Raw genomic sequence first — 72,089 nt, forward strand, 5'->3', positions numbered from 1 at the left:
ACTCTATTCTGTGATATATACTCTCGTGTGTTCTAGTTTGTATTTGAAAAACCTAATTTAGGTCTAATTAATTTCTGAAAAATTAATTTTTCAAATTTTTTGACCTCGTACATAGAATCTAAATAAGATTGATATCTTATTTGTGTTTATCCCTGTCTGTTCCTATTTCTACTTTGAATCCTATCTGATTAATCTCAGTAAATTCAAATATCACCTGTAATTACCATTCTATTTTATTGCTCATATAAATGGCTCCATCTAAGTATGAATTAGATAAGTTTGATGGTAATGGTGATTTCTTTCTGTGGCAAAAGAAAATGATTGCAATATTGGTTCAAAACTAGTGCTTTGAAACACTAGAAGAACCTTCTATAACTGAGAAAGATAAAGTAGAACCCCCTCCTACCCCTGAAATGCGTAAAATGGATAGATTTGCCTATAGTCTAATTATTTTAAATCTTTTTGATAAAGTCCTTAAGCAAGTAAACAAAGAAAATACTACCTTAAAAGTGTGGAATAAGCTAGAATCTCTGTATCTGACTAAATCCTTAACTAGTAAGATTTATTTAAAAGGAAAATTATTTGGTTTTAAAATGAATACCTCTAAATCTCTAGAAGAAAACTTAGATGACTTTAATGTCATTGTAATAGGTCTAGAAAACATAGATAAGAGTATCTCTGAAGAAAACCAAGCTGTAATTCTTTTAAATGCTTTGCCTGAGTTATATAGAGATTTAAGGACTGCAATGCAGTATGGTAGAACCTCCTTATCCTTAGAGGATGTAGTGTCTGCCTTAAGATCTAAAGATCTTGAAGATGATAAGAAAGATAAGAAAATAAATAGTGCTGAAGGTTTAAATGTAAAGGGTAATTGGGAACATAAATCTAAGAATAAAGGCAAAGAGAATTCAAGGGGTAGAAGTAAAACGAGGTCAAACTCTAAATCTAGAGGAACAAGTAGGGGATCCTTTAAAACAAGAACATGTTGGTATTGTAAGAAAGAGGGCCATGTAAGAAAGAATTGTTACAAAAGAAAGAAAGACCTAGAAAATGAAAACTCTAGTAATTAAGATGCAACAAATTTATCTGATGGATATGATAGTGTAAAAGGCCTAATTATGTCAGAACATACCATAGGTGAATGAGTGAATTTTAGATTCAGGTTGCACTTTTTACATGACACCTAGGAGAGACTGGTTGCTTAACTTCCAGCATATAGAGGGTGGGAAAGTCCTAATGGGTAATAATCAATCCTGCAATGTAACTGGTTTAGGGTCAGTTAGGTTTAAAATGTAGGATGGAGCATATAGGACTTTAGATAATGTGAGATTTGTGCCCAACCTTAGAAGAAATCTTATTGCCCTAGATATGTTAGATTCAAATGAAGGGTCTTATAAGTCTGAAAATGGTGTCCTTAAGGTGTTTAAAGGATCCATGATAGTTCTTAAGGGAATTCGTAAGCAAGGATTGTATGTCCTTTAAGGAGAGACTATCTCTGGCAGTGCTGCAGTTTCATCTTCTGAAAATGATGACACTGTCTTGTGGCATAGGAGACTAGGTCACATAGGAATGAAAGGTTTACTAGAATTAAGTAAACAGAGAATCTTAGATCCTAGGAGGATTAATAATTTAGACTTTTGTGAGACATGTGCCTTGGGCAAGTCTCACAGGTTGCAGTTTGTTTCTGCAACTCATAAGTCTAAAGATGTCCTAGAGTATGTTCATTCCGATCTTTGGGGATCTCCCCAAGTCCCTAGCTCCCTTTCAGGCGCCTAATATTTCCTTTCCTTCATAGATGACTATTTTAGGAAAGTTTGAGTCTATTTCCTTAGACATAAGAGTGAAGCCTTTGCAAAATTTAAGGAGTGGAAGACCTATGTAGAACTGCAATCAGGAAAGAAAATAAAGACCCTTAGAACAAATAATGGCCTGTAATTCTGTAATAAAGAATTCTCAAATTTCTACAAACAAGTAGGCATTGCAAGGCATAGAACTTGCAGTGAAACACCTCAGCAAAATGGAGTTGCTGAACGCATGAATATAACCATTTTAAATAAGGTTAGATGTTTTTTGAAAGACTCTAACTTGCCCAAGAAATTTTGGGCTGAAACAGTTTCAACTACTTATTACCTTATAAACAGATCTCCTTCCTCTACCATAGAATTTAGGACTCCTGAACAGTTATGGAGTGGGAAAATCCTATCTCTAAACCATCTTAGACCTTTTGGATGTATTGCTTATGTCCATAAGAAAGAAGGGAAGTTAGACCCTAGAGCCAAGAATGCTGTATTCTTAGGATACTTTTAAGGGGTAAAATGATACAAATTATGGCTGATTGAGGAAAAGAAGACTGTTATCAGCCGGGATGTAGTATTCAAAGAATCAGAATACTATACCCTAGATAAGGTAGAAAATGCCAAGGTAAACCAAGCTGATAAATTTCAGTTTGAGATGGAAAGGGATAGCATTAATGATAAGGTAGTAGAGTCTAGCCAAGAGAGTCCTCAAGTGTCTAGCTCTCCAAATATTGCTGAAACTGAAATAGAGAATGAGGATAATGAAAATTCAGCTGAAATCATTCTAGAATTAGATGATTATGTCCTATCTAGGGATAGGGTGAGGAGAGAGATTAAACCTGCTACTAGGTATGCCCATGCTGATATAATTGCCTATACCCTTAATATTGGAGATTCAATAAAGCATGAAGAACCTGTTAGTTATAAAGAAGCTTGTTCCAGTAAGTGTAGAACTAATTGGTTAAAGGCAATGAAGGAAGAGATTGAATCTCTTCAAAAGAATAAAACTTGGATTCTTGTAAATAAACCTAAAGATCAAAAGGTTATAGGCTGTAAATGAATATTTAAAAGAAAGCCAGGTATCCCAGGTGTAGAACCAGCCAGATTTAAGGCTAGGGTAGTAGCCAAGGGTTTTTCCCAAAGAGAAAGCATAGACTGCCATGCAATGTTCTCCTCTGTAGTAAAGCATACCTCTATAAGGTTAGTTTTAGCCTTAGTAGCCTTGCATGATCTAAAGCTTGAGCAATTAGATGTCAAGACTGCTTTTTTCCATGGAAACCTAGAAGAAAAATTATATATGGACCAGCATGTAGGTTTCATAGAAAAAGGTAAGGAGAATAAGGTTTACTTGTTGCAAAGGTCCCTTTATGGTCTAAAGCAATCTCCTAGACAATGGTATAGGAGATTTGATGAGTTTATGCTCAAAGAAAATTACACTAGGTGTAACTTTGACAATTGTGTTTATTTCAAATAGCTTAAAGGAAAGTTGTTCATATATCTCCTTATATATGTAGATGATATGCTTATAGCATGTAAAGAAAAGGGAGAAATAGATAAATTGACTCAAGCCCTAAAATCAGAATTTGAAACGAAAACCCTAGGAGCAGCCAGGCGTATTTTAGGTATAGATATCAATAGAGATAGAAAAAGAGGTATTTTGACCTTGTCACAATCTGGTTATTTAAAGAAAGTGATAAATCTCTTTGATATGGAAGGTTGTAAACCTATTACAACCCCTATTCCCCCTCATTTTAAGCTTCAAGCTATAAAAGGAAATTTACCTAAGGAAAAAATTGAGTATATGAAGAAGGTTACCTACTCTAATGCAGTGGGAAGCCTCATGTATGCCATGATAGGTACTAAGCCTGACATAGCCTATGGAGTCAGTCTAGTAAGTAGATTCATGTGCAATCCTTCTAAGGAGCATTGGTCAGTTGTTAAGTGGGTTCTTAGGTATTTAAAGGGGTTAATAGATAAGGGTTTAGTGTTCAGTTCAAATGTTGAAAATTCCAGCATCATTAAGGGTTATTGTGATTCTGATTTTGCAGTTGATTTGGATAAAAGAAGATCCTTATCAGGATATATTTTCACTTTAGGTGGAAATGTGATAAGTTGGAAATCAAATCTCTAGCACATAGTGGCTTTATCAACCACTGAGGCTGAATATGTTGCCTTAATAGAAGCAATGAAAGAAGCTATCTAGTTACAGGGAATAGTTAGAAAATTAGGTTTAGGTGACCAGATCTCTAAGGTATATTGTGATTCCCAAAGTGCCATTCATCTCTCAAAGAATAGTGCATTCCATGAGAGAACCAAGCACATAGATGTGCGTTTCCATTTTGTTAGGGATATTATATCCAAATGTTAGGTTAAGGTAGAGAAGATTTCTACTCTAATAAATCCAACGAATATCCTAAGTAAATCAGTCCCAATAGCTAAGTTTGAGCAAGTTTTAGATTTGTTCAATGTTCTTCCAACATAGCTGTGGAAGACTTGCAGGAGTCTCTAGTAATTAATCCACTATTTAATCCATTCTTGAATCAAGTTGGAATTTGTTGATTTTGTGTGATTCAAAATTGTTTAAATGATTTTTCACCTGCATTCTAATTTATTAAAATGATTGGATGCTGTTATATGAAATTGAGAATCATATTATATTCATGTTAATTGAATATTAATTGTTATGCATTTCTGTTGATATATATATCATGTGGGTTATCTGATTTCATGTGGGCTGAGTTTTGTTGTGGGTCGAGCCCAAGTTCGTATTCTTTTGCGTATTGCTATTGCTGGCCCAACCTATCTCTCAGATCCATTTACAGCTGCTATATAAGGGCTGTGAGATGCCTTAATCTTGTTAGATTGCTTTCTCTCTCTCTCTCTCTCTCTCTCTCTCGCTCTCTTTCTTTCTGAAACCCTAAATCGGTGATTTCTTGGAGTGAGACACATCCTGTGAATCCTTCTTTCTGATTTCTGTCTTCGATAGGTTGGTTGGTTGTTTCCATGGTAAGATCGTATGGTAAGTGACTTTATTGCTTAATCTCTATGTTGTTTTAAACGCCTGAGGCATGAGAGATTGTGTAACGCCCCGCTTTTCTCGGGTGCGTTATAAATTGGGACAATTCTGGGACAATAATTTTTTTCCTTTCATACTAATCCTAAATCACATCATTTCTCGAATCCGTCCCCGAATTCCCAATCATTTTTCTCGAAAGAGAATCATTACACACATCAAACGCTGAAGCAAGGATCGAACCTGATATCTTAACATTGATCAAAAATCAATTCTTACATCATCGCTCCTCAACATAACTTAATATAAAGCATAAGTTCTCAACTAACATTAACCCTAAATAAGGTTATACATCGTCATTCCTCAAAACGTTAAGATTTCAAAGTAGCAGAACTTAAATACATGGGCTACATTACATACATTTCATTCATTCATCATGCACTTTGCTAAGTGCCTTATTCATCCTCGTATCTACTATAATCTCCATCTGAAACGTTTGAATATTCTAGGGGCAAAGCCTAAGTTAGATGATGAATCATCTAAGTAAGGGTACATAAAACATATTTCGTGCATGAATGCAATGTCTTACTTCATCGAAAGGGTCAACTGCACCCTTCATGCTACTCACCATTTTTGCAGCCACCCCTTTCGAAGCCGGGGTGTATGGGTGCACCCTTGGTAAAGCAGCGGTGTCAGTTCGTACTCCCTACGACCACAATGCTCGTGATCAATAATATCAACGTGTACATATGCATTTCATAGCATGTCATGTATACAGTCTACGTGATGGATACATATCAAAGCATGTCAATATGATGAAAGCATTCCCGAGGATCGAGGTTTGAAACATAAATCACTTACAACCAACCATTTTCCATAAAACTAAATCCAGTTGGGAAGTACTACTTACCTTCTCAAGCTTATCAGGCTTCTTCGATATTCGTGTCTTGCCTCGAAATATGTGCATCGCCTCGATTTGTGTGCCAACCTGAAAATTTGCACAAGTCACTCCAACTTAAGCCTCAAAGCATCCTAATCACTATATTTATTTAAATAAGTATTAAAACTTATTTTCCATAATTTCTTGCATTTTCTTTATTTTTCTCTCTATTTCTTCCTATTTTTCCTCAATAAATCCAAACTAAATATTTTTCAAATATTTTACTATGAAAATTCATAAAATAATATTCTTGAATTTCTAGAATTTTTTAGGAAATTTTACTTACCTTGACTTAGCCTCTCCGACTTCGTTGGTATGCGTGTCATATCCTTGAAACGTGTGCCCGAACCATTTTTCTTACCAAAACCTCCGGAATATTAATAAATCTCTGTTTCCTATTTTTTGAGATTTTTCTAACATTTCTCTCCATTTTCTTTTCATTTTTTCCCTTTCTTTTCCTTTCTTTTTTCTTTTTCTTTTTCTTTCTTTTTTTTCTTTCTTCTTTTTCTTTTTTTTTCTTCTTCTTCTTCTCTTTTCCTCTTTCTTCTTCCTCTACAACTCCCGTGCGCACAATGCGCACCAGCTACCGCCGCTGCCTGTGAGCCAACTGGCCTTGTCACCGCCGCCCACACCGGCTGCTGGCGCCTCCGCCGGCCGCTGCACCGGCCACCTCTGACTACCCAGCTCCGCCGCGACCTGCTGCTCGCAGCTCCCGTCTCGCTGCCTCTGTTCATCGGTCATGGCAGCCACGATTGTGCGGCCAACTTTGGCCGCCTTCGACCTCGCCTTGCCGGTCTCCTCCATGCCACTAGTCTCGTGGGCCATCGCATGACCCCTGCCAGCCACCGTAACCGGCCTCCCTATTGCTGCCCTACTTGTTGCACATCGGCCATAGCTGCTTGGAGCTTGGAGCTTGCAGCTATGGCCGTTTTCTGCTGTCGATTGCCTCCCGCCATCCTCACGACTAAGCTTTCTCTCTCTCTCTAGCGAACTCTCGGCCAGTTGCTCATTGTCATGACTGCATTCTTTCTCTGCTTCCATTTCATTGCCATTTCCTTCTTGCTTCCATTTGCTCACATCTCCTCCCCCTTTTATAGCTATTTCCATCGCCTCACGCTTGTCTTGCCCATATTTTCTTTGCGTGCAAATCCTTCCTTACTCTTGGCGTGCAAAATTTTCCAAAGCTTGCAGAGGGATGACTGATTGAAAAGCATGGGCGACATACACAGCACGCAAACGCAACCTATATATTTATATATATAATAAAATTACATATTTAACTCTAATTTTACTTTTATTTCATCTATGCAACTCCCTAATTGCAAGTATACCCTCAAACACCAAATTAAATTGCATTACAATACCGAAAACGTAAAATTAATAACTTTAAAGTTACTCAATAATGATGATTTCACCCCAGTGTCTTCACCAGGCTATTGTTATATCTTGAAACCATTGAATGATTTCTCATTACGAAAAATCGGAGCCCCCTTAGGCTTTCGTTGACTTCCCGGAGGTCTCCTACCATAATTCAGTTTTGCAGCCTAAATGGTAGCTGTATTTTAGCTGTATAAAAAATTGTTCCCGATCCGATTTCTTTCGATACCATAAATCCTATCTCGGGATGCTTATCAATGTCGTATCATTTTCCTTGGACAATTTCACTTCGAGGCATTCCCTACAGTCGATTCAGTAACTTAATTTATCATTAAACTGATCTTTCGGTATTCCAAACTTGTCGAAATTACGTGGCAACCTTATGCCAAAACGGGGTCTTACAGATTGGTTGGCTGAAAGAACAGATCCGAAGCCTGATCTTGAGATTGGTATAGAACATATATTCACTTGTTCTTGTTTTTGGTTTCTGCTGTTTTTGCAATATTGTTTTTACTTCCGTTTGATGATCTTGTAACCGATTGTAAAACTTGAGAAATCTAGTGAATTGACTAGAGGTGGAGCTTCTTCCATGAGTAGAATCTATTGATTTAAACACGTATCTCGTTGTGTCACTGTTTATGTGTGTGAGTTGTGGTTTGAAATCTTTTGTTTCTGTTTACTGCACTTGATCTGTGTTTGGCCGAGAAAATAGGTTGGTTAAAACCTACAGCTTGGTTGATGGATATTATTATGATGCATACAAGGATCATTAGTAGGATGTAATTGATGTTCTACCCTTGTGTTTAGTTTTGATGATGAAAAACAATATCGTGTTTTATCCCCAAAGTCATGAGTCAAGTTTATGGTTTTCAACAAAAATCAATTTCAAATACTTTGTTAAAATGAAAATCAAATGATTTATATTCTTATACATGGAGATGTGAATAAACATGTATTATGATAAAATCTCCTAAAATGTTTTTCGAATTAGCTTTGAAGTCATTAGTCAACATAGAGCTAAAATTGTTCTAAGGCAAAAGACCAACTAGAAATTCAAATAAAAGGTTTTCAATATAAGTTTTTCATATTTTGAAACATGCATGAAAGGTTTTGGCTTGAAACTTAATCGTATGAAAAATCCTTTAGTTCATGCATCATATCTTGAAACTCATTTTGATATCGTTTCAATATTTTTCTAAGTCTGGAAAACTAGCACCTTATAAGGAGACATATATGAAAATGTTTTCTTTTTAGAAAACTAACTCCCGGTAATTCAATAACTAACATTCATTAGTGATAAAATGATTTTTAATGAATTTTTCAAGAAATGAAAAGTGTATATCTTGGAGGTGGTAAAATAGCAAAATCCTAAGTTCCTACTAAAATCCAAATTCTACTTTTTTATTCTTATGGATTTTGATTTTTTTGATATTTTTATTGAATCCAAATGGGGGGTACTTTCTTATTTACATTTATGTATTAAAGTAATTGGAAGGTAAAATATAAATTAAACGAAATGAGGATGTTTTGTATTAATCAAGTGTGCTTCTCATGTTATCTGTTAAGTTTTCAGATTTTCCAAGAAGATAGTCGACTATGTTGTTTAGTGCTGTCGACTATGCATAAGGATAGTCGACTATGCTTGTTCAGTCTGTCGACTATATCTTGCATCTGTCGACTATTTTTGCGTCTGTCGACTATTGTGAAATGATAGTCGACTATGCTATTTCATCTGTCGACTATGTTTGTTCATGAATTTCAAAATTTTCTTTGTAATTTTTGATTTGTCGACTATGTAAAAAGATCTGTCGACTATGAGATTTTTTGTGTTATAAGATAGTCGACTATGCTTTTCTGTCTGTCGACTATGGCTAGTTTTATTTGATAAAATAGTCGACTAACCTATTTGATCTGTCGACTATGTGTTTCACAAAAAATTTCAACGGCTAGTTTTTGGCGCATTTAATGCTCGCCCAACCACCACAACGGTCGGATTTTTGGATCTATCTACCATCAACTATAAATATGGGTTGGGAGAATCGATTGAAGGTTGTTGGAAAACATTTAATATCTTCAACCACCGAGCTTTCATTTTTACATCGAGCGATTAATATCTTCTCTCTCTGTATTTACATTTCTGAGGCTTTGTATACACTGTTACATTCATTGTAAGCCTAAATTTATCAGTTGGAGAGAGCTTGTAACTAAGAGTTTGTACTCTTAGACTCTCATCTTCACGATTACTGTAATTGTCCTAGCGTAAGCTAGAGGGCCCATTATATTGGGAGGTTTGTAAGTTTTTCCTAGTCACGGACTAGAGGACCTACTCGGGTTGAGTAGGGGGTTGATAGTGAATTTGCTTCAAAATCCTTAGTGGGTAGCTAAGGTAGTGGATTAGGCTTGGAAAGCCGAACCACTATAAATCTTTTGTCTTCTGTGCTTCCTGTTTTTATTTGTTCATGTTAGCATTTTTATCCCTACTTAATTCATTCATTCATTCATAAGATTTTATATTTACTTTTCACAAAACAAGATTGTTTTTACACGGTTGATATCTCTGTTTCTCTACTTCAATTTTTAATATAACCAATTCACCCCCCTCTTGGTGTGTGCCATAGCACCTCCTGTTCTAACAGTAATGAGTTTGAACAAATTACTCCATTCCATTCAGAAAATGGAAAACCTTTTGAAATTATTAGCAAAAAAAACTTAAGCCAAACAAGGAAATTAAACAACCCAATTAACCCCAAAAAAAAAAAAAAAATTCACAAATCACTTCATAACGGTGGAGAAGGCTCACACGTTATTACATAATGGTCTGAAATCATGCATAGCATATAGCCCAAATAGCGAATGCATGATGGTAAAGCGCATGCATATATGACTAGAAATCAAAGATTGGAAGACGATAAAATATATATATATATATATATTGGTGGGTGGGTTGATATATTAATTGATTAATTTCTAGTGCATTTTGTAGCCCTTGGAATAAACATAATCGACCAGGTCATCCAACTCATCGTCGCTGATGAATCCATCGCTGTTGGTGTCGGCTTCCGGGAAGCAACGCTAGGCTCGCCAATCGGTGGCGAGCAAGCCGAGGCCTAGCTCCTTGAGAGCTTCCTTGAGCTCGACCTTGGACAAAAGGTTGTCTCTGTTCTTGTCGTGCTTCTTGAAGAGAGCCCTCAGCTACCCTCTAATTAAGGCCACGCCTTCTGCCTTGTCGACCATCCCTTGATCTTCCCCCATCATCGGTCTTCACCATCATAGCTGCCACCAACACCACTTCTGTCTTCTGCCATCATCCACCATCGATCACTTACCATTAGCCCATTGTTGCCTTCTCTAATCATCTCCCTTTCATCCTCCCATCGTCGTCGGTCGCCTAGCCACCCCAATCAAAGTTACATCTCTTTACTCGCGATAGTTGGCGTTCTATTTGTTCCGTTATAAACTGACCATCGGCCTCCCCTTCCACCATCACCTTGGCTCATTGTCAACCTCCTTCGCTAACGTCGTTGTCTTCATCTTTTGCCATGAATGAAGCCAATTCAACCCTTACCCAAATTCGATAGATCTAGTCTGGATCTACCTGACCCGTCCAAGATCCGATCTGCGTCAAATTTGTTTAGCTCAGATCTAATCCATCAAACCAAATCTAACCCGCCAGATCTGTCCAGTCTAGATTTGCTATGAAGATCTACTATCCTGATCTATTTTCTATTAGAGTTTTATTTATCAAACGTTTGACATTATTTAGGATTATTTGATTTTTGTAATGACTATTTTAAAATATGATATTCCATTGTTGGAATATTACATTCTCACTCTGATAGATTAAGATGCGTGCAATTTTGACATAAATTGATTTAGATTATGCATTTTTGGGCTTTGATAAAATGTTACAATCCTAATGTACTGAAAAAAAAATAACGCAAGGATCGTAAAGTCTTATCTCAAATATATTTGTATTTATTAAATCAAATTTTGTAGGATGTTTTGAAAGAAAAAAAAAAATTGTTGCTATTCTACGGTTGAAATTTGAACAACTGTGTATGACTAAAAATTTGACCAACAAGTTGCACTGAATGACAGAAGATACATCTATTGAAAACCATTTAACAATTTTTAAGAAAATTATTTCTGATTTAGAAAGTATGGAGATTAAATATGATGATGAAGATTTATGTTTAATTTTGTTATGTTCCCTATCAGTCTCGTATTTAACTTTTAGACTACTCTATAGTGTAACGCTCTTATCTTATATGAAGTTTATGATATTTTGTTCTTGAAAGAGAAAATTGATAAGCAATTATTGAAAAATTCTAAAAATCAATGAGAGGGTATGTTGATTAGACAAAGAATACATGATGAAAATTCTAGTGGCAAAGGAAAAGGTAGATCCAAGTTTAGAAATAAAGACAAAACCTATATTTATTGTAAGAAGAAATGACACATAAAAAAAAAGTGTTTTAAGCTACATAACAAACTTAAGAAAGAAGAATTTGACTAGAAAGAAAACAACTAGAGACTTTAGGGAACTTATGATAGTAAATAATGAAATTATCAAGTCTTGTGAAGATTGGAACCTTAACGTAACATGCACGTTTCATGTCTCCTAATAGAGATTGATTTTCAACATATAAAACATTGATTACTCGTGATATGTTTAAGAGAAATAATTCTTCTTGTAAAAGATTGCTGGCATTAGAATAGTTAAAATTAAGATGTTTGATGGCATTATTAAAACTTTAACGAATGTCAAAGTTTAAATGGGTACAAATTTATTGGTGACTGTGGAGTCATTAAGGTTAGAAAAAAAATATATATATATATTTTTGTGATGAAAGGTAAAAAGTAGTATGGTAGATTATACGTTCTTTAAGGTTTTACTATAAGGTGATGCTGTTATTACTACTTTTTCTTTGTCAAATACCGATCTCACTTAATTGTGGCATATGTATCTTGGACATATGAGAATATATAGGTATGGTTAAATTAAGTAAAAGAGGATTTTAGAAGGACATGGAAAAACTGAAGTTATGCGAGCATTGTGTCCTTAGTAAGTAAAAATGAGTCAGATTTAATAAATGTATTCACAATACAAAAGGAATACTAGACATTGTCCATTTTAATATCTGGGGTTCTACTAGAGTACTTTCTAAAGGTGGTTCTAGATATATGCTAATTTTTATCGATGACCTTTCTAAGAAAGTTTGAGTATTCTTCTTGAAATAGAAGACTAATATTTTTGCTACCTTCAAACAGTAGAATACTATGATTGAGAAACCAACTGAAAGACAGATTAGTTAAGCATCTTGGCATAGATAATGGTTTAAAATTTTGTTTAAATGAATTTAATAATTTCTACAAGAAAGAAAGAATTCTAAAACATTTAACAGTTCTAAGTACACCACAACAAAATGGTGTAGCCAAGAAGATGAACATAATCTTGATGGAAGAAGTACATTGTATGTTGTTTAATTTTGGTTAATCTAAATCATTTTAGGTTGAAACTGCTCATATGGTATGTTTTTTGGTTAATCGATTTCTTTAAGTTGCCATTGATAAGAAAACTCCAAAAGAGGTACAGTCTAGTACTGCTATAAATTATTCTAATTTAATTTTTTTTGAATATCTTGCATTTGCTCACATTGATGATGGAAAATTAAAACCAATGTCTAAACAATATGTCTCCTTGACCATAAATTTAGTGTTAGGGGCTATAAGTTATGGAATCCAAAAGCATCTAAAGTCATAATTGGCAAAAACATTATATTTGGTGAAATTGATATGCTTCATGGTTTGTTTGCAAAAGAATTTAACCCTACATGTCAGGAGAGTTCTGACATTCACGTGGAGTTTGAAATTGATATATAAGAGTTATACGTTTGAGTGCTCGTCTCAGATTAAATCAAGTCCCAAGCCAATCTCAAAAGAAAGTGTTGATCTATCAGAACATTGTATTGTTAAAGATAAACCTAGAAGAAATATAAAACCTCCTCAAAGGTATACTCAGATTGATCATGTTGCCTATACTTTGAGTATGATTGAAGATATCTACTGTAGTGAGCATTGTGTGAATTTGGTTGATATTCTCCGTTGTGTGAATTTGGTAAGTATTCGTCAGGGAGATTAGTTCTCCGTTATTTTGTTGGAAGAAAGAATTACAGATAATTCTATATTTGAATCTTGTATCAAGGTAGAAATTGTGATAATTGTGATTCAAAATTCAAATTTATCTGAGATTGTAATTTCTAACTTGACCATGATTAAAACTTCAATTTTAATTGTGATTGGGATTCATCTCAAATTGAAGACTTATTTTTATGGCTCATCTTCTAATTAGAACATAATTTCTTGTATACATTAACAAATGAGTATTAGACCTATAAATAGATGCTTAATACTTTGAAATTATTATAATAATATCTTTTTAGTGATATTTTATTCTTTACGGTCGTGTTTTTTTCTTCGATTTAGATTTTTCACGTTAAAATTGTGTTCGTTTTGTATTTGATGATTTAATTGTAGTTTGTTTTGATCCTAAATCCTAAAAATGTAAATATGGAAGAGAGCTTCAATTAAAGTTTGTCAAAAGTATTATCATATGGCAGGAAAATTGTAAGTTAAACAAAGTGAAATTAAATGTAGTCCAATTCAAGTAGTTATTTCACAGGAAATAACATTATAATAGTAGACAAGATTTACACATTATATTGAAAATAATAAATTAAAGAAACAAACACATACTATATTTATTGAAAATAATAAATTAAGGATCATCACAACTTATGAAAATTTACTAGTAAAGAGTTGATAATACTGAGTTTTCTGCACTTACTTTATATATCCAAGTCTTTTGCATGCTTTTTACATCTAACTTGTTTTTGTTTTTTTTTTTTTGGTGCTAGAATGAACATTTAAAGCAAAGGCTGACAAAAGGCACCAAAGGGAGTACACCCGCATGCCATTAAACCCAAAGATTGCCAGAAGAGTTAGAAACTACAATATGATGAGAGTTGGGTCAAACAAATGGAAGTAGCCAGCGAAGAGAGGTAAAGAGACCCAAAAGAGCCAATAACCTCCAGGGAAGATAACTTAAAATATGATGTAAATTTTGAACACACAATGATGATAGAGAAGACTTAAAATATTAAGTAGAAACAGATATAGATAGATAGATACATAGATGCTGGTAGCCTTTCCACTTGTTGATTCATAACTAGGGAGGCAACAACCACATGCTACATATATATATATTGGAAATTAACGATAAGTAATACATAGCCAAAGTACATGCTTAGTTGGAGCAAGCAGTTAAGGTTGCGCTATATCTGTGTTGAAGTGTTACTAATATACATATATATGTATATTAGTAACACTTCTATGCCAGTTAGTTTAATTATAGAGATATATATTTATTCACTCAGATATAAGATCTATTTGGAAATGACTTTGAATCCCAATTTATAAGCAAAATCGACGAGGCCATTCATCTCATCCAGGCTGACGACTCCATCTGCATTAGCATCAGCCTCATTGAGGGCTTGCCAAGCTCGGAAGTGGGGAAACATGGCACGGAGTTCTTCGAAGGCCTTCTTTAGCTCGGGCCTGGACAAGACCTTGTCCCTGCTCTCGTCGCATCTCATGAACAAACCCCTCAACTCTTCTTTAGCTTCGGATTCTTTAATATTAAGATTTTCCAGTACATCGATCTTCATTAATTCTCTTCTCTTGGGCCCGCTGCAAATTAAGGGGTAACAGATAAAAACTGCAAGTATGTACCTGTTGTTGATGATGTTGGTGGTGATGGGGAGAACCCAGTAAGGCCATCCAGTTTATATACAACTAATTAACTAACTCTTCCACTTTTGGTTTATAATATTCTTACTTATCTTTAGGAATCTATTCCATATGGATGGTATGGATTCATAAATGTTGAGTCATCGGTCATGCCTAAGCAGATGAGCTGGTCCTCTTTCTTGTATGCTTCTTCCATCTAGCATACAAGAATTAATTATAATCATTTATAACATTCAGGTGTCAAGAAGAATTTATTAGAAATATAAATTTAAATTTTAACTTGGTGTTCTAAACAGAAAATATAAACCCCCGTCTTTGTGTAAGCATTAGCTTAACTATTAGGGATATATGATAAAACAAACTTCTTTCAAAATATTTTTATTTCTCCACTAAAACGATACTACGTTATAATTTAAGCATGGTAAATGCTGATTACATATTTTGAATTACAAACAACTAAGCCTGATTCTCTTTATTGTTTTCAAATCATTTTTAGTTTTCGATTTTCTGAAATAATGAAAATGCGTTCTTTTTGTTGTTTTTAAGAATGCATTTTTGAAAACAAAAAAAAAAATTATAAAAAAAACTCAAAACAACAAAAAGTTATTTTGAGTGTTTTTATCCAAAACAAACTCAAAACTCAAAACACATTTATTTATTCATATTTTATTAATATAATGAGAAACAATATTACAAAATTCATTAACTTTAATATATATATTTAAATAATATATTAATATTAAATATTTCTAATTTACTGAATAATCAAATTTATTTAATAAAATATTATTAAAAAATTATTTTTAAAATTTCAAAGAGAACGCGTTTTCTAATTTTCTGTTTTGAGAAATAGTTTTTCAAAATGACAAAGAGAATGCGTTTTTAATTTTTTAAAAATAGACTGCTAAAATAGAAAACTGAAAATAAATTTAAAACTCAAAACTAAAAATTAAAAAGTAAAAAGAACACAACCTAAGATTTTGGATGACGCCTCTTTGATAATGTTGTTGCCCCTAGTAGATAGAGCTCCTCTTTGCTCTTATTCTTATCCAGAAACCAATCCATATATATTGGAACCATAACCACCACACAAAAAAAGTTATTCTAAATGATGGGGGATAAAGTAGCTTCCTTTTGCAAGTTGTTTTTTAGAATCCTAATAGATTCTGTGTAGAAGACCACTTTCGTTTGGTCATTGACAGCTATGAAATAAAATCTAGTAGGCATATTGATGATGCATCAAATTGATCATCAATATATTTATAAAGAAAATATAATAAATGATAAGAAAATAAATTTTGAACTAATCTTTTGCAAAATAGAATAATGAGATTCTCCAGAAATATAATCAAAAAACACATACTCCACTTTGATGTCTAAGTGAGCAATAACAAGATGCCACAAAAAAATTGACATTTAGCAGCAAAAAAAATCAGTCGATAAATGCCTAAAATTCCATCGCTAAATTAGTCACATTTCTGTTTTAGGGAGGGAAAGAAAATCTTTTGCTAAAAAGAGGTGCAATAGAAGAGGTTGGCTTGCAAGCAATGCCTCAGCTCACATGGCATCCCCATTTTTGCAAAAAATTCTGCTTCCCTACAACTCGAACCCAGAACCCCCTATGATCACTTGCTTAGCCACAAGACTATGAATCCAATTAGTTATATGTTTTCCCCAAATTATATTTAAACTATTTTTTTTCCTACTCTTCATAATAAAACCTCAACTTTTCATCTGACTTTTGATCCAACTAACGATCAATCAAATTATTATGGAATTATTATATGTAAAAAATATTAATTATTTTATTAGTTTATATACTGTAAAATAAAAATCCCATAATATAGAGCTTTATTATGAAATTATTATATGTAAAAAATATTAATTATTTTATTAGTTTATATACTATAAAATAAAAAACCCATAATATAGAGTTTACATCCGTCTCTTCCACATATGGTAGAATATAAATATTATTTATATTTATATTTTAAAATATAAACGTCAATTATTTTATATCATAAAATATCAATTATTATTGTGCGCATGCTTTATTTTTTAAAATACCAATTATTATTGTGTGCATTCTTTATATTATAAGATATCAATTATTTTATAATCTAAAATATCAACTGTTTATATTCTAAAATATCAATTATTTTATTATTAGCGCATGTTTTCACTTTTGATTATTTTTATTTTATGTTATTTAATTTAGTACAAAATATTATATAAGAATGTCATTTTTATAAATTTTATTTTATTTTATGTTCTGAAGGCTTTTGTCTCTGAGGGCATAGATGGAATTAATTCTATCTCTGGCGGCAGAGATAGAAACTATTCTTTCTCTGAAATCAAAGACAGAAAAATTTCATCTCTGGCAGAGGAAAACATAAAGGGATGAATTTTTTTTTTTGTTTCTAAAATCAGAAATAGAAAAAGAAAGAAAAAATTTCGTCTCTAGTTGGAGAAAAACATACAGAGACAGAAATTTTTCCATCTCTGATTTTAGAGATGTAAAATTTTTGTTTCTAAATCCATCTTTGAACTAAAAAAAAAAAGAAAAGAAAAGATAGAGACGGAAAAAAATTCCTCTCTAAAATCATATATATATATATATATTTGTTGTAGTGAGAGGGTTTAAGATTGTGATTGTGAATACTTATTTCGAATGAGAGACCTGCCTTTATTTTTAGTAATTTAAAAATAATCATTAACTTAGGATCTAATCTCTCTCTTAAATTATAATTAGTTATAGTTATCCTAGACAAAATTTAAAGAGATTAGTTTTATTTATTGAGATCATCAACTAACAAAAAAAAATCAAAATAAAAATAAAAAGAATAAATCTATTTCACACTAATCCCCGGCAACGGCGCAAAATATTTGGTGGGTGTCGAATCCAACAAATAATAAATTCTTACTCTTAAAAATGTAAATTGTGATAGTGATGACCAAGGTTATATCCACAGGGATTAGTTAGATCTACTCCTTTGAAAAATTAAAATAAATAGAAGAAACAATGGGGGGTTTTGAATTTTGAAATTTAAATAATTTAGAAATAAACAATCATAGGAATATAAATTAACGAAAAATCAATTTAAGCAAGTATCCAGTCTAAGGTATAATCTTAGAATTGATTCGAGAAATTAATCATCGATGCAAAAATAAGACCCTTTATGTAACACCCCGAAATTTTGGAGACAATAATAATTATCAAATTTCGGTATCTGAGGATTTAAGATATTAAATTTAGTTAATTAAAATGTTTAAATTTGTGTGGTTGTGCGCATGTGCTTGGAGGCCAAGCTATCTACAGTGGCCATTTCTTCAAAATGGAAAACAGAGAAGAAACAGAGGAGAAAGATCAGTGGGCCGAGAGATTGGGAGAGGGAGATGGCTCGGCCAAGTGAGGAAGGAAGAGAGAGATCGAGAGGGAGAGATAGAGATTGAGACAGAATGAGAGTAGTGTGAGAGAGAGAGCTCGAGAGAGAGAGAGGCTGGCCGAGTGAAGCTCGGCCATGGCAGCCGAGCTACGCAGCTGAGCAAAGGAGAAAGCGATGCAAGGAAGGCCAGCGGCGACCGGCGACGGCCATGGAAGCTCGAGAGGCAACCGGAAGTGGCAAACCTGCGGCCATGGCAGCCATAGCCGCGAGCTCACCGAGCTGGCGCGCGGGTGGCCACAGCTGTGTTGGTTCGGTCGCTAGGAGAAGAGCAGAGGAGAGGAAGAAAGGAAGAAGAAGGGAAGAAGAAGAAAGAAAGAAAAGAAGGAAGAAGAAAAGAGAAGGGGGAGTGCAGGCGCGGGCATTGCAGGGAGGAAGAAGAAGAGAAGAAGAAGAAAGAAAATGAAAGAAAGAAAAGAAAAGGAAATAAAAGAAAAAGAAGGAAAATAAGGGAAAAATAAAGGAATTTCGGGATTTTTCGGCATGGGAAGTGATCAAGTACGTGGGTAAAAATTAGTAGAAGCGTGATATATTTAAATTATAAATTTTACGCGATTAGAATTAATTAATTTAGGTCCCGATTATGTTATTTGCTAGGAAATGTTGTAATTCGCATTGGGAGCACAAGAAAGGCTAAAAGCAGCTGATTTCAGGCAAGCTCCTAACCCTCTCTTCCTGTTCTTTAATTCCTTTGAGAGACTCCGTGGTTTCTCGTATTTTATCCTTTCCCTTACTCTAATTCGGTGCCTAGCCTTATTTGTTGAATTATTCTTCATTTGTTTTAATTTAAATTAAATCCGAGACTTCTAGAGTTTTATTTGTTGAGTGCCTATGGGAGTTTGTACAGCCCCCATTCCTTTCGGAATGATGCCGAACCCAACTTGGGGACTAGGTTCCTAAACGTGCGAGTTCATTTATGATTTTTTTATATTTATTTATGTTTCGGTTAGAGCTATCGAACAGTGGGGCAAGAGTCAGCTGTTTGGTAACATTAGGGTAGACTATTGTACGGCCCTGAAGTGGACCATCGGGTGGACACTCCTAGTCACTGGCTGTTGACCGGTGCCAGGCACTGCTGACTAATTCTACCAGTATGTGATTTATTGCACGATTAGATTCATTATATTACTGTTCATGATTTGATATGCACATGGGTATGGGTTGCATGTTGGGATATTCATTTATTGAGTATGCTTGGACACGGACATTCTAGCTTGGTTATGTTGCATCCAACACAGGCATATGCATCGCGTGTGGTTTACTATGTGGACGGAGCATGGCCTGATGCCTGGATGTATGGGCGCCAGTGTATCACGTTGATGCTCACTACGCCATTACATTTTTATGTGCATTGCATGGTTACTGGTAGTTATTAGTTCTTGGACGGGAGGACCGTTCCGAGGGAGCCTATGGCTCGGGTGTCAGGAGTACCGACACGGACACACGGGTGACGGGAGCACCGACCCGGGACAGCACGCGCAGGTATGTTGGAGATTTATGTTTCCTTTTAGGTCAGCGGCAGGTTGGTATGGGACTTGGGTGCCGTGTGTCTTGTGTGGACCCCAAGGACCAGTATGTGCTTTCATTATGCTATACTTTTGTATGGTAGCATCTCATGGCTTGTGTGTGCTTGGGGGTTGGTGTTCTGGGGGAAAGCTTATTGGAACCATACAACCTTTAGCCTTTCTTTCTTTATACTTGCTGAGTCTCTTGACTCACTTTGTTTTCCATCATTCCAGGTAGTGTCAGCGTGGGCCATGGCAAGGGAGTCAGCTTTTAGCAGCAGAGTTGGTATGGTGTACAGGCAGTCCCGTTAGTCCCCGTCAACTCTAATGTCTGAGTAGGATTTACTCTATTATTGTTTACTGTATCAGGTCATTTCTCGTGTCTCGTGTATGCTGGCACAAGAGTCTGTATTTATTTATTTATTTATCCTATGACCGTTGTGCTAGCAGAGTACCTGTAGTGCATGCATGTGTATAGCGTAGCTTCCGTTGTTCTAATTCTTTTGTATGCGTGCCAGGATAGTTTTGGTCTTGTGTCTCATTCTTTTCCCTTCCGTAAGCGCTCTCGTTCGGATAGTCCGGGTGGTTGGGATATTTGGGCGGGGGTGCTTACACTCTATTCTTACACTAAATTGGTTATGTTTATTAACAAACTCTAATAGCTTATCTCTCCTTTGTTAATAATCAAGACAAGCTCATTGATTATTTCCTTCGTTAATAAACAACCCTAAACAAGATTTTAAGGTTTAATTTATCAACGTTAATTACTAGAAAGACGAACAATTCTAATCAATGAACACACAAGCTCGATTAATTTAAGCTAGATTATATATCTCCATAACATAAATTGAAAATCTATCCGTAATCAATTATGTTATTTGCCACTAGTATTAGAACATCTAAACAATTATGGATTTAGATTTCTAATTAGCGATATATTGTTCTAACAATCATACAACGAGCCATTTGTATTAATCAATCAAAACAATAATTTCAACACACATAGAAGATATATAAATAGAGAAAAAAATGAAACGTAGAAGATATATAAATAGAGAAAAAATAGAAGAACAATAAAAATCAATTTGATCTCACAATTCTTGCAAAATCAAAACTTTGATTATCCTTCTACTAAAATAAGAGTTTACACTATAAGAAAATAGCAGTTTAGAGATGAATATTTTGAGACGGATTTAGAGACAAAAAATAATCCGTCTCTATTTTGAGATAGAAAAAAATCAGTCTCAATTTGAGAGGGATATAGAGACAGGAAAAATTTTGTCTCTAATTTGAGACGAATTTAGAGATGAAAATTAATTTGTATCAAATTAGAGACAGATTAATTTCCGTCACTACGTCTGTCTTAATTTAAAACGAATTTTTGAGATAAAAATTTTTTTATCTCAAATTAGAAACATATTTTTTTGTCTCAAAATCGGTCTCAATTTGAGACGGATTTTGAGACGAAAATTTTTTTCCCACTCAAATTTATAAAATATAAAATGTAAAATTTTGAAATATTAATTTATAAAGTGTAAAATTTTTATCTATTGATATAGAAATTAAATTTTAAATATATAAATTAATATATTTCATGTGCATAAAATATAAAATAAATTATATATTAAGTGTATAATAATTAACTATTTGTAATAGTTATTAACATTCTTAATAATTGCAAAATTTATTCATTTAATAATAAAAAATAAATTTAGTGGTCGCAAAATTTTAGAAAATGTATAAAAAGATTTAAAATATATATATATTAACTCTTTTTTATTTTTTAGTCAATTAATTATTTAATTTATTTCAATTAATTTATGCTATTATTTTTTATTTTATCATTAAAATTTTAAGTTAATTTTTTTGACAATTACCTACACATATTAATAAATGTTACGCATGTAAGAGTTATAAACTTACCCACAATGGGTGTTACATAATAGATATAGATCATAGACTAAGTACCCAAAACATGACATTTAATCCTTATATTCAATAAATTTACAAGAAATCAAACCATGAGATAATACAATTACTCAAAAAAGTCAAACCATAGAAACTAATTCACCCACGTTGATAGCTTTTTTAATACCTGAGAAATTATTGAGGTTATAAATGGAATTTAACGAAGGGTATAAGTGAAATTTTTGAAAGAACAAGACTATAGGGTATATCGCAATTTTAAATGATTGAATCGTCCAAAGAGAGTACCCTGGACCCTCGATAGCTAAGGAAAATGGGATAGTAGCGACGGGTGATTCGAGACATGATTTTAGGTATCAAAAGAAGTTGGATCAGGAACAGTTTCCTGTACAACTGTCGACCGGGCTAAAAAAATCGAATCGACTTAGGGAATATTCAAAAAGTCAATGGAGTGTCTTGAGGACTTAGAGTTTATATATGAAACAACCCTTGAGCAATTTTGGGTTGAAACAAAAGGACTTAGGGTCAAAATGACCAATTGGGCCAAAGTGCAATTTTTTAATTTTGCCCAAGGGAGGTCAAAAAGGGAATTGTTTGAGAATCTCGAGGATTAAATGAAGAATACTAAACTCGTAGGCCTTAGTGATATTGTTGGAAAGATTATGGATGCTTTGGAAAAGGCTAAAATGAGATTGGAAGAAATAAGAGGGGGGCAAACTGCAATAAAACAAAACTTGCAGTGTGAACACAAGCCAAAAAAGGTCGCCGCACTGCCACCGCACGTGGCCGCCATTTCCAGTGATGGACAACCGAGGGAGGCTTAGGGGACGTGGTATACTGCGCAAGGAGGCTTGGGGGCCAAGCCTTGGCCTCTGATTGTATGCAAAACGGCCAGAAATTGCCTATAAATAACTAGGTTTTTGATAGAAAATGAGCACACAAATTGCTCACGATAGAGAATGAATTGAAGAGAGTGGATAGAGGGCTTTTGATCCTTGCATCAAGGTGAGAAAATTTGGAGAATTTGGTACGGAGTGGTGTACGTTTGGTGGCCGTTTGAAGCTCAGCCGAAAAAAATAAGGTGAACCGCCTCGGCCGACCTGCAACTTGCGATTTGGGGCTTTTTTCAGTGGTGTTTCGGCCAGCAACCAGTGCCATTAGGATTGACTTTGAGAGAGCTTCAAGGGGTGGTCTTAGTTCGACCATTGGAGCCGTCGCCGGCGGTCGGAAGCAAGGAAAAAGACAGGTGTGTGTCTGCACGCGCCGGCGATCGGAAGCGAGGAAGAAGACAAGCGTGTGTCTGCACGCGCCAGCTTTCACGCGTAGACACGCGTAGGGCACGTGAGGATGCGTGTAATAGGGGTATTCTTGGTATTTTGCTTATATATTTTTCTTAAATTATTTTAGGAATTATCATGTTGAATAATTTGGGAAAAAGTTTGAGTAGATAATTATTCTTGAATTATCAAGGTGAAAAATAGAGGAAATTAAAGAAAAATTAAGGAAAAATGGATTTTGATGGTCTTTAGTTAAATATGATGTTTAGGGAGTATCGTGACTTGAGGTTGAGTATAATTAGGGTGTTTGTGATTTGGCCCCCAAATCGAGGTCATTCACGAGGATCGAGGCAATCCGAATACAATCGAGGTGAGTGTTCCACTGAAAAGCTTGGTTTTAACTTGTGAGTGTTCGCCCCCAAAACTTGATTTATTGTGGGTATTTCTACCCTTAAAACTTGATGTTTGCGTTACTTAAATGTGTTGTGATTTCATGAAAAATTGTTTTGTTGCATGCAAACGGTAACCGGTGATGGTTGGTTTTATGAGGGAGGTTTGTCCATAAAAGTTTTGTACTAGTGCTTTACATTTTATAAAATATTGTTTATATGATACATGGAGTTGTGAAATGTGGCATAGTCTTGCGATTTGTGTTGTTCATATGGTATGTCAGCCTAAAATGTTGTCTGGATAGTGTAGCCATAATTCTCCAAGGGCATGATTGAATAATAGGGGTATCTTGTGCTAGTGTGCATGCCTAGATAGCCGCTTTGATTTTCATGCCAGGCCGTTTGGTCAGGAAAATTGCACTAAGATGACTAGGTGGACCATATGAGATTTCAGTTGAGACTGGGTAGTGGTTCATGGATGCTTAAAGTAGGAATGTAATCTCCGACGTAAATGTGGTGAGACGAGTTCCTGCGTTGATGTGACCCTCCTGGGCCAGGAGTTGGTAACGATTGTTCCCGAGATGTTGGAGAGATGCGTTGACCTTGCCCCTCTTAAGCTAGAATCGCACAGTGTCGGTGTGTCAGTATGGTGGCATGGCTTTTAGAGAGATTGATCTTTCCCCATGGTAGGGTTAAGTGCTGTGGGATTCTCTTGGGTTAGGGCTTACCAGGTTGTGTTGGTTTATTTTATGTCTTGCATTCATTCATAAAAACGTGTTTTTGAACTCTCACTTAGATGATTCATCATTTAATATGGACTTTTTCCCTGGAATATTCAAACGTTCCAAGTGAAGGCAGCGGTGCGAAAGGAAAGGGGATTTGCCGAGAGGTGATAGTGATTAGTGGATAGTTTATAGTATGTCATTTTCAATTATGCTTTTTATTTTGATGACGTCATGTAAAACATTGGTTCGACTTTATATTATGAATAAAATGGTTTTGATTATGTTCTATTGAGGTTTCGATCTAGCTTCTGCATTTGATGTGATTTACCTATCTTAGTTTGTTAATGTTTCTAAGTTAATATACTGAGAAGGTGTAACGGGATCTTCAAGGATCAGTTTATGTGTTGGGTTTCTATTTGAAAAAAAATATATACCCCTGAAATCTTACGTTACCTAACGCCTTGGGAAGGCGGGGTGTTACAACTTTGAATGTCGATCACAGATGCTCAATGCTAGTGATGTTTGTCGAACACGACAGATCCAACCTCATTGACATCATCTAGGGGTAAGATAGAGAATTAAACTCTGAGAAACTAGGGAACGAGACATTTTCTGGGATGATTGGATATTCAGACCTCCATATTGGATTTGGATCATCCACGGGTAATGGTTCATTTTCACAATACGAGATGGGTCAAAAAATATCACAAAGCTTAGATCAAGTTCTAGAGTAGGATTTGGATCAATTTGTGGGTGAAACCAATTGGTCCCTTAAGGTATGGCCACTCAAGAGAGGGGGTGAATTGAGTGATTATTTTTTTTTTCAATTTTAATAAATATTATTGATTAATAATTATTTAAGAATATATATTTGATAAATATAATAAATTATATTTGAGATTAATAATTGATGTAAGTCACAAAATATAACAAGAATAAATAATATGAGGCACAACGCAATTTATAGTGGTTCGGTGTTTCCACACATACGTAATCCACTCTCCCAAGGTCTAATCACTCTTGCGGTTCCACTAAATCAAAATCGTCAAGGTTTTCACATTACTTCACATTAAAAACTAGATACATATTTAGATTATAATGGGTTCTAGGCAATTTACAATAGAGCCAATTGTAATCCACATATACAATGTGATAAAAATATGAAAGATCAGTTTAGCTAGAATGTCAAAAAAAACAATAGAATTCGTGAGAGACATTTACCAAGCATAATCCACATATACAATATGGTAAAAATATGAAAGATCAATTTAGCTAGAATGGTAAAGAAATAATGATTGTAGCTCATTTGTCAAAGAATTACATTCTAACCATTCCAACCACTTATCCAAAATTTCACAACATCTAAGAAAGTAATCATAGAATATTCGAGGAGTATAATATCATTACAGAATCTACAAAACAATAATCTAATTCACCCACATTGATAGTTTTGGATTTCACCGATGCTCAGTGCTGATGATGGTTGCCAAACACGACGGATCCAAGTTCATCGATATCACCTAAGAATGCCCACTGGTTGCTGCTAGTTTCGACTGGGTAATGTTGCAAACTAACCTCTTGGAAATAAAGAAACGACACATTTTCTTCTTAGATGACTGAATTTTTAAAATTGCAAATAGGGTTTAAATTATCCACGAGGAAAGATCCATTGTCATAATATGGGTTTGAATTAGTTTTTGGGTGAAACTAATTTTGAACATTGTGAGGGTTTGCATAAGAGTTCGCAAATAGTAATTCCTCTAATAAAATTAGATGAAATTGTAGATCGATAACCTGCTTTTGGAGGTCAAAAATATAGGAGACACAATCATAAATGGGATCTTGAAGCCTAGCTTGACCTTCATACAATATTGTAGCGACAACCCCATAACGGTCACTTACCGGAAGCTGAACCAGGAGCTTGGAGGCATTACTGACACCAAAACCCATGTGGATAACTGCAAAATCAGTAAATTATTCTTCATGGAAGAAGTAAGGGGCAAAGACACACAATTGGGTACATTTTCTTCTCAAGATTTTGTAGGCACCGCATGGAGAATCGGGTCCTAACATGATCTTCTGGTCGGATCTGGATAGATCTGGGTAGATTTAACTAGATCTGGGTACTGGGTAGATCTGACTGGATCTAGATAAATCTGGATGGATGTTGGGATTGGGTAGATCTGTCTGGAACAATGAATAATTGGAGAACCGAGAAAATATAGAAACTTACCGTGACCTAGGTGGCTGTTCGGCGCATATTTGGAAGGCGGTGTCGGTGGATCTAGAAGGCGGTGCAGATCTGATGGTGCGCGACGACCGGGAGCAACCGATGGATCTGGAAGGTGGTGAAGATCTGGAAGGCAGTGTAGATTTGGAAGGCGGTGTCGATGGATCTAGAAGGTGGTGCAGATCTGACGGTGCGCGACGACGGGGAGAGACCATGGATCTGGATGGCAGTGCAGATCTAGAAAGCGGTGTAGATCTAGAAAGCGATGCAGATCTGGAAAGTGGTGCAGCAGATGAGGGAGGAAGAAGAAGACGCAAAGAAGAAAGAAAGAAAAAGGAGAAGAAAAAGAAAAATTCTAAAAAATAGAAATGAATTTAGTGACGAAAAAAATTCGTCTAAAAAATCCGTCTTAAATTTGAGACGAATTTAGGAAAAAGAATGAGAAGAAGAAAGAATAAAAAAAAAAAAGAATTGTAAATTATTAAATTATTATTTTAAATAAATATTAATTTGAAATGTAATAATTTAAATTATTTTATTATTTAAAATATTTAATAATTATCATATTTTAAGTTATTTTGTCAACTATCATACTTTTAAATTATATTATTATTTTTAATTATTAATATTATTTTTATCATACTTTTAGATTCCCGCCTCTTTGCCAGAGTCAAATTCATCATTATGACTTTTAATGATGATAATGCATTAAGTTGTGGGCTACCACACTTAATAGCTTTGAGTCATTCTTTATTTTTTAAAATTAAAAAAAAAATGTTATCTAAGCAACTGATTTCATTGCCCTTGCTTACTCTTATCTCTATTTCATCCCTATTCCGTGCAGTGAAATCGGTTGATTCAAAGCTTGAAGCTACCGTTGTTGCTTGAAGAATAACAACTTCGGATTCTAACTATCAATATTTTCAGGTACATACATTCATAATTCCATTCAGAGTTTTCTGATTAAGCATGGATTTATGTCAATTTTATGTGTTCGGATCGTTCTTGTTCTCCGGTAGAATCTACTTATCTAGAAATTGAGTTAGAAACTGTTCATGCATGCAAGTACAAGTGCCATTTATTCTAGGGTTCTTTCTGTTTAAAGCTTATCATGAGTACCCTCATACATGCAAATACAAGTGCCATTTATTCTAGGGTTCTTTCTGTTTAAAGCTTATCATGAGTACCTCACATGGCAACCTATAGCACGTTGTGGAAGCGTTCATGACCTGCCTGAGGTTGCTCTTTCATCCTTGTATTCCTCAAGGACTTACCATTTTTACATTGTACCAAACTGTCAAAAGATCTCTTACAACATTTGATAGTTTCCAGAAACTTGCCCATACCATGACTAAATGCTTGCTTTAAAACAGATTATATAATTTGCGTGTATTTTTCTTGCCCATACCATTTTGCTTTGAAACAGAAACTTTCCCATACCATTTTGTATTTTTCATATACATATGGTGATGATAGCAGTAGATATATATATATATAGCCACATATAACTACATCATGACGGTGCGGATCATAACCCCCATTAATTAATCTTAGTATTTTTAATTACATATATATATATTTATATATTATATATATAGAATAATTAGAAGAAAATTAAGGGCATGCAAGTCTATCAGAGCACATTTCTCCTTTTTTGCTTAATTGCTAGAGCTTTGTCTTTCTTTCATCTTTACAGCAATCGAGATTTGACTAATGGTAATGGATACCAGTGCCATTACACTGTTTTACCATTTTCTCTTAAACGTGGCTTATACAAATCACAAATAATTAATCATGGTTTCCCTTCCAATAAAAAAGAAAAATAAAATAACACGTGCCTGTGGGGGTGTTACTGTGTTAGATAAGGTTTGGCGCATAAAAAGGCTATAATTAATAAAGTTCTTAACTTTTTGGCTCTCTTTCTCTCTCTCTCTCTGGAGTCTGGATTTCTTTGTGTGGATTGAACTATGGGATCTGAGGTGGGAACCAGCTTTCTTGAATATTGTTTGGTACATATTTTCTTGATTAATTAAGCAAGCAAACATCATTATTAGCTCAGCACAGACACAGCATGCTTGATTAGTTTAAAGGGTTATCCCTCTGGAGAAAGGACTATTACTTGTCTAGTCAAAGGGTAATATGAATGTAATGAATATTATAAAATTATTATCGTCACATTATTCTCTAGACTTCTCTGTATACTGCAGTTAATAAAAAGGGTTAATTAGCATCCATGGCACTAGCAATGTATGTCGAGACAATACACATCGGATGATGACATAAATATATATATATGTATATAGCCACATATAACTACATCATGACAATGCAGATCATAACCTCAGCATTAATTAATCTTAGTATTCTTAATTACATATATATTTATATATTATATGTATAGAATAATTAATTGAGAATTAGTATTATATCTTTAACTTTAAACACGAATTCATAAATATAACATAAACTATTGTTCTACATGATAAATTATATTTTATTTCAAAAATATTTAAAAGTTATTATCACGTGCCTACGAACTATTCTTTGCCTTGTATGACAGAATATGACACATAGAGGCTAGTTTATGCGACGTCGTCAGTTTAGACAGAGTGATGGCGAGGACCACATTAGTATACCCTACACTCTATCTTTAGTTTATTTATTACTTTGCATATCGAACCTCTCACAATCATTTTTTTTTTATAAGAGAACATTCATTTCCGTCGATTAAGATGAGATTTGATTTCCCTAACCCACAGACACCCCACCCCAGTTATGACGGGTCTTCTTCCACACCCACAACTATCCCTCAAAATCGTCACATGATACGTCCGTTGGATTTCTCGTAAGTATTCCTTATTTTACTAATCAATCTTTACTTCAACAAATAAATTTTCATTTTAGCACATGAGTTCACAAACATATGTTTTAACAGGTTTGATAACAATTTGTGCAAACGAGATATTTTTCGAATCATCCAAAGTAAGTTTGAGGAGCCGTACTCAAGTTGGAAAAAGACAAACCCTACTGTTAGAGAAATGTGGTTTTGCGAGTTTAAGGTAATGTGTTGTTTTAGTGTATCTATGATTGATGGTTTACTTTAGTAATGACTAAATTTAATTTAGCTTACAATCAAATGATGAATAATATGGTTATGACTTGTAAAAAAATTATTCATATTCACAATAAAACAACACTTTTGTCATTAGTAGTCTTCATATTCACAAGAAATTTAATGGTGTATCTTCGTACTGTTGGTAGTATGCAATATTTGAATGTTTTTTTATTATCTGTATCTATGTTTTTTTTTTTTAATTTTTGTATCAATTTTTGTATGTCTGATTGTGTCGGTGCTTAGAAATAAATGTCCCACATATTTTATTCGAGAGCTTTTTTAGCACGTGTATTATATGAGTGATCTGCTTGTTATGGAATAACCATTGCTATAATTTTGTTTTATTTTTTTATTTTTTATAACTTTTACTTTGTCTTAACATTATAGAAAAACTAGTCTTGAGATAGTGAATTGGAACATTAAATTAGGATTAATTTTGAAAAGACTGCCTCCACCCGTATGACGAACATATTGTCTCGTGTCCGTAAAGATTTGACTAAAAACCAGGTTGGATGTGTCCGTCTGTATTTGAAGCCCTAAAAGAGTATTGGAATTATGCAGAATTCAAGGACAAGTCTAAAAAGGAAAAGACAAATCGAGCTTCAGATGTCAGGGGCAGTATGCATACCTGTGGTTCCATTCCTATGTCGGAGCATAAGAAAAAACTGATAATATTTGATATTTTCTATTATTTTTATTTTACTTAATTATTTTTTAAGAAACAACAATTTTGCATGAACACCTTTTTTTTCCTTTGCAGTCGAAGCAATTTGGTCGCCAGCCACACAGGCTGAGTTGTTTCTCGCGGCACACAAAAAGAGAGACAGTTCGGGATTTGTTGATAGGAGGTTCGAGGATACTTATGTAACTATACATTATTTGTGTATTTTTATATTATTCTATTAGAGTTAATTGACCTTTTGATAATACAACTTATTTCATGTATCTATGATGCTTGTAGGCTGACTTCCAAACGCGACAGCACGAGACATTATCACAGACATTAGCATTTGGTCAATCAAAAGATAATGACGTTGTCCAACCCTCATAGCCAGCTATTGACGAGAGATCAATATGGTTGAGGGCGGCAAGAAAAAGGGTCGCGTCTATGGGATGGGGTCAGAAGCGTATGTCATTCCTGGTTCCTACTACCTACCATCGCCACCGCCGTCGTTGTCGAGCTCATTAGTAGAGCAAATTCAAGAAGTTGTTAGAACAGTTATTGAACCCTTTCACTATTGCTATCAGCCCTTGAAGGTAGGTTGTCTCCCCTGTCGCCATTTTCATCATCATAGTCCTCGGATCCTTCGAATCATTAAAACGATCCGTTATTTGTATGATAGAATTTATTATGCATTTTTATTATTTATGGACGTATTATTAGTATGAATGATAGATTTTATGATGTATTTCTAATATTTATGAATAATGTGTATTAATCTATGGATTTATTATATGGTATCACTACAAAAAAATTGATTTTTTACGGCAATTTTTTTGCGGTGGTTCTAAAAATCGTTGCAAAACATGGTATTTTGCGGTGGTTTTGAAACTGTCGCAAAATATGATTTTTGCGGTAATTTTTTTAAAATTTTGCGGCGGTTTATAAAATCGCCGCAAAATTCAGTAAAACATGTTTTTTTGTGGCGGTTTTTAAAAAATCGTCGCTAAATTTAAAAAATAATTAAATAATAAAAAAATTAAATTCTGTTTCGCGGTGTTTTTTAGAAACGGCAGCTAAAATAAAAAATAATAATAATTTAAAATTAAAATTAAATTAACATTTGCTGCGATTCTTGTAAACCGCCGCAAAATTCAAAAAAAAATTAAATTTAGCGGCGGTTTTTCAAAAACAGCCGCTGAATCTTAAAAAAATTAAATAATTTAAAACTAAAATTAAATTAACATTTGCGACGATTTTTCAAAACTGTCGCAAAATTAAAAAAATATTAAATTTAATGGTAGTTTTTCAAAAACTGCCACTAAATTTAAAAAAAAAATAATTTAAAATTAAAAATAAAATAATATTTGTGGCAGTTTTCTAAAATCGCCGCAAAATTCATTAAAAAATTAAATTTAGCGGCGATTTCTAAAAATCGCAGCTAAATTCAAAAAAAAATTAAAATTAAAATTAAATAAAAATATGAAATTTTAAAATTCATTATTTTCATTAAAAATTAAATTTTGCTTAAGAAAATAATTAAAAATTAAATAAATATAAAATTTTAAAAATAAATTTAAAATTGCATTTAAATTAATAGCAAAATTCATTAAAAATATAATTTAAAAAAATAAAAATAAATTTAACAAAATTTTAATAATTTTTAAAAAATATATAAAATCTTCTTTTTTATTTTTAATCAATTAATTTATTTAATTTAACTCAATTAATTTATTTTTAATTTATTCTATTATTCTTTTAAAAAATAATCAATTAATAAATATTTTTAATATATATTAAAAATATAAAATATAATTCTAAAAATTAGTTGTTAGATTAGTATATAATATATATGTGTGCATATCTATTTAGGGGTTCTTCGCAGATCAGGCGATTTGCGTGCTCGCACATACACAAGGGGCCTTGGGTTCGAAACTTGGGGAGAGCGCGCTCAGATTTAATTTCCAGCATCGCTATGTGGCGCGTAGGGCGGGTCAGGAGCGGGGCGGGTTGGCTTGCGTGGGCAGTAAAAAAACTTAAATTTTTAATTTTAGCGGCGGTTTCAAAACCACTGCTAAAATTAATAATTTAATTTTTTTATTAATTTTAGCGGCGGTCGCCGCTAAATATTATAGAAACCGCCACTAAATTACTTATTTAGCGGCAATTTTTAAAACCACCACAAAATTTAAAATTAGCAACGGTTATTTCAGCGGTTGCTGAAAATCGCTGCTAAACGCTTCGTGATGGCTGATTTAGCGGCAAAATATAAAAAAAAGCGCTACTAAATGCTGATTTTTTTGTAGTGTATGGATGGAATTTTTCATTTCATATATGTGTTTATTAGGTTGAATTTTGAAAATTTTTAAAAGAAAATTAAATTAATTTTTTAATTATATTTAAATTTGAGATGGATTTGGAGACGAAAAAATCTATCCCAAAATCCTTCTAAAAAATCAACAGGTGGAAAACTCTGTCTCAAATTTGAGAAGAATTTTTTCGTCATTTGACAAATTTAGAGATAGAAAAATTCGTTTCAAAATTCCTCTCAAATTTGTGACAGAAAAAATTTGTCTCAGAATCCCTCTCAAATTTGAGACGGAAAAATCCGTCTCAAAATTCCTCTCAAATTTGAGACAGAAAAAATCCGTTTCAAAATTCCTCTCAAATTTGAGACAAAAAATTTCGTCTTTAAATCCCTCTCAAATTTAAGACAAAAAAATCGGTTTCAAAACCCCTCTCAAATTTGAGACGAAAAAATCCGTCTCAAAATCTCTCTCAAAATTAAGACAAATTTCGAGACAGAAAATTCCATCTCAAATTTGAAACAAAAAAATCGCCTCTAAATCCGTCTCAAATTTTGCGATGAGCATTTTTATAATGGACCAAAATCAGTCTCAAACCAAAATTCCATCTTTAAATCCGTCTCTAAACAACTATTTTCTTGTAGTGTTAGCAATTCATCAACAGCAAAAGAAAACACCTAAGGAAGAGAGAAAAAAAAGAGATGTCTGAAGGAGAAGAAAATGAGCGCCCCTGTTCCGTCCATTTTTCTCTGTGTGCGACGTCTCTTCTCTAATTCTCCAATGCAGTGTTGTGCGTGTTGCTCCTTTGTGTTTTCCGTGTAAAGCCCTCTTAATTTTGTTGCCTCTGTGTTATTTTTTTCATTGCCCATAATATATTATTAATATATATGTAGCGGCCCTCTCCCGGATAATCCCGCTAGCATAAGACATTCGAAATGAGGTCATCATAAAAATGATATAGAACAATATAACTCAACATTAAAACTTTTAATCTTAGATATCATCAACGAAAGCCTTAATATAAGTTTACATCATCCTGGCACTATTGTAATATCCCATGTTTAGATAAGGTTGCCACGTAATTTTAATAAGTTTAGAATACTGAAAAATTGGCTTGATATTAGTTATAAGTACCAAATCGACTGTCGGGAATGCCTCGGAGTGCAATTGTCTAAAGAAAATTATATGGTCTCGACGAGCGTTCCGATATAAGATTTATGGTATCGAAAGAAATCGAATCAGGAACAGTTTTCAGTACAGCTAAAATACAACTACTAATTAGGCTGTAAAACCGAATTGTCGTAGGGAACTCCCAAAAAATTAACGGAACCCTAGGGGGGCTCTGGTTTTCCATAAGGATCAACCCTTCAGTCGTTTCGGGATCAATCGATGGCCCGGTGCGGACACTGGGGCAAAATCGACCAAATTGAGTAACTTTAAAGTTATTAATTTTGTGTTTTTTGTATCGAAATACAAATTAATTCAGTGTTTGAGGGTATAATTATAATTATTTAAGTTGCCCAAGTGAAATAGGATAAAAATTAGAATTTAATCGTGCAATTTTCTTTAGATTATAGTGTAATATATATAGTTATATATATGTATACAATGTGTGCACGCAAGAGAAAAGCTATGCCCTGCAATCTTCGATCCCATGCCCCTGCCAACTGATGGCTGCCACTTGAGTGATCTTTACGCCAAGAGAAATGGCCATGGCAAGTTTGGGGCGCCGGCTTGCCTATAAATAGGATGGGAATTGTAACGCCTCGCTTTCCTGAGCATGTTATGACTTGAGACAATTCTGGGATAATAATTTTTTTCTTTTCAAACTTCATTCTAAATCACATCATACCTCGAATCCGTCCCAGAATTCCCATTTATTTATCTCGAAAGAGAATCACTATACACATCAAATGCGGAAGCAAAGATCAAAACCTGATATTTTAACGTTGATCATAAATCAAATCTTATATCTTTATTAACCATAAGATATACATTAACATTTCTCAAAACGTTCAGAATCTAAAATAGCAAAACTTAAATACAGGGGCTATGTAACATACATTCCATTCTTCATGCACTCTGATAAGTGCCATTTCATGCCTCATTTATCCTCGTATCTGCTACAATCTCCATCTGGAACGTTTGAATATTCCAGGGGCAAAACCCAAATTAGATGATGAATCATCTAAGTAAGGGTATATAATGCTATAACATGTGTGTATGCAATGTCTTTCCTTGTAGGTGTTAACTGCACCCCTCATGCTACCTACCATTTTAGCGGCCACCTCTTTCGAAGCCGGGGTGTATGGGTGCACCCTTGGTAAAGCAACGATACCAATTCGTACTCCCTACGGCCTCAAATGCGAGTGATCAATGATATCAATGTGTATTTATGCATTTCATAATCATGTCATGTATGCAATCTACGTGATGGGTACATATTAGAGTATGTGAATATGATGAAAGCATTTTCCATAAAACTAACTTTAATTGGAAAGTACCACTTACCCTCTCAAACTTATCGGACTACCTCGATATCTGTGCCTTGTCTCGTACATTACCTCGATTTGCGTGGCAACATCAAAATTTGCACAAGTCACTTCAACTTAAATATCAAAGTATCCTAATAACCATAATTATTTAAATAAACATTAAAACCTATTTTTTCATAATTTCTTGCATTTTCTTTAATTTTCTCTCTATTTCTTCCTTAATAAATCTAAACTAAATATTTCTAAAATATTTTCTCAAATATTTCACTACGAAAATTCATAAAATAATATTCTTGAATTTCTAGAATTTTTTAAAGAATTTTACTTTCCTTGACTTAGTCTCTCCGGCTTCCTCGATATGCGTGCTGCATTCTTGAAATGTGTGTCCGAACCATTTTCTCATCCAAAATTTCCAGAATATTACCAAAATATAATTTTCTACTTTTCAAAATTTTTATAGCATTTTTCTCTATTTTTTTCTATTTTTCTCCATTTCTTTTATTTTCTTTTCTTTTTTTTTTCTTTTTCTCTCCTCTCCTATTCCTCATTTTTCTTCCCTGCTCCTTCCTGCATGAACCCTCCATGCCGAGCTTTTCTTCTTTATTTCTTTTTCTTATTCTCCCTTTCTTCTTTTTCTTCTTCTTCTTTTCCTTCCTTCCTTCTTCTTTTTCCGCCTCCCCTACTTCTTTTCCAGTGCACGGACAGCCATGGCGACGCGCACAGCCCTCCTCCGCCGACCGCTTCCGCCCACGCCGGCCGCTGCTCGCGCCACCGCTGTCGCTCGCGCCATGCCCACCGCCACGAGCCGCTGCCGTAGCAGCCTCCTACACGTGCTGCAGCTCCCGCGCACTGCCCCTGTCGCTGCTGCTTACAGCGGGCTGCCATGGACGCCGCTGCTATGCAGCCGACTTTGGTTGCCTTCGGCCACCATTTGCTCACTTCCATGGCTACCCCGCTTGCTACCTTCGGCTTCTCCTTCTTCCTTACAATTTTCGGCCATTGCTTGCTGCCATTCGCACGCCACTACCATTTGCTCATTCTTCATTTTTTATATTGCTTCTTCTAATTCTTCTCCTATTTATAGCCGATTCACCACCGTCTCACGCTTGCTTGCCCATACCTTCTTTGCGTGAGAATTACTTCACTTGCAGCAGGGATTTGCAGAGCATGGCGATTTGCAGGGGGTGTGGCCATTGCGTGCCTTTACACGCATATACAAATATATTTATATATAATCATATATTGTATTATAAAAATTAGAAAATTATATATTTAAATCCCATTTTTAACCCTGCATTTATTGAAATAATTCTCTAATTGCGATAATATCCTCAAACACTGAATTAATTAGCATTACGATACCGAAAACACAAAATTAATAACTTCAAAGTTACTCGATATAGACAATTTCGTCCTAATGTCCTTACCGGGCCATTGTTTCTTCTCGAAACCACTGAAGGGTTGTTCATTACGCAAAATCGGAGCCCCCCAGGGTTCCGTTGATTTCTCGGAAGTCTCCTACAATGATTTGGTTTTGCAGCCTAAATGGCAGCTGCATTTTAGTTGTACTGAAAACTGTTCCCGATGCAATTTCTTTCGATACCATAAATTCTATCTCGGGACGCTCGTCGAGACTATATCATTTTCCTTAGACAATTTCACTCCGAGGCATTCCCTACAGTTGATTCGGTATTGATAATTGTTATCAAGCCAATTTTTCGGTATTCTAAACTTGCCTAAATTACGTGGCAACCTCATATAAACATGGGGTATTACAGGAATTGAAGAAGAAAGAAGCAAGAAAAAATGGAAGATGAAGGCAGCCAGCTCGGGCAGCTCGCGGAGGAGCTTCCAGCAAGATAGAACGGCCACCTTCGAGCTCGGAGGAGGCCGTGAGGCTGTTGGAAGAAGCTGGCGCGGCCATGGAAGCCATGGCCGCAACTAGCTGCAGTAGGGCCTCAACCAGCATCAGCTAACGGCGGCCGCGGGTAGCTCCAGCGGCTTGCTGATGGTGGCGCGGCAGTTGGCGAAGGCTGCAGAAGCTCGAGAAGAGGTCGGAAGCAGCTGAGCCGCGGCCATGGTAGCCATGGACCCGAGCTCCAGTAGGCGGGTGCGTCGTAGGGAGGCTGGCCGCGATGGAGGAAGGCGTGCAGGCGGCAACTATGGGGTTCAGCGAGGCCGAGGCTGCCGGCGGAGGGCTGAGCGACAGCCGGTGGAGAGCCAAACGGCGGTGATTGCGAGCTGGTTGCAGGTTGTTGATTAGTGATCAATTTTGTAAAAAATTTATTATAATTTCACCCTTATTTTGATCTTAAAATGGTTTAAATTGAATATTATTATGCATTTTGTAATTTTGTGCATGTTTAAAAATATTAATATAAAAATATATAAAATATAAAAAAATTAAATATAATATATATAATAATATAATATATATATAATAATATAAATATGGAAAGCCCAGGCCCAAGCCCAACACAAGGAAGGCCCAAGCCCAAGCCCAACACAAGGAAGGCCCAAGCCCAAGCCCAAAACAAGGAAGGCCCAAGCCCAACACAAGGAAGGCCCAAGCCCAAAAATATGAAAAGCCCAAGTCTCACAAATTGATGACATCATCGCTTACATCATGGGTTGGAGTGACATCATCGCTTACATCATGGGTTGGAGTGACATCATCGCTTACATCATTAATTAGATATTTTGTATTATTAAATTATATAATTGAATAGTTTCCATTACATTTTCTAGCCTATAAATAGAGCACTTAGGGTGCATTTGTAAGGATTGGATTTTCTTATAATGAAAGTATAATTGTGATCTTTAGATTTCTCTCTTAAATTTTCAACTTTAGTTTCTATATAGTTTTGTTCTTAGAATTTTTCTCTTAAATCTTTAACCTTTGTTTCCATATAGTTGTATTATGTTATTCATATTGTCTTTTTATTATATACCGCCTATATAGTCGGTTCAAAATAGTCTTTCAATTATTGTCTTTCAATTACATACCGCCTATATGGTTGGTTCAAAATAGTCTTTCAATTATTATCTTTCAATTACATACTGCCTATATGGTCGGTTAAAAAATAGTCTTTCAATTATTGTCTTTTCATTATATACCGCCTATATGGTCGGTTAAAAAATAGTCTTTTAAATACTGTCTTTTAATTCTCCTTATTTAAATTCCTGCCAATTTATTTTAAAATGAAGATGAGTAGCTAAATTCATTCTTGGGTTAAGGCAAGGACAGTGTCCAACGCCAATGATTCCCAAAGAAAGCTGCGCTTAAAATATGTAATATTAATCTGATTTAATTTGAGCAGTGTGCGTTGTATCTTTAAGTTTGGATTGGAGCATAAGCCTAACTTAGAATTTTCATGCCACGTATGGAGATTGCTAGATCTGGAAACGTTTTCATACCCAAGCCTAAATGATTAATCTATATCTATAAATTCTGTCTATGGAATATAGTTCAATTTATGGTAATTGCTTAACTTAGAATTTCCATGCCATGTATGGATATTACTTAAACAATAATTACCATTATCTTGAACTAAATTTACTAACAGAGCTATAAAACTTAATTCAGATGAATATTGCTGACCTTTTCTATCAAATTGGGAATTAATTGGTTTTGACACTGAAATTATCTTGACCCAAGCTACTTAAATTCAGTATTAGTTTAGCTTTAATTATTGTCTTTAGATCATCTTAATTACCTCCTAAACTCAAATATTTTATGATTTTTACTTTCAACCATAAATAATCTCCCTGTGAACCGACTCGGACTTACCGAAATATAAATTTAAAATTGTACTACACGCACACTCGCACACTGGCGAGTATAATCGCCCTACACCTGCTTTAATAAAAGGATTGACGTCTGATGAATTTAGTTGTAGTTTTGATAAATAAATGTGCAAGGTAGCGTAGCAGTCAGTTGCGCAGGAGGAAGCGGGAGGAGGAAGAAGAAGAGAGGGAGAAGAAAAGAAAAAGAAAGAAAAAGAAAAGAAAAAAAAAGGGAAAAAATATCGAAAAATCTCATAAAAATTCCAAAAAAATGGGACATAGAGATTTATTAATATTCTGGAGATTTTGGGCGAGAAAGTGGTGCAAGCTCGTGTTTTGGGAATATGGCACGCATATCGAGGAAGCCAGAGAGACTAAGTCAAGGATGCTTTGAGGCTAAAATTGAAGAGACTTATGTAAATTTTGAGGTTGGCACACAAATCAAGGCGATGCACGAATTTCAAGATATGCGTGAATATCGAGGTAGCTCGATAAGCTTGAGAAGGTAAGTGGTACTTCCCAATTAAAGTTAGTTTTATGGAAAATGCTTGATTTGTAAGTGGTTTATGTTTTTCAAAAATGTTTTCATCATATTGACATACTCTGATATGTACCCATCACGTAAGACTGCATACATGACATGACTATGAAATGCATAAATACACGTTGATATCATTGATCACGCGCATTGAGGTCGTAGGGAGTATGAACTGGCACCGCTACTTTACCAAAGGGTGCTCTCAAACACTCCAGCTTCGAAAGAGGTGACCATAGGAACAGTATGTAGGGTGCAGTTGACACCTACGATGAAAGACATTGCATTCATGCACGAAATATGTTTTCTGTACCCTTACTTAGATGGTTTATCATCTAACTTGGACTTTGCCCCTGGAATATTCAAACGTTCCAGATGGAGATTGTAGCAGATACGAGGATGAATGAGGCATGAAATGGCACTTAGCAGAGTGCATGATGAATTAAATGTACGTAATATAGCCCATGTATTTAAGTTCTGCTACCTTGAATTCTGAATTTTTGAGGAACGTTGAAGATGTAAGAATTTATTTATGATCAATGTTAAGATATTAGGTTTCGATCCTTGCTTCCGCATTTGATTTGTATAATGATTCTCTTTTGAGATAAATGAATGGGAATTCTGGGTCTGATTTGAGGAATGATGTGGTTTAGCATTAAGTTTGAAAAGAAAAAAAAATTATTATCCCAGAATTGTCCCAATTTATAACACGCTTGGGAAAGCGGGGCGTTACAACTATGGCTTATACAAAATGAATACAAAGGCATTAATGGAATTAATAAAATAAAAATCTCCTCACAATGCGCCCTCAACAAAACTACCAACACAAACCTTTTTGTTGGGAACGTCTCTGTACACTTCTAAACTTGGGCTCAAGCCCCACTAAACTCGCCCCAACGATCTTGTTGAGCTAATTTGCTCATATTAATTAAGTTTTGATGATTAACAAAAATATTTTTATGATAAAAATGTATTTTTTTCTCATATAAAAAATAAATTTATTTTGAATTAAAAGTGGGTACAAAGAGTAAATTTATTTTGAATTAAAGGTGAATTGTCTTTAAACATGTTCCCTTCTTTTGATCATTTATGTTTAAAAAGTTTATGTTTGAATTTTTATTTATTGATAAATATTTTTATTACTTATGCAAAAAGTATATTTATTTTGAATTAAAGGAGAATTACTTTTAGATATGTTTTCTCTTTCTCATACAAAAAGTAAATTTATTTTGGATTAAAAAGAATTGGTTTTAAACATGTTTTCTCTTACTCATGCAAAAAGTAAATTTATTTTGAATTAAAGGATATTGCTTTTAGACATGTTTTCTTGTTTTAATAATTTATATCTCATAAATTTATAATTGAATTTTTAAATCTTGATTTCTCATGCAAAAAGTAAATTTATTTTAAATTAAAGGTGAGACATGTTTTCTTATTGTTTGATAAAGTCTAAACATTTTTTGAATTTCAAACTTCATATTAACCCTTTCTTTAGTGGCTAAAATGCTTATAAATACCCCCAAACTCATTTTTTTAAGTATCCATTGCACATATTGCATATCCAAAGCTCCCAAAAGCTCTCAAGCTAATTTTCAAACATTCTAAGGCTCTTAAAGATTCATTGTTCATCCACCGAAGAGCCACAAGGCAAGAGCAGAAAAGTTCTTCAAGTCTTCTACGATAAATTCAAACTTCTCCATTTGAGATTACAAATTTATTTAAATATTATTGTCTTATATAATTTATTCTTAATTATTGTTTATTTGTGTCCAAGTGTGAACAAATTATTTGTAAACATTTAAATTATTATTGAAGATTGTATAAGATTCTTAGATCCGTTAAAATCTAGGTGAATCTAGTTTCCAATGTAAGTTAGGGAGAAAACCTTGGTATAGTGGTTTCCTAGAACACATTGTAATCTAGGTGTGTATCTAGTTTCCAATGTGAGCTAGTGTGAAAACCTTGGTGATTTTGATTTAGTGGAACTCCAAGGGTGGTTAGACCTTGAAAGAGTGGAGTAGGTGTATGTGAAGACACCGAACCATTATAAATTGTCTTGTGTCTCATTGTATTTATTTTTGTTATATCTTGTGGCTTATATTTATTATTAATCTCAAATACAATTTATTATATTTATCAAATATATATTTTTTAATAAAATCATTAATTAAGAATATTTATTAAAATTGAGAAAAATTTTAATCACTCAATTCACCCCCCTCTTGAGTGGCCATACCCTAAGGGACCAACAGATCTCCTTGCCCTTACCTAGAATGACAAAGATTAAATAACGCGAGTCACAAATCTCAACAAGTATACATATATAATAACGGAAATAAGAATGAAGGGATGAATAACAGAAATAGAGTACACTCGACTCCCCAATACAATTTAAATCCATCATTCAATTCTCATTATTAATACCATTCCATACCATCATCATTAGGGATTTATGCAACATTTAATTTCCTATAATCACATAAATCTCCATACATCGCATTAGCTCACACAGCCTTCCATATTCATGGATCACCTCGGCTCTCAAAGCCCCTCCATTCACATGCATGTATGTATACATATATATATATAAATTAATTTGCCACTCATTGGCTTGAGGATCGTCTACCAGGCTATATGGCCACTTCACTTCCGTTAGACGCTCCATAGGATATCATTTTCTTTTCTTATTCGCAAAACATAGTTATCGGGCTAAAATAATAGTAATAGGGGCACCAAAATAATAGTAATGGGGTCTCACATAAGTATAACATACATGCTCCATTATAGAAATGTACACATCATAAACATTATGCATATTTAAACATTTCAATAACACATTCATTCATAAGCCCATGGATATACATATGCATATCTTCAATCACATCCTAGTATTTTAGAGGGTTGAGTGATGGTAGAGGAAGCAATTAATAGCAACTTAGATCAACAATCACGCTTAATTTGGATTGATGAAAGCTTTAACCAACTCAAATCATAACTAAAGTATATGATATTATATATTAAATCGAAGCCCTCAAAATCTAGTTTATGATATTTCAACCGGATCTCAATTTTAACTTTTACATCAAAAGTTATGGTCAAAATAGTGCAACATGTGTAGTGTTGAAAGAAGGAGAATAGTCGACTAATGGAAGGTAATAGTCGACTTTTGGGAATGAATAGTCTACTAAGGCTTAGTCAACTAAGGAAATCCTCAGTCAACTGATGCTTAGTCGATTGAGCAAATTGATTAGTTGACTAGGCCGAGGGCTGACACTAAAATTTGAGAAAACATGCCTTTACTTAATCGACTAAACCTCAAGATTAGTTGACGCACACAGAAAGTCCAATTGGACCCAAAATACCCCAAAACAACCACCACTAGCTTCCTAACCCACCAAAGTCATTCCTTGAAGTAAAAATGAGGTCAACAAACTCCAACGAAACATCAACAAGACTCAACTTCATGCCTACGAAAAGACCCACTAAGATACAACAATTAAAACAACCAGACATTTTCATGAAAAATTTTTAATATTTATAATGGAAGCTTTTTGAAATGAAATGGAGAAGAAAGGAAGGAAATGCTTGTACAACCATTAAAAAAAAGTGCAAGGGAACTTGCCTTAAATGGTGCAACTCCAAAGAGATGAAAAACATTCCAAAATCTGCAAATCTCCAGTTGAAGCTCCAACCAAGAGCAATAAATGAAGAGAATAGAAAAAGGAAATGAAGAGGAAGAAGAAGAGATGAACGAGAGGGAGAGCAACAGAGAATGGAGAAAGAGGAGAAGAAGAATTGTAGAGGAAGTAAGACAGAATAGGGTGGGAGTGGGCTGCAGTCCAACTCCAACCACCCCTTATTTTTTTCTCTTCCCAATTTCACCTCTACTACACATACACACCACTCAAAATATCTATGCCTCTTATGGACATTTCTCACTACTCAACATTTCTCTTTTCCCTTTATTTAATCACCCCACATTAATACTCACATGGGCCAAGCCCAAATCAAGAGTCCACTCATATTGGGCCCAAGCCCATTTAGCCCATAACTTTGGATTCTTCCCCACATTTTAAACTCCATTTATGTGGGATTATAAATTTTAATTTCACTTACATTTATCATCTAATAAAATTATTATTTTCATTAATTGACTCTTATCAACACATAAATTATTTTTAATAATTAATGAAAACAAAAATTTAAATACCCAAAATAAATTACCAATAATGCCTAAACCTACTAATGGGTCGTTACAATATATGCATAGTGCCCTAGCGTTCTCCAAATAAAGACGGGCCCTCCACTTCAATTGGTTATGCAATTCGGCCCTTCCTGGGCCTGCAAATGCCACTTCCATCTGTTGAGTTCTAACCTAGTCAAGAGATGGGGGGTGAATTGACACCTTTTAAAAACTCTAATGTAAAACTTATGCACGTATATATATGAGAAAACAAATTTAATACAAACCAAAATTGTAGTTGAGAGTATGGGAACACTTAAATACTAGATGGATAATATGATATCCGCCGGCTGTGCTAGTATGTGCTTTGGTCCAATATACTCTTCAAATTACAACTTGGTGAAAACAAGTTATTTGAATGCACACAATAACAAGTCTTTAAATAAACCAAATGGAATATTGAATGAATACAAAGAATGATCAATTAAAGAAAATCAGAATATAATCAAAATAACCAACAAGAATGTAGGCCTTAGGATTTGTCCACTTTAGATAGCACAAGACCAAAAACAAACAAGTATAATCAAGCAAGAATAAGTAAGAGTGAAAAGAAGAAGAACACAGCGATGTATAGTGGTTTGGCCCTTATGGCTTACATCCACTACCTAAGGATTTCCTTCCTTAAGATTTTCAACCAAATCCACTATATGAAACTTTTGTTATAACCACCGAAGCCTTCACTTGGCTTCACCACCACCAAACTACTTCTGTAGTCTCACACTCACTAGTTTGGATTTTGTACGCTCTTTATAAGATACAAGAATAGTAGTGATTGAGAAATAGGGTTCTCTCAAAATAATACAATGAAGTGTAGAGAACTCTCTTAGTTTTCTCTCAAGAAGATAGAAGAAGAGAAAGATTTAGAGAGAATGAAAATCTTGGCCAATAATGTAGAAAATAATAGGGCTTCCAAAAATTGTTCCAAAGCTTTCAAGAGATCCTTTTATATAGTGTTAGAGTAAGCTTTCCTTGATCAATCTCAGCCTTACATGTGGTAAGTCTTCAAGCCAATCTCAGCCTTTCATATTGAATTCTTGATTTACCTTCCATAATCATCTAACTTGATTGATCTTCAAGACCTTTGACTTTTGTTGATCTCCAATCAGCCTTGAATGAGCAAATCAACTCTAGTAATGCACGACTGATTTTAAGGATTAAAATATCATCAAAATCCTTCATAATTCTTGTAACCATAAATCAGAAATGATCAATTCTGACTTCTAGTTGATCTTCAAACACATTTGATTGAGCAATTGACCCCTTAGCTTCCATAATAAGAATAGCTGATTTGAAATTTGAATTTAAATCTCCAAATGGTATAGAATGCAGCCAAATATTCTTAAATAATGAGGCAAATTTGTCCAACAATGAAGATATCAATTATAACTTCAAAAGCCCTTAATTGATCAAGTTTCCATACTAAAAATGTTGACAAGTAGATAATCAATTTGTGTAGCTGAATATATGCAAGATATAGTTAGAATATTCTCCCATAATGAAGATATCAATTAGCTATAATGAATAGGATACTTGATTCCATGATTTGAATCTCCATATCCTTTTAATGAGAGAGAATCAGCAATAAAGGAAAGTACTATCTATCAAGGTTTAATTTTCAAACCTTAATTTCCTCCATTAATGTTGAACAATAATGCTGAATCTTTAACTTCTCCATTTGAATGCAATTCAAAAAATTCTTCCATATTTAACTGAATAGAGGAGCTTTTAAGAACCTTTAAATTTACTCCTTGATTCTCTTACCATATCTAGACCAACAAGATGATGTAGTCTTGATGAGTGTGCTCCACGTGGCTGCCATGTCGTCAAAATGCCACATTAACAATGCCATGTCGCCAAGTTACACATATGGAAACTCCATATAGTGGGCTACTCCAATCTCCTCAAAAACTTCCATATAGATCTTTTGAACTTCCCATATATGAACAAGGATTCCGTATATATCTAGACTTTCCATTCCAAGAAGAACTTTCATACATAGCTCAAATACTCAAATTTCTAGAAAGCTCTCTAAAAACTTATTTCCATATATAATAAAATCTCTATATCAATATAAGAAGTTTCTATATATAACCTGTGTCATGAAATCACTAGAGAATATGTAATACCCTAAGTCATTATGAATAAATTTAATAGTATATTTAGTTTAATTAAGTTATGCTTATATGATATGTAATTAATTTATTTAGTTTAAATAAATTATGCTTATATGATATATTTATTTACTTTAATTAAATTATGCTTATAAGATATGTAATTAATTTATTTAAGTATGATTATGCCATAAATTATATAAGTATGTAAATATAAGTATGTATAAGTATGTAAATACAAGTATGTAATAGGTATAAATGTATATGTATAGGTATATATGTATATATATAAAAAAAATGCAAAATCTGGCAAAAAATCGGAGCAGGCGCACAATCGCGCCTGCAACATGCAAAATCAGGGTAAGGGGGGCATTAATGCCCCAAAGGACGATGGGAATGGCCTCTAGGAAGCGTGGCGCCCTTGATTTGACGCTCCGCGGTAGAGTTTTGGCTATAAATAGCAGCGTTCGAGCAGCCTCCTTCATCCGAGAGTTTCGCTTCAAAGATCGCTTGATTTGGGTAGTGTTTGAGAGATTTAAGAGTGGGGTTTTAGTCCTTGCTTCGTAGGCAACGTTTCTGGAGCATTTGGTGGCCAACGGAGCAGCGGGGAAGGAGATTCAAACACTCGTCGGAAAATCGTGCCTAGCCGGAGCCGCGCCTTCGATCGCAAATTTGAGGTATTTTCGGTTGATTTTTCAAAGTTTTAAAGCTATATTTGGGTTCGGGAGGTCGGGTTTAGGGGGCGTAGGGCTTCATTTCGAAGCTCGGGAGGTTCGCCGGCGGCGAGGAAGCCGCCGGAGAAGATGAACTAGGCGGGCGCGTGGCTACACGCGCCCGCGAGTAGGAAGAAGGCGCGTGCCTTCCATGCGCCCGCCAGAAAGAATAAAAAAGAAAAGAAAAGAAAAGAAAAGAAAATGAAATAAATAGGAAAAAGTTTTGAAAAATTTTCAGAAAGTTTGGAATATTGTTTATGTCTTATTTTGTGAAAAATTTTCTGGAAAATGTTAAATTAGCTATTTATTTAAATAGTTATTCTATTATGGAAATAAGCAAAAATAGGAATTTAATTCAAAAAAATTCCAAGAAAATTCCAGAATATTAGAAATATTATTTAAGGAATATTAGTAAAGAGAAATTAGATTTTATGAAAGTCTAGATAATTTTTATGCAATTTTTGAAGAGATAAGGCTTAGAAATAAAAGACAAATTGAAGAAATTATGAAAAATAGTAAAATGATATTCTAAAAATAAGTTTACTATTTTAGGAGTCCTTGAGGGCGAGAAGATTAAGAAATAGCCGCTCGGCACGATTTTCGAGACTGACACGCCTTTCGAGACAACTTAGCTGTAACTGTACTGTTTCAAGCTTAGTACGATTATAAATGTTTATCTTCGAGAATGCTTACATCATATTGACATACTATGAAATGTACCCATCACGTAGATTGCATCCATGACATGATTATGAAATGCATAAATAGACGTTGATGTCATTGATCACACGCATATGAGGCTGTGAGGAGTACGAACTGGCACCGCTGCCTTACCAAGGGTGCACCCATACACTCCGGCTTCGAAAGAGGTGGCCGCTAAAATGGTAGGTAGCATGAGGGGTGCAGTTGACACCTACGATGAAAGATATTGCATACACTCATGACATAGAATTATGTACCCTTACTTAGATGGTTCATCATCTAACTTGGGTTCGCCCCTAGAACATTCAACGTTCCAGTCGGGACTTGCAGTGATGATACCGAGATTGGAGATGTGTAGTGACGCGAGACGTCAATAAACGAGGAAATGCGCCATGTTGTAATATGAATAGTCTAAGAATTATGTACACTTGTTTTATTTTCAGAAGTTTATGTAATAACTTTGTAATAAATGCTATGTCCAGTTATTCATGTATGTATTGCGATGAGCAGGTTCGATTCAGCTTCCGCTTTGTATTTATTTTTCGGTGTAAATATCTCGCCTAGCACTAGATAAGGTCTTAGGGAATTTTTTAAAAAAAAAAAAAAAATAAGTCCAAATTTCTTAAGGCATAACACACCTTGAAGAAGTGGGCTGTTATATAATAGCTTTGTAAGTCTTATGAAGGCTTCATGCTTTGTTAGTACATAAAATATAAATGTACATTCACATTTACATATATCAATCATCAAAATCTACACTCAACACCATCTTCAATTAGCCTTTTATTATTTAATATTATACGACACGGTGTCCTATATAAAAATATATAAATGTATGCACATGCCACCCTCCAATTTCCTTGATTTTCACCTCCAATTCTAGACTTCACGGCTTCACTGCTTGTATTTTTAAAAAAAGAATATTTAATAATAAAATTTATATAAATACATATTTTAAATAAAATAATAATAATAAGAAAATTGACTAAAAATATGTGTAATAATATGGACGAAAATTATTTATTTATATATTTATTATTATTTTTATTTTTAAACATAATTTATTAAATTTTGCCACTAATATATTATATATAAAAAATTATTATGAATGAGCACCAGAAAACATAAAACATATTAAATATACTAAATATAAAGAGAATAAAAATATAGAATTCTGAGTTATCATCAACTTTGAAAATTTAGGAAAAGAATTGAGATTTGAATTGATCATTAAATTGTAAAAAGTAATCTCGAATCAAGATGAGCTTATCAATTAATCTTATGAGATAATCCTAATCGATTTGGTTAATTCTACTTTGAGCAAGATTGACTTGCTTTTTGATATGTGAAAAATCTTTTTTATAGGCAAGCTAAGCCCAAGTAGGATATCAAGGCCAAGGCGGATAGTGGCATATTTAGGTGAACCAAGATTGAAATGATCTAATTAAGATTATAAAAACATTTCCTTCTAGCTACGGATTAGCAATGTAATTTTAGGCATTTAGGATAGATTTTTTCCGTCGCTAAACGGGGCATTGCTAATTATTTAGTGACAAATTTTTAAATTTGTCGCTAATTAAAGATGAAAAAAATCTATCGCTAAAGACAAAAATTGTCACAAATCTATTGCTAATTAAACACAAAAAAAATTTGTCGTTAAAACAAAAAATTGTCGTTAAATTGGTCATAAAATCAATCACATTTTGATTTTAGATAAAAAAAAATAAGTCTTAAAGACGAAAAAATTCTATTACTATTATTAGAAATGGATTAAAATATTATGTCACAGCTAATAACAGGTGTAACAGGGGGTGTCTAGCGGCCAATGGCCAAGGCGTGTGCTGCACAAGCACACACATTGCCCTACCATGAAGCCAACGCTCAACACAATGTTAGGCTCACACCCGCATGCGTGGCTTCCATTTTTTTTTTTTTCAAAAAAGGTTCTTCCCCTACAACTCAACCCCAGAACTAGGCATGACTAAAGGCCCTAACATGGCTCAGCTGGACACAAGGCTATGAACTCGGCCAATCAGTTATTTATTCACCCTAACTTATGTTTAAGCTATTTTTTTCTACTCTTCATAATAAAATCCCAACTTCCCATCTGACTCTTAGTTCTACTAATGACCAATCAAATTATTATTAAATTATCATATGTAAAAAATACTAATTATTTTATTATAAAATAAAAATCCCTTAATATAGAATTTAGAAATGGAAATTTTTCATGTCTCCGAACTCAGATGTTTCTGGCCAATCTTCTTCTTGTTTTTTTTTTTTTGCAAGAAAAGCTCCTAGAAAGAAAGGCACCAATGCCCATTAATTAAATGGGATTAGATTCTACAATTGAATGCAAATGTATCGCATGCTGTTCTCCTATTTTCGCATTAAATTAATATCTACAATTGGTGAAATTGATTTTTAGATACCCAAACTCCAATCTATAAAGTTTATTCTAAAAAGATAATGATTTTGCAAGGTGAAATTATACTTACAAATAGTACAAAGATATATATGGTCAGATTTGAAAAAAAAAAAGTAAACTAATTAAATTCCACTTTTTTTGCAATCAAACATGTTTAATTACAACTGCAAACAAGTTTGTCTAAGTCCTTAAAACTCGGTGACATCGATTAATACAAATGGCTGGTATATATTATGTCCTAGCTAGCCATAAAATAAAAAATCAACATTACAAGTTCACCATTTTAAACTTAAAAGGGTTCTAGTACTCCCCCTTTGACATGATTCATCGAATTTGAACTGTTAAATATAAATTGGAACCAAAGCCACCACAAGAAAAGTTATTCTAATGGATGGGTGCTAAAGTAGCTTCCATTCGCAAGTTTTTTTTTTTTGGGCAGAATTCTCATAGATTCTGTGTTGATGGCCACTTTCATTTGGTCCTTAACAACTATGAAATAAAATATAGTATGCATATTGATGATATATCAAATTCATCATCAATATATTTATAAAGAAAATATGATAAATGATAAGAAAAGTTTAAAGTTTGAACTCTTGAGCTATTCTTTTGCAAAATAGAATTATGAGACTGTTCCAGAATCAGTCAAAAAGACATATTCCACTTTGATGTCTAAGATAGAGGTGGAGTAATAATAAGAGGGTTTAAGATTGTGATTGCGATGCTTATTTCAGAGAAGAGATCTTTCTATATTTTTAGTAATTTATAGTGGCATGTTTAGGTGAACTAAGGTCGAAAATGATCTAGTTAATTAGATTGGGGAGGTCCAAAATAACATGAAAATGTTTACGTATCACGTGTGTAATCTTCAAATATATATTTCATATATATATATATAGGCATTTCAGCATCTAATCTGTTGAATTTTGGGTCGTAAAATATCACAATGCTGGAAAAAAAAGTGTGGACAACTTTTTCTTGTGGAACAATTTTTTCATTATAAAAATGCTATTGAGATTATTTTCCTTTCGGTTGGAAGGAACCAAGTCATTAATTTTGAAATGATGGAATCCAAGATTGTGATCAAATCAATTTGAAAAATGTTAGAAAGCCCGACAGGTTTACCGACGGCTTTACCGAAGGGGAGCAAAAAGTCGATTTTGCCCCCACTCCTGCTTTCTCCCTCCCCCCTCCCATGGATTCCCCCCTGCTCTGGTGCGTCTCCTTTGCCATGGCCGCCGCCTCGCCTCGTCGCCGTTGCCTTGCCTCGCCTTCGTCGCCTCTTTGCCATGGCGGCCTCGCCTCGCCCTCGCCGACAGTCGCTCCCCTCCTATGGCCGCGTCTTCGCTGCCTTTGTCTCTCCGCGGTGCCTCGCTACCATGCCGCCTTCGCCTCGCCTCTGTCGCCGCCTCTCCTTGCGTCGCGTCGCCTTGCCTCGCCTCGCCTCGCGTCGCTGCAACAGAGAGTAGGGGCAAGGGCAAGGGCGATGCTTTGCAAATTTGCAAAGCTTGAGGGGGCAATTTTGTCTTTTTGCCCCCTTTCCGTAATGCCCTCTGTAAGGCTCTCGGGCCCTGTAGTAAGACTCAATCAATTTAGGTAGCGTTTGTTAAAATGAACATGATAATGGAGTATTAAGATAACTCCAGAATAATTTTTTGACTAAGATATGGAATGGTCAAGATAAAGTTGGGAAGCATTTCAAGATTTTTATCAAATTGTTTGTTAAATTATTTAGAATACGTTAGAGGACACATACGTCATATTTTTCTTATATATAGGGACCAAGATATGCTTATTTTGAGAGGGAGGAGAGATATGTATATCTTGAAAGATTAAGATAAAAGGTAATGATTTTTTCAAAAATTGTCAAATAAGCTTAACAAACATGTTGGAAAGGAAAGAAATTTGGGAAGCATCCCATATCTTGGTTTTTTCACCCCATATCTTGATTAACAAACGCCCTTAAAGTAAAATTTTGATTAAATTTAGAGGGAGGATAGAATAAATTATCCTTTTAATTATGTTTTTTTTTTCTATTTCTAATGTGTGAGTCGCGTGATTGTTGATAAATTCTGTATTATTTTGTATTAAAAGAAAAGACTATTCAAAAATTTTAACTTCTACATATATTTACTCTTCCTTATATCTATTCCCTCAATTCCTAATATTTACTTCTACATATTTTCTCCAGTAATTAATCTTTCCTTCTCCCTCGATATCACAATTAGAACACTCTTGTGGGTGTCAAAAACAGATCTGATTTTTAGGCTAATCTTGCAACAAAACTCCGACGACAGTTGGTTTTTTCTTTTTCTCATAACAAAAACCCTGACATTGTTGGGTTAGTTTCGACTATCAGTGATAATTGACAACGATGATCAATTGTTATTAATTTATTTTTTTTATCTTTCTCCGCCACCTGATGGTAATATATGTGGAGAGTTATTTAACTTTTACCTCACTAATGAATAACTTTAAAACTAACCTAATAAAGAAAAATATTATTTAGTATTACAAAGTAATCTAAATTTATAGTCATTGAATGTCTAATACGTCATTATGTTGATTTTAGCAATTAATGTAGGGACATATTGGATACTTCATGGAGTAGAACTATCTATTTGGACTATTTTATGAAACTAAATATTATTATTCAAATTAAATAGTATTAAGTCAAATGCTCCAGCTAATACAATTAAAAATTGAGTATATATAAATTTTAAAATATGGTAAAAATTTAGAATTATTATTTTTTACAATATGCTCTTTTATAAATAAAATAATGTTCATAAGATAGAATGCTCTTACTTCTCATGTATTTTTTTTTTTAAAATACATACCTACTTCTCACGTTAGTTGAGGTTTAGATATTGAGGTGGCTTATATTCTAGAACGGGGTTGTGTAAATAGCTTATGAGGCTGCCTCTTAATATATAACTTATTTAAAAAATAAGTTGTTGAAGAAAATAAATAAGCACATACAAATTTGAAAAAAAAAAAAAAACGAAACAGTTTGCAAGCTAAAGAAAGAGTCTGGAAAGAGGGTTAAATGAGCCCGACTTCCTCTCATATCATGACTGGAATGCTTGTATATTGAGAAGTTAGTCTACTTCTTTAGTGTCTCAAATAAAAAATTCTGATGCCCATAAATAAAGATTTGATGTAGGCTCGCTTACAACACATGCGCTCAAATACGGATTACACTGAGAAAACAAACATTTTTCTTATTTTACAAGCAACCAAAAACCTTATAATAAAAATAAATCTTTGTTGTGTCATAGGTAAAAGTCCATTGAATGATCAAGTAAGCCCAAAAGCCCAAAATGTCTTTTTGGGCTAAAGGGCATAAATTTCTCATATGCGAGGGATCCCACACAAAGCGCACAAACATGATAAGTCCAACATTTAAAAATCCTTTTGAATATTCCAAGAAAATGATAGATAATTATCCATAGCGAATTCTAAATTCTAAAATGGTTATGAAATATTTGGATAAGCATTATCCCTAAGAAATTATATCCCTAAAAAGGATAAGATAAGAATCATCTATCAAGATAAGCATTATCTGCAATTCTGTTATATTTTGAATCATTTCATATTTCTCTATAAATAACGAGTCATTCATTCATAAAAGGGGGAAGATCTTTTATACTATTTCAATATTGTTTCTTTCATCATATTCAAGATCTAACTGAAGTGTCGGAGTGTTTGCGCGGGGACCTCCCCGCGCCCTCTGACCATTTTCTTATTTTTGCAGGCTAAGGCGGCTTGAAAACTACGTTTCCATTCTACAAATTTATTATTGTATCCATGTCACAACAATCTTAAATAGGCAAAAACAAAAAATCTACTAGGCCGGCAATCCCTTAACAGGTTAGGCTTACAAAATAGAATAAAATAATGAACTAAAAAATATTAAACTATAGTTTTGACACTGTAAACGATCTCAAATGGCCAAAATCTATCATAGGTCACAGCATAGCTATGAGTTAGATGCGTCTCGTCGCGAGCTTTACAAAATGGGGTCGTGGGCCTAAAACAGATATCATATGCGAAAGTTACACTCATTTCTTCGAACACCAATCGTCGTAACGTTTCAATATGCAAGTGCTTATTTTTCCACATTAGACACACGAACCTCGTTAAGATGTAAATGGGTTTTATTTACGTTCTTCCTCATGAACACGCAGCCTGGACTGTTCTTTTATGTGTATATATAAACTTGGAACTGGTCTTAAGAATAACTTTGTGGGCATTCTCTAAAAGTTCCACCCACCGGGTAGGTCCTTAATTTGTAGTCGGGCTCTGCTCCCTATGAATTCCCCTTAACTTTGATCGCTTTGTTTTTCCCTGTTTGGGCTTTGTTAATTTGTTTCTACCTTGCTCTTCCAGTTGTTGTCTCTTCTACTCTGACCAAGAAATAAAAAAACATAAAATTTGATAATAAAATATTTGATAGCATCATTTGATTCAATTATCTTGGTTGATGGATATTATTACAATGCATACAAGGATCATTAGTAGGATGCAGTGAGTTTGAACAAATTGCTCCATTCAGTTCAGAAAATGGAAAACCTTTTGAAATTATTAGCAAAAAAAACTTTGGCGAAACAAAGAAATTAAACAACCCAATTAACCAAAAAAAAAGAAATCCACAATCACTTCATAGCGGTGGAGAAGGTCACACGTTATTACATAATGGTCTGAAATCATGCATAGCATATAGCACAAATAGCGAATGCATGATGGTAAAGCGCATGCATATATATATGACTGGAAATCAAAGACTGGAACATGATAAAATATATATATATATATATATTGGTGGGTGGGTTGATATATTAATTGATTAATTTCTAGTGCATTTTGTAGCCCTTGGAATGGACATAATCGACCAGATCATCCAACTCATCGTCGCTGATGAGTCCATCGCCGTTGGTGTCGGCTTCCCGGAAGCAGCGCCAGGCTCGCCAGTCGGTGGCGAGCAAGCCGAGGCCTAGCTCCTTGAGGGCTTCCTTGAGCTCGGCCTTGGACAGAAGCTTGTCTCCGTTCTTGTCGTGCTTCTTGAAGAGAGTCCTCAGCTGCTCTCTGGTTAAGGGCCGGCCTTCTGCCTTGCTGTGATTTTGCAGCTGGTTTATCATATTAATTATATAAATAATTGCCCCGCACTGAGAGAGAGAGAGAGAGAGAGGAATAGGTACTTAACGAGGAAGGTGGAATAGCTTGATGGGGCTTTATATAGGCACTTCTTTGTTTCCTGTTCGCAGCTTTGAATTATTCCAACCTATTATGCATGGGGACATAGCTCTTGCGCGGGCATGGTGTTGGGTTTGGGTTGGGTTTCAAAGAGAGGTTTTTAATTTGTACAAAAGAGAAAATAAAATTATGGAAGAGGCCGGTCCCGGGTGTCCATAAAAAAAAGAAAAACTATATCAAAATAAAGTCACAGATTTTTGCTCATAAACGGACTCAACTCAATGAATCCGATTCTGGTAGGATTAACCAGCATCCAACATCATGCATGCGAGAGGAAGATAAAAGACATCTGTGAATGGAGCACGTGTTGATGACCAAGATTAGTTTAGGATATACCCTATTTTTTAACTTCTTCCAAAAATGAAAAAAAAAAAACATTTTCAAAAAAACTTTAATCATTAACATATAAGAATATTCACCTTATATAAGAATATTTTTTAAATTATTTCACTCCAAAAATTAATTAGCTAAAATTATTGACTTTTTAAACATTAAACCTTTACAAAAATGTGACTGGCCCAAATAATATGATTCCAAATAATCAGACAAACCAAACCAAAATATCACAAGTACAAAATAAATTAAACAAGCTAAAGAACAAGATACTAAATTTCATACGAAAAATCCTTTTATCATGAGGGAAAAATCACATGTCCAACTCCGATCAAATCCACTATTAATGAGAATAATTACAATATTATTCAAATTTTAACATGAACCTGAATTGTAGTCGATTAAAAACAAATTATTTCTCTCTAGCCAAAATTAATATCACCAACAAAAAAAAAAATTATGTGTCCCAATCACCTTACTCTCAAAACCATTTTTTTTTTTCTTTTTTACCCCACTGCACTTAATTTCTTTCTTCTCTTGGTTATGTCCCATCCTTTTCATCACACAAAATCTAAGTGACGTTCTCTTTGTATTTCAGTTTTGAGTTTTGAATTTTAAATTTATTTTCAGTTTTATGTTTTGAGTGTCTGTTTTGCGATTATTGAAAATGCGTTCTTTTTGTCATTCTGAAAAAATGTTTCTCAAAACTAAAAATTAGAAAACGCATTCTCTTCGAGATTTTGAGAAAAAATATTTTATAATATTTTATTTAATAAATTTGATTCAAGGTAAATTATAAATATTTATTAATAAATTATAAATTAAATTTAAAGAATTTAAAATATAATACCAAAAATAACTAATGATTTAATCATATATAATAATGTATTAAAATTAAAAAATATTTTTTAAAGGCATTTTTAATTTGACTCGACTAATAATTTTATAATAAAATTATTTTTACTTACAAATTAAAATTTGACATTAATTTTAAAATTTAGATTACCCACAACATAAATATTAAAAAAAATTATAAATCATAAAATAGCAAAAGAAAAAGTTTATCTAAAATTTTAAAAATATTATTGAAAAGAAAAATTAATAACAAAAACCATAATACATAAATCATAATACATATTTTGGGTGTGGAGGCAGAAGAAATGGCAGGGAAGAAATGGCCGAAGCTGAAGGAAGAAATGGCAGGGAAGAAATGGTCAAAGCCGAAGGAAGAAATGGCAAAGGGCAGAAGAGACGACTGGCGGTGGCGATGGTGATGGCAAATCTGGGCGTGGAGGGCGGTGGCGGGCGATGGCAATGGCGATGATGGTGGTGGCGGTGGCGGATCTGGGAGTGGAGGGCAGTGGCGGGCGATAGCGATGGAAGTGGTGGCAGATCTGGGAGTAGCCGTGGTGTCGATGGCAAGCGATGGCGGTGGCGGTGGAGGATGCGGATCTTGGCGTGGAAGGCAGTGTCGGTGGCGGATCTTGGCGTGGAGGGCAATGGTAGTTGTGGCGATGATGTCGGTGGTAAGCGGTGGCGTGGAGGGCGATGGCAGTGGTGGTGGAAGATCTGTGTTACTTGTTGGAAGAGAGAGTGGAGCTTGGAAGGGAGAAGGAAGAGGGAGTGCGTGAGGCAGAAAACACTTACGTTTTCCGTGTTTTCAATTTTTACTGTATTTTAGCTGAAAACAGCCAAAATGTTTTTTTGCTGTTTTCCATTTCCTTCACAAATTTTGTCCTTGTTTTTGAAAACGCGTTTTTGAAAATAACAAAGAGAACACGTTTTTGATGTTTTGAAAAATTGAAAACAAAAAATGACTCAAAAATGCCAAATAGAACAGGCCCTAAAATATATGTATGTGTGTGTATATATACACCATCGCATGGGCTGGACACATTAATTGTTTAAACCCAACAAAATGTGCTCTATGTATGATAACTTTTTTATGTTTGAAATTTTGTCAAGACTCTCTCAGACTAAATTTAGAAGGATCAAAAAGTATAAGGAAAATCTCTCAATTATAATCCTACCTCTTGCAAATAGATAGGGGAAATGTTTGGAAGAATATTGAATGTTATAAAGGATATAATAAAAAGATAATCTTATCTCCTTCAGATATATATATATATATATATATATGAGTGGAAATTGCACAAACTAACCACCTTACAAACAGTAAATTCGTTTTTAATCCCTTTTTTGTGAAAAAACGTTTTAGTCCTGTATAAACAAATGATTTGCATCCTATAGCCACTTTCCCAATTCTGACCCCACCATCTAATATTTAAATTCAACACTTTATATAAATATTCAAAATGAAAAATTAAAACACAAAAGACCAAAATAACCCTGACCATTTGAATGGAACCCACTGCCTAGTGGAACCCACCACCCACCCAAAACCAAACCCGATTATGTCTCTCCAACAACAAGCCTGATAAAAGCTTACCCGATCGCCGATTCCATGCCACCGCCGACGCAAACAGTGGCCGCCACCACTGACTTGCACCACCGTCATTGCCAATCGCCCCTGCAACCCCAAAGAAAGAGGTAAGTTTGAATGTTTTCCTTTGTTTGTAGTTGGATTGGGCGGCGGCGATGGGGCTTTGCAAAGCCCCATCACCCCCAGCCTATGGTGTTTCGAAGGCCACCGTCGGCTTCGTCTTGCAACGAAGCAAGACGAAGCTAGAGGGCTTCATCTTCTCCGACGAAGCTTGCAACCAGGCTTCGTCTCAAACGAAAAATAAATATAAAAAAAATAATTTTTTTTATAAATTTTATTCTTTATTTTTCTTTTCTTACAATTGATAAGATCTTGTTAATTAATATTAATTCTGTCTCAATTTACTCATATGTCCTATTCTACTTCAATATGTAAACAGAAAATATATTGTTTGTTTATTTTATTTTTATTTCAATTTGCCTATTACACTACTTCAATAAGATCTTGAGTTTGAATATCTGGCAATCTTGTATCTTATTTCAACAAGTAAATGAATACACCTACTTGCACACTTTGTCATCTTGACCAAGACAATTGTTATTCTTGTATTATTTTTTTTTCTTTTTCTTACAGATGGCTGGCCAACAAATTAGGCAATTTACTTATGTTCATACTCACCGAGCATTACCGTCTGGAACACGGGTTACTACTCATTGCGTGATCAAACACCTCGAGACAATGAGGATTGCTCTAAACCGATATGAGCTATTGGATAGATTCCTAGAGGGCCCATTAGGACATTTCTTGAAAATCCCTTCATCACTCCATTTGACTTCACCGCAATTGATATATAATGTTCTATTTAGGGAGGTGACATTCCTGGGTGCTCGCCACGATGAAATGTGGTTCGAGATTGGTGGCATGGCATACAGGTACAGGAAGCAGGAGTTCATACTTATTACCGAACTCTAATTTTGGGGTAATTGATACAGAAATCCTTGAAACGAGGACTAGCTAGTGCCCCGAACAATTTACGTGTGTGATTATTTTCACAGCACCATAAAGGAGTGTCTAGAGACGACATCAAAACCCTACTTAATAACAGAGAGAACCTAGTTTCAGATGATGTACTTAGATTGATTTATGTTGCTATGGCTAACCTGTTATTGTTGGGCCTAGATGAGCGTGCACGTGTGGATGGTTTTTTGTGGACTATGGTTGAGAATTTAGATGCATTTGAGGCCTTCCCTTTCAGGAAATACGTGTATAGTAAGAGTCAACATTACATTCGAATAGCCACGAGTGAGGACAAGTTGAGTGGAGTTGGGAAAAAAATAAACATTTATGGTTTTGTTTGGGCATTTCAGGTACAAGTTACTCTCTTCGTATTGTTTTACATTACTTGTATATGATTTGTCTATACTAATTAAATGTTTGTTTTGTTTTTGTTTGTTTTTTGTTTTCTATTATTAATTATTTTACTCTCTTCTCTACAATGGTGGTTAATCGAAAAATTCACATGGATTCAAAATAAATGGGCCATCCCACTAGCCGGCGCATTCATTCCCAGGTGTAGAAAGTGGTTGTCAAAAAAAAGGCCACAAATAAAAAATTACAACGATTGTTTAACGAATGAAGTAAGTGTGCAATTGAATCTAAATTTCATTTATTTTTGTTTTTGTTTTAGGTAATATCTATCTAAATAATACTATGTTGTAGGTATGAGGATTGAGTCCGACACTTGAGCCCACTGATGATGAGCGAGAAACGGATTTTTGGAGGTCTTTCAACCCGAAGCACTCGGTCAGAGAGTACATATTCAAATTTGGGGGTGGAGGGGGTGACGAGGATGAGAAGGGTGGTGACGAGGATGAGCCTATACATAGCCATGGAGATGAGCAGAGAATGGAGGAGGATCAAGAGAAGCATGAGGAGGAAGTTGTACATAAAAAGACAGATAAAGAAGGTAGGCAAGAGGCAAGACTCCTTGACAGTCCGCAACACAGACCAGATGAGCACGGGGTATGATATTATTACAATAATGGTTTTTATTTATTTTTTTTCGCAATTATTTTTAATGTTTAAAAATTTGTGTGTTTGCCTTTTGTAGATCACTGAGATGCTAGTTCAAACGCTGGAGATGTTGAGGAGGGTAGACGGGGAAATGCATCTAATGAGGACAGAAATGGTACAAATGAGGATACATTTTGACAAGAAATGGGTCAAATGAGGACACATTTTGATCGAGAAATGGGTCAAATGAGGGCCCAGTTGCTACAACTAGAGAAGGCGCAATGTAGTCCGCATATTAACCATTCCTCAGTTCACATCGATGATGGCGATGAGCAGCAAGGTGGTGATCAGATATATCCTAGTCATCATGATAGCGACGACAAAGCATCTACATCTGTAGTAAGTTCCAAATTTATACGTTTACATATCAGAATCTGAAGTACAATATTGTAATAGTTAGTTTATGTATAATGGCAGGAAGAGGATGTGGTTAGGGTCGACAAGCGACCTATGGGAGACAAAAAAAATCTCAATTTTGTAAGACATCTTTCACTGATCCTATTCGACTAAAGAAAAGAAAGGTGGATGTCGCAGTGGAGGGGTCGGACTTAGTGCCGTAAGTGGGGGACGATGATCTTAAGCCCCTTGAGGGTTACACTAAGTTCATAGCATCCAAAAAAAACATTTTGTAAGTAAATAGTCCCATATAGAATTACATTAACAATACATTTTGACATTTACAAATTATAATTCTTGGTTATTGTAGCCGTGACACCGGGTACCTTGAATATCTATCCCCGGCTGACTTCCGATGCATAGAAGACATGAGCGAATGGTTGGACGGGCGTCACATTGATAGTTACATGTGTTGCCTTAGATGTATACAATCGCGTTCTCTATACGACGACAATTATGCTATCACGTCGACCCCGCTATTTGTGAGTGCTGCAACCATTACTCCTTTTTTCTTTTGTTGTATCTCAATTTAGTATATAAATAATTTTTTTTATTTTATTTTGCAGTCATATATATATCAACTTTTTGGACTCAAGAATACGAGGGAGACAATGGGAAAGTTTTTGATCATTCTACGGCGATTGTCCCGACGGAGTGGACCTATTTCGTGGACGGGAGCAATGAAGGGAATCTCCCTTGGTGGACGGTCGACAATGTAAGTGTTGTTTAATTGATTTGATGGATTTTTATATAGTATACGACTAATGTAAGAAAACGGGTGTTGCTCTCGTGTAACTACAAGAATCAACATTGGTTTCTTATCAAAATTAGCTTGAGGAATAAAAAAGTTTTCTTATACGACTCCAGCGCCAAGAGTGAAGACAGTTGGAGGATTAAGGTAGCAGCTGTAACTCCACTAGCAAAACTCCTACCCATTATACTGAAGAGTAGTGGATATTACAAGCATGTAATTGCAACTACGACTTCAGACAGAGAATGGGATGTGGAGGGTACTAATCCTCATAAGGTGCCTCAACAAGTGGACAGGTAAATTAAATTATATTATAGAGATATTGTGAATATATGGTTATTTTGTCAATTGAAACAACAATTAACCCGTATGTCTAATACAGTGCCAGCTACGGATGCTTTGTTATCAAATACATCGAGGACATCCTTAGGCATAATGAAGGTAGCTTTGTTATCAAGTACTTTGAATATTTTTGTATAGACATAGCAAACTTGTAGTAGATTGATATATTAGTTAGTTTTATTTAGATTACTAGTACTTGATGTATGTTATATTTTTATTTTAGTTTTAGTTTTTTTGTATAAACATAGCAAATAATGTATTGTTCAGGTTATGTGGTTTGTGTTGTTGTAGAGGGTAATAGTTGATGGTATGTGGTTTGTGTTGACGGCATGTAGTTTGTGTTGTTGTAGAGGGTAATGGTTGAAGGTATGTGGTTTGTGTTGTTGGTTGTGGTTTATGGTTTGTGGTTTCTGTTGTTGCAGGTTTAGTGGCATGAAAACAGGGTAGACTCTGCCGAAATTTTTTGTAATTTTAACATAGTAGTATTGTTCAAATTATGTGGTTTGTGTTGTAATTTTGACATGACAAAATAGTGTATTGTTATGTGGTTTGTGTTGTTGTAGAGGGTAATGGTTGAAGGTATGTGGTTTATGTTGTTGGTTGTGGTTTGTGGTTTGTGTTGTTGCAGGTTTAGTGGTATGAAAATAGGGTAGATTGTCGAAATTTTTTGTAATTTTGACATAGTAGTATTGTTCAGGTTATGTGGTTTATGTTGTAATTTTGACATGACAAAATAGTGTATTGTTATGTGGTTTGTGTTGTTGTAGAGGGTAATGGTTGATGGTATGTGGTTTGTGCTGATGTGGTTTGTGTTTTGTGTTATTGCAGGTTTAGTGGCATGAAAACAAGGTGTTGTGAACAAGATCTCTATTTGTTGTGCACCCTAAGTTCAATCAACCCTTAAAACATAAAAAAACATATCATTTTTGAGGTCAGTCACGGAAAAAAATAAAAAAAAGAAAGAGAGAAAAATCAACATTTTCGGGTTTGGTGGCAACTAAGCTCGAAATCGGGTTTAGTAGGCTACTAAGCCCGAAATTGGGTTTGGTGGGTGGCCCACCAAACCCAATTTTTGATTTTTTTTTAGCTTTTGGCCTTTTCTTTATTTTTCATTGAAACTGATACACACAACATTAAATTAAATTATTGTTTATGAATTACAATATCAATTTTTAGATTATCATAACATCATCTTTGTCCAAGATTATGCTTAGTAGCTAGAACACTTTGATCATGCATTGCTTGATTGATTATCAAATCTTCCCATATAACAAGATCTCTATTTGTTGTGCACCCTAAGTTCAATCAACCCTTAAAACATAAAAAAAAAAGAGATCATTTTTTAGATCAATCAAGTCACGGAAAGAAATAAAAAAAAAAAAGAGAGAGAGAAAAATCAACATTTTTGGGTTTGGTGGCCAACCAAGCCCGAAATCGGGTTTAGTGGGCCACTAAGCCCGAAATCGGGTTTGGTGGGCCACCAAACCCAATTTTTTTTTTCTTTGCCTTTTCTTTATTTTTTATTAAAACCGATAAGCACAACATTAAATTAAATTATTGTTTATGAATTACACTATCAATTTTTAAATAATCATAGCATCATCTTTGTCAAAGATTATGTTTAGTAACTAGAACACTTTGATCATGTATTGCTTGATTGATTATCAAATCTTCCTACACAACAAGATCTCTATTTGTTGTGCACCCTAAGTTCAATCAACCCTTAAAACATAAAAAAAAAATATATCATTTTTGAGGTCAATCAAGTCACGTGAAGAAATAAAAAAAAAAAAAAAGAGAGAGAGAGAAAAATCAACATTTTCGGGTTTGGTGGTCATCCAAACCCAAAATCTGGTTTGGTGGGCCACTAAGCCCGAAATCGAGTTTGGTGGCCCACCAAACCTGATTTTTGATTTTTTTTTTTTTTGCCTTTTCTTTATTTTTCATTGAAATCGATACGCACAACATTAAATTAAATTATTTTTTATGAATTACACTATCAATTTTTAGATAATCATAACATCATCTTTGTCCAAGATCATGCTTAGTAGCTAGAACACTTTGATCATGTATTGCTCGATTGATTATCAAATCTTCCCACACAACAAGATCTCTATTTGTTGTGCACCCTACGTTCAATCAACCCTTAAAACATAAAAAAATATATCATTTTTGAGGTCAATCAAGTCACGGAAAAAAATAAAAAAAAAAGAGAGAAAAAATCAACATTTTCAAGTTTGGTGGCCAACCAAGCCCGAAATTTGGTTTGGTGGCCCACCAAACCCCATTTTTTTTTTTTTTTGGCCTTTTCTTTATTTTTCATTGAAACTGATACACACAACATTAAATTAAATTATTGTTTATGAATTACACTATCAATTTTTAGATAATCATAACATCATCTTTGTCCAAGATTATGCTTAATAGCTAGAACACTTTGATCATGTATTGCTTGATTGATTATCAAATCTTCCCACACAACAAGATCTCTATTTGTTGTGCACCCTAAGTTCAATCAACCCTTAAAACATAAAAAAAGAGATCATTTTTTAGGTCAATCAAGTCACGGAAAGAAATAAAAGAGAGAGAGAGAGAGAGAGATCAACAATGCACTTTTCACAATCTTTTTTGTTTAATTTTAGAAAATTTCGGCAAAATCTTCCTTGTTTTCCTTCCATTGAACCTGTATTAGAGACTCATTCTCTTTTTACAACAACATACAAACACAATTCAATCATTACAAATATTGATTGATGCAACCACATTTTAGGTGAAAGAAACCAAAAGATTACCGTTGCTAAATTTATTCCTATTACAAATAATAATGTAAAAAACAACATTCATTCTCCATGACAAAAATATTGGGTTGATGCTGTGTCCGAAGCCTTTTGGTCATCATTTTTTCTCTTGTAGCAGTGATATTTGAGCATTGCTGATACACAGAGGAGATATGGTCAGTAAGAAATCCAAACACACTGTAAATGCGAGTAAGAATCACATTATTGTTGAAACGATCTAACAACTATTAATTAATAACATAAGTGATGACTTTATCATACCTGAATGAGTTCATGTATATTAATTGTCTACATTGTTGCCAAGGTTATCATCACCTTGATTGAACAACCGTATAAGGCATCGATGACGAGTGTGTCTAGTCTCTTTGCAAATGTTGCATTTTCGACTTTCCCTTGCAGTGGCTATGGCAATGTCTCTTGATTCTAGAGTAGCGGCTATGCTTGACTCTCCAATGAAAGAAGACCATTCATTAGGGCAACCAAGATGGTTGTGTCCCTGTGCACCGCATTTTTCACATTTTTTCCTTCGACGGTCTTCCCCAGCGGATGGAATCCAATCCTCTCTCGGTCTACCAAGTTTTCTTCTTTGTATGGGTGGGTGTACAACCACCCCTCTAGTGTGCACAGGAATAACCCAAGCAGACTTATTAGGGACCGGATTGATGGAAAATTCATACGCTTTTCTAACCCATCTTGAGATGTAATATGGATGGCAAAATGAATAATAGTGCCCCGCATGAAACTGTCACCATACAATAAATAAAGACAGAGTGTTAATATCACATTATGAATGTAATAAGAATAATAAAGTCAAATCATGATATCTGCTAGCGGCAACTGCATGAAGACATGGTAATTGATCAAGGTCCCATTTACGACAACTGCATGTCTTCACAGCAATGTTTCACGAGGAACTTGTTCCCGTGTATTATAAGAACTACGCCACATCCTCGATCTAATGTTTTGCTATGGATAGAGTTGACATGTGCCACTACAGTTGAGGTAATCTCAATTTCGAGTCTGACAGTAGTAGCACGTCTGTCACTAAACCATTTCTAAAACATATGTCTCAAAAATTCATGTGCACTCGTTATAGGCAACCGACATACTTTCAGCATGCATTTATTGAGAGACTTGACAATATTGGTGGTCATCATGGAATATCTTCTTCTCAGACAATATGCACGCGACCACTTTTCCATTCTTGCTTCCACCAATGTTAAATGCGCCTGAGGATGCATAGACTGTATTTCTGTCAAGTATGTATCACACTCTACTTGGGTATAGCTGTATGCTGCACGATAAAATGTCTCCATCACATCCTTTTGCTGTCTACATCCTTTCTTCAAGTTTTTCTTAAGGTGGAAGAAACAGAATACGTGTGGGACATTGGGGAAGACAAAACTCATCGCATTCGCAATGCTTTGGTGTCAATCGGATACGATGACCAAATCCTTTGGCACGCCGATAGCCTCTCCCAATTTTCCCAAAAACCAAATCCAAGATCTGTCAAACTCACCATCTCCAAATCCAAAAGCGATAGGATAAATCATTTCTTCCCTATCTTTACAAGTGGCAACAAAAATCACCCATTTATATTTACCTTTCAAGTGGGTGGCGTCAACGGCAACAACTGGTCTTATGTAAGACCGAAAACCCCTAAGGGAAGCTCCAAGTGCAAAAAATGAATATAAGAAATGATTATTTTCATCTGTTTCTATTGTCGTGATACTGCCTGAATTTGTTTCTTTCAACATGTGAAAGTATGAGGGTAGCTGCTGAAATGACTCATCTGCATTGCCGTAAGTGAGTCTTTTTACATGCTGTAAAGACCTCCAAGCTTTAGTGTACATGATCTCCACACCATGCTACTCCAACAACTCCCCAATTAGCATTCCAGGTGTATATTCACCAATTGCCACTCATTTTGAGAACAAACTCCCTATGACAATAGCCTTCACACTTCGAAAATGTGAATCGTAGACATCTGGAGTACATGTGTGACCCGAGATAAACTTCACCACATGCCAAAACGTATAACTAGGTCTGGATCTTGCACAAAGCAGAAACTTACAGTTCACATCTTTGCAACCGACCTCAAATCGAATAGTGCACAAACGTCTGATTCGATAGTCCATCTTCACATGAACACAATATTGTCCAAAGGCCAATATCAATTCATGTTTACTTTTAAATAATGCGCCTTGGTAAAAAATATCACCCTGGAGGGGAATCAACACTTCAGGTCGCGTTGCCTCAATTGCACAATTTTCTACTCCAGGAACAACCCAATTTCCATGTAGAGGGTTGTACTCAAATTGTGAACCTGAAAATCTTACTTTAGGGTACTCCAAACTGGCTCCTCCTTCATTACCATCACCACTGTCATCACCACTACTATCATCACCATTATCATTTGTTTCATCTGTTTCATTATCACCATCATCATCCATGTGTGCAGCGTCATCTGACAAACCAATCGTACCATATGTACCAAAATCATCATTCCACGTTGGACTACGTGTTGATGTAAGTGGAATGTCAACACCTGTATCTTGATTACCACCACAAACTCCAGCATCTTTACTAATCATATCAACATAAATCACTTTATATCTACCTCTTTTGCACATAACAAACTCGACACTATAGTCGTCATCGATAGGGAACTTAGTACTTGGAAGATTACTTGATGGTTCACTTAAAAAATGAATGTTGATGTCGTACATTGTTTTACACTACAAAAAAATGACTTTTAATGAGAAAATTAACGAGAGGACAAATATCCCGTTGTTAAAAACGTAATTTTCATAATTATAGCGAGGGGTTATTTATACTCTCATCAAATGTGATGTAAAATTAGTTTTCTAACGACGGGTATTTAAAGTTCTCACTATTAATTAAAAATCCCGTCGTTATTGAATCTTAAAAATTAACTTGAATATTTCCTGCCAAATATATACTCATAATCTTAATTAGGCAATTTTTTTCCCACCAAACATATACCTATACTTAATTAGGCAATTTTTTTTTTTATTAATTTCTCTTTTAACACTTCAACTTTATTTTTTTAAAATCTTATTTTATTAGTTTTTGTTTTAAATTTTCCAAACAGCATTTCCATATCTTCTCCTTCCCGCGCGTCCAACTCTACCTCTCTTCCCGTCGAATCCAAATCCCGCTAATCCAAATCTCACTACCCTCTGCATAAATCGCCTTCTTCCCGTCAATCCATATCTGTCAATCGACGATCGAAGCTCCTGCATATCACTGTTGCCTGCAGTGTCGTTGTTGATCTTGGTTTCGTGTAAGTTTCTCTATCTCTCTTCCAAGTTTTCTTTTGGTTCATTGTTCAGGTTTCAATCAGTTCGGATATGGGTTTCTTTCCTTTTGTTCAGTTTCAATATTCAAGTACTTAGTTATTAGAATCATTCATCCTTTTTGTATGTGTAGCGAAACCCTAGCAAATTGTTACTTTGTGATTTATACAATTGTGGTTGATTTTGAGGATTTATGTTTTAATTTACGCTACATGTTAGGGCTTTCTGTGAATTTCCTTATTTTTGCTTCCTGATTGATACCTTATTTTGTCTTTCTTTTTTCTGTATCCCTAATCTTATATATATATATATATAGACACACGTGTGTAAAGATAAGTCTTAAGTTGTAGGCTTGGATTGTATTAAAAAAAGCACAATTATATCAAATGTTATCTTTATTGGTAAAGTGTGATTCTGGGGCATGTTGTCCTCATTAATGATAGTTGATTTGTGATTATGCAAGTTATGTTATATTTGATGCCCAATGTGTCGCATTCCACCTTGATGTGCTACCATTAATGAGACACCTAACGGTTAAAATAAAGAAATCATAAATAATTATAAAAGGCAATTTAAAATGGCTAAAACACGATAACAATAGCAGCAATGCCTAGTTCAATCTAGCTCGTCGAGCTACCCCAAAAGCATATATTGGGCCTGTTTGTTGCAGCTTAAAAGCTGTAACTTTTAGCTTCTAGCTTAAAAAAAGTGGGTATGTAGTGTTTGTTTTAGCTTTTAGAATTCTAGCTTATAGCTTCTACTAGCTTTTGGAAGGGGTAGAAGCTGACTTTTTCAAAGGTGGGGTACCCTAGTTTCTACAACTTCTGATTAAACAGTTACATTTTTTTGACAATTTTGCCCTTGTTTTTAATAAAGAATTACTCTTATGTCCACGCAATCAAGGGTCTCTCTTTTCCACTGCCATCTCCATTTTCAAATCTCTTCTTCTCTCTCGCCATCTCCCTTTCTCTCTATACACTAATTAATTTTTTTGTAACACTTGAAACTTATACATATATACTAATTAATTTTTAAATTATCATTCTATAACTATTAAGGGTATTATGGACAATTATACAAAAATAAGTTATTTTACAGCTTATGATATCAAACACCACAACTGTTTAACTACAACTTCTAAAAAGTTGTAACAAACAAATTCACAACTTATTCTAAGTTTTAGAAGCTATAATCTAAGAAGTTAGAAGCTATAATTTCTTTAATTAAGCTACAACAAACGGGGCCATTATGGGCTGAAAACGGACACCGTATGTGAACTCTACGCCCATAAGACCAAACACCGATCACTATGACCATATCTCCACTCCTATTTTCCAGATACGCTAATGCATCATGATCCCGTATCTCCACTCCTATTTTCCTGTTGAGAATGTGATGTGCTTGTAGTTGGGAAGAGCAAGGGTGGACTTTTATTGGAGACCTGGATCATTTGAGACTTTGGCATGGTTTTTTAAAGGTTTATATAGGTAGACTACAAATTTAATGTCCTTAAAACCCTGTGCAAGGCATCTTTTGTACCTTTGTTTTCATATATTACAGAGAGTGGTTATGTCTACAATGGAGAGGAGCTTAGTTGAACATTGTGCATTATAATAGTGCCCTGTTATTTCCTGTTGATGGTAATGCCTTTAATGAATTTCTTGTCCTTGTTATTTATACAATGTAGGAGCACGTTTTAACAAACATTCTGATTTGAAGTTTCATCACTAACTCAATATTTAAATAATGCACAATTTTGACATGCAGTTACCCAATCTTTAAAATGATAATATCAGCTTAACCCCCTTGTAAGAATTGGTGGTCAAAACGTGAATTAAAATCCAGTTACCCAATCATTTTGACAATTTTTTCTTCTTTTAAATTGACATTTGGCAGTGTCTTGTTGGATAGAGGGACGAAATGGCATTGAGTAATCATCTTTTCTGATCAATGAGTGTGTCACACGTTTATGGCATTAGAGACCGGAATGATGATATAAAAATTTTGAATCCTGAATCATAAATGAACTACTAGTTGTGATTATTATAAACTGTTGAATTTTGTTTCACCCTGTAGAGTGTTTACTTTACCTGTTGTGTCTACTTTAGCTTTGCTTTGCCTTGCTTTCAACAAACATTCTATTTCACACATTTATGTTGAATTTTGTGTCTACAACTATCTGTTGACTTGATATTTCCATCAATTTCTGTTGCTTTGCAACAAGTTGATTTATTTGGATCTTACAAGGCAAGGGCCGTAGGAAAATGTTGATTTTTTTTTTTTTTTATAAGAATCTTTCACATTTTTTTATATGAATTTGAATTCCTACAGTAAAACACTTGTGATGGGTTTTTGGTATAGTAGTGATAGTCCCTAAACAGCTTGAATTCCCATACAGTTCCTATAGTAAAACCCTTTGCCCTTTTTTTTGTCCATATGGTAATCCTTGGGGAAATAAGTTGGGTTATCTTGTTGAGATGCAAGCTATCAGTATTTTAGAGCCATTATTTATATTGTAACTCTATGCATGAGATGGAACACTCCAGTCAGTTCCCAAGTTGTTCTGGTCACTCATTTTTTATATTCATATACATATATATAAATAGTTAAATAGGCATGGACAAAAGAATAAGAAACTTGCAGTTTACTAATCATACATACAACTTAACAATGTGTTAGTGTCATATAAATGATTGTAGTGACAGATCCAACCCAATTAATTTGGAAAAACCTATGTGGTATTTCTGTGGAAGCCACCAAAAATGGTATTTATGAACGTATTTATGCAATGTATTTGTGTTATTATTATTTCATTTTATTTTGTCTTCTCAAAGAAAGGAAAAGAAGTTTGTGTGCATCATTTTCTTTTGGTACAGTGTGATATAAAAAAAAAAAAAGTGCAATCTCTCCTCTCCACAGGTTCATTATCTGGAGGGTGGTGCACCTTTAGACTTGAGATTGAGGAACAAATAGAGGTTTTGTTAACTGTTATTTAATGGTGGGTATCTTATCTTGAAATCTGCAGAGCACTTGAGGAAACGAGGGAAACTGAAATGAAAAGGAGATCTTATCTTCTTAACTGTTATTTAACTGTTATCTAACTGTTATTCATGCACATCCCGCACTTGTTGCTATCCTCCCTACAGAACTTAAGGAGCCTGATTAGGTAGTCTTGGATTGGTGTTACACATGTAGGAATAGCAGTTAGCCAATTGAATAGAAATTAATGGTAAAAGCTTGACGCATTTGTTTTGCTAAAACAAATGTTCCACAAGATAGCACAACTACACAAACTGAAAAAGCAGAAAAAAAAAGTATAATAAAACTAATAGGTACTATATGTTCTATTTTGTCTATCCTTTGATCGTTTTGGACACTTTGTATGACACTTGGGAGCAAGAGAGAAAAGGTGCCCTTCAATTAAACCTAGAGACCTCCAACCAGAACATATTCATAACAAAGATATAACAACAGCAACAATCATAAAACTTAATTCCACTAGGTGAGGATGAGGATGTCCATAACACATATAATAAAATAAATTACACACAGCAGTGAGGAGTGAGAGCTTTAGCAGCTTACTGTGATAGAGGACGAACTATATTGAAAGCTTCAGATGCTTGTAAAGTAGTTATAGCCATCCCATGTCATTTCTTCGTGTTTCCCTCATCAAGGATCAAACCATGGTAATAATATGCGGCAGCGTGGGAGAAAAAAAAATAGAGAATGTATGCATTACATTGAACGGGAACAGGCAAAACTACCAAGGTATTTATTGTGAATTCTAAGAAACAAAAACCAAACAACACCACATCAAGGCTTTATCCCATTATGTGGGAAACAAAAACTAGAATGACCAAAAAAGAAAAAAAAAAAACTATGGGCCTGCTGGAAAGGTTTTTTTAACAAATAGAGGTTTTATTAACTGCCTATAATATTTGTTAACTGCCCATAATGGTGGGGATCTTAGCTTAACATAATGTGCATATAATATTTGTTAACTATTTTTAATTACTATTTGTTTCTGTTGATAGCAATGTTGTTCAATGTCTTTCTTGTCCTTTTTTCCTTTATACTAAGTCTAAGTATATTTCTTCCTTTGAACCCATCACATAACAGCAGAAATTCGTATCAAACTTGGAGATGTCCTATATGTAATATTTAGGTTGATTTTGATTTATTTATACAAATTGGTGATCATCATATCTGTGTTCCATCTTTTAAATTGAACCATTGGGTAATTTCTCAAATTCAAAATTCAAAATTAGATAGGAATTAAATCTTTTACTGTTCCTTGTGCATCCTTTCATATCCTTAAATGCATTTGAATTAGGCATACTTATTTACTTATTTAATTCTTATCAATAGATCGAAACTCATTATATTTTTGTTTGATGTTGGAACTCTCAGATTAGTGTCATTCTTTATATTAGTAATGGCACCTGATAAGCAGTGGATGAATCTTGTTAATGATCGGCTAAGTGAAACATATCAATTTGGTATTAAGGAATTTTTAAGATATGCTACAAAAAGGTGGGAGATCGTGACATTCGATGTCCATGTGTCAAGTGTAATAACACTTACTCAAGAAGTCATGAAATGGTTGAAACCCATCTAACAGTTTATGGCATAGTCCAAAATTATACATTTTGGTATCATCATGGAGAAAGGTTAGGTGAATCTGACTCTGAATCTGAATATGGATCTGAAGGTGAAGAAGATGAGGTATTAGAAACAAGACGAGAGGAAGATATTCATGGGATTATGAGGGACTTTTTTCCTACTTTAGATGCTTTCAACAAAAATAGAGCAGATTTTGGTGGCCCAAGCAATAATATGCAAAAATAGGATC

At 34.4% G+C, this 72,089-nt stretch overlaps 1 long non-coding RNA gene across 1 annotated transcript; it reads left to right on the plus strand.

Annotated features, from left to right (window-relative positions):
• Positions 1-27,262: 27,262 nt before the first annotated feature.
• LOC127798740 (uncharacterized) lies at positions 27,263-30,751 on the plus strand. The gene is made up of 5 exons (XR_008022485.1): positions 27,263-27,357; positions 29,190-29,275; positions 29,366-29,489; positions 30,107-30,393; positions 30,507-30,751. It is a non-coding gene; the product is annotated as an uncharacterized LOC127798740 (long non-coding RNA).
• The last annotated feature ends 41,338 nt before the right edge of the window (positions 30,752-72,089 follow it).

Source organism: Diospyros lotus, chromosome 4, assembly GCF_014633365.1.
Source record: "Diospyros lotus cultivar Yz01 chromosome 4, ASM1463336v1, whole genome shotgun sequence".
Taxonomy (NCBI): domain Eukaryota; kingdom Viridiplantae; phylum Streptophyta; class Magnoliopsida; order Ericales; family Ebenaceae; genus Diospyros; species Diospyros lotus.